At 35.5% G+C, this 64,535-nt stretch overlaps 2 protein-coding genes across 2 annotated transcripts; one reads left to right on the top strand and one right to left on the bottom strand.

Annotated features, from left to right (window-relative positions):
* Positions 1-3,246: 3,246 nt before the first annotated feature.
* Positions 3,247-5,531, bottom strand: LOC126751614 (uncharacterized). Its single transcript, XM_050462019.1, has one exon. The coding sequence runs from the start codon at positions 4,294-4,296 to the stop codon at positions 4,036-4,038; it is 261 nt and encodes an 86-aa protein (XP_050317976.1). The 5' UTR covers positions 4,297-5,531; the 3' UTR covers positions 3,247-4,035.
* A 25,645-nt stretch (positions 5,532-31,176) lies between these two features.
* LOC126751609 (allatostatin-A) lies at positions 31,177-63,781 on the top strand. Its single transcript, XM_050462013.1, has 3 exons — positions 31,177-31,359; positions 62,046-62,565; positions 62,649-63,781. Exons 2-3 carry the CDS (start codon positions 62,136-62,138, stop codon positions 62,744-62,746), a joined length of 528 nt encoding a protein of 175 aa, XP_050317970.1. The 5' UTR covers positions 31,177-31,359; positions 62,046-62,135; the 3' UTR covers positions 62,747-63,781.
* Positions 63,782-64,535: the final 754 nt, after the last annotated feature.

Genomic DNA, 64,535 nt, shown 5'->3' with positions numbered 1-64,535 from the left:
AATTCAAATAATTTCCAAATTTGAGCTATGGACGAAACTTGAAACACGTTTTTCTCGAAACTACTTTTTTTGATGTGGTCGCCATAATATGCCATCGCATTCTAATCAGCCGATTTACTTGAAATATGGCATGAATATGCTTCAAATATCTCTCTACCACATAAAGCAACAAAAAATGAAAAAAAAATTTTAATATTTTTGGCAAAAATCATATACATATTTTTTAATGACCGCCATTTTATGAATTTTCTTTTAGTTTTCAAATGACCACAAGGATAAAAATCATGGCGACGAGACCACGGCCTTTTATTCTACCTCTACTTCAAGGAAAATTGTTTTCTGACATTAATTTTTTGTACTCTTCAAATCTTTGTAAACAAAAGATGCATAGATCGTAAAAATATTAAATACTTTTTTATCAGTTTCCAAATAACTTCCGACTAAAACATCTCTTGACAAGAATACGGCTTTAAATCGTATAATTTTATTATTTTCTAAATCTCTAAAAATTACTCACTTTTATAGATATATTGTTGCTTTTGATCTCAAATATTTTAGTAAAATAACACTTGCATTAACCAAACATAAATAAATATTGTTACCAACTTTATAGCCAAGGTCTTATCAAACCGCAAACTCGTTAAAAGATAACCAACGCGAAAGATAAGAAATTAAAGTAAAAGGAAAAGAATAAACAATAACAAGTATAACATGAATGATTGAAGATAAAGCTCCCTTCTAAATAATGATACTACCAGGAGCAAAAGACTTGTTCGTAGTCTTAAAATTCTTAATGTATTCTTCAAAATATATAGTATGTCGTCACCTCTTTGGCCCCAATACACTTGTGCCAACGTTTTTTTCAATCCTCGAAACAGTTGTTAAAGTTAATTTCCAGAATAGCCTTCAATGCGCGTAGCCACTCACGTTTGATGTCTTCAATTGACTCAAATCGGTTCCCCGAAACGGTCGTTTGAGTTTGCTGAATAGCCAAAAGGAGCTAAATCAGGCGAATACGGTGGTTGTGGCACGATATTTGTTGAAAATTTGGTGAAAAACTCACAAAGAATCAGAGAAGTATGCGTCGATGCAAAAACCAAATTCCAGCCTTTTTTTAACTTTGATCGGAGTGCACCAAAATTGTCAACAAAACCTTATTTTTAAATTTTGACTTTTTTTTCGGCTTCGGCTCAACTTTTCCACGATTTTCGATTGATCGTCTCGTAAGCATAGATCCAAGACGTGGTGACATCCTGGTAGACCATTGTTTCACAGAGGTTAACGCGACGCTGTTTTTCGAAAAAAATTTGTGATTTTGAAACCAATCGTGCTTTCACATTCCTTAGGCCCTAATGATCTTTCAAAATGGTTTTGATCTTTCCAATACCAATGATGCCAGTAAGAAACTGTTAATTGCTCGCGCAAACAATTCTCCTTAAAATTATTTGTACCATTTCACGCAAACATTCTGCCTTTACCAACGAACGTTTGGGCGCCAAAAATTTGATTCCGCGCACAAAATTTAATGGAGCATCTTTGTTGAATAATTTCACTCATCGCAAGAATCGCCGAATGCACTTAATGTATTTCAGAGAGTAAAGCGTATACTAAACACTAATGATTATTTTGCTGTGAAATTTGACACAGATGTCACTGACAGTCATACCAACCTAGGAAAAAAAACATTTTGACAGATGGGTTTTCGCGCGAAATTTAAAATTAAAAGTCTTACTATCTTTTGCCCGCAGTAGTACTAGAATGCGTATTTTTATATACTCAAAAATACATTTATTTTATATGATATACTTGCTTTATAAAAATATATTTTTATGCAATGTTTATTGATAAAATTTTTTTTTAATATATTTTTTCGAAATTCTCATGTAATATTTATTATTCAAAATGTGTTATTATGATTTAAATTTTTTTCTATATGTTTGTTTTTGTTTTTGGAAATTCTTCAAACTCTCATTTTTATAATTTTGAATTCGTAGTTAGCTGTTAGCGTAAGAAGAGAGTTCATGGTGGATCTTCCATCTTCTTCTTATTTTAAGTTTCTATACAATAAAGATCTTAAACACAATACTCTGGTCTGTTAAAAACAACATTTTGCTCTAAAATTCTAGGTTCAATATACGAACCATCTACACTTTCGCTCTAATAACTCAAGATAGACATAAGTTATTGACTGAAAATTATAAAAATATTTATAACGTATATTACGTATCGTCAACTAAAATACAAAATAACGTAACATCACTTTTCATAAGTTTACAAGCGAAGGAAAAACGATATAATAGAAACCACTCAAATTTGAATAAAATTTTAATTTGGTTATAAAATGATTATATATTGGTTATCAGACACTAATGTTGAAACAAAATTATATGTATGTAAATATGTATAGGTTATATCTGATGGCGGAAGCTAAAAATTTTATGCTAAAATATATTTAACATGATGTAGTGAATCGTAAGTAATAAAAAAACAGAATTTCAATTTTTTTATTATACTTTTTTTTGCATTCTAGGTGACGATATGTACATATATGTATGTGTATATATATTTGTAGTAAAAACATATGTTTTTTCTATTTATCATAGAGCACATAAAATAATGAAAAAGAAAACAAATTTATGATTGTATAAGGATAAAGCAACATTTTTATTGTTTTCTATATATAAACAAAAATAAATAGTTATTAAATAAAAAATATAGTAAATAGCACATGAAATAGGTACCTTTTGAATTAAAATTCAACATGTTTAAAGGAAAGTAATAGAAAATTAATTTAAATATATTGAAATACCAAGACTCAAGCGCAAAATCAGAGAACATTTTCACTTTTACTTTCAAAGTAAAATATATAAAAAAATTAATAAAACAAAAATAAATAAAAAAAAATTAAAAAAATTACGTTCAAAGTAAAAAATATAAAAAAATCATAAAATAAATATTTAAAAAAAAAATTAATAAATTTAATTAATAAGAAAGCACTAAAAATTCAAAAATTATATAAAACACTTTTTTAACTGTTATAAAAATTTAAATAAAACTAAAAAAAGAACTGAAATTGAAAAAATTAATTTAAATAATTTTATTTTTATAAAAAAAAATTAACTAAAAATTGTTTTCAATAATTTTGTTTTTATAAAAAAAAAAAATTAAATAAAAAATAAATATTTTTTATTAAATAAAAAATTTTAATTTAATATAATTAAAAATAAACAAATATTAGATGCGCAACTTAGTACTCGCTATACATAATTTATATATAAATAAAAATTTGGATTGAAAGGCAGTTACTTTCACTAATAATTCAAATGTAAAAAGATTGCTTTTTGAAAGTTTAAAATTATAGCTTAAAAATTAAATTAGATTAACGCATAATATACAATATTTTGGTGTAAATATTTAAGTTTTATCTGTAGCAGATATACATATGTATACATATATATGTAGTAAATTGTTGCACAACAAAAACTAATGTTCTAAAAATTTTCACAGGGTGCACTTAGTATAAATAAATTGTTACTATGAAATTAAATTGTTAAGCAAATATGTACATTTATTCCTAGTGTGGCATGAGCAAAGTCCTCCAAGGCGCTAACACACTTAAACTACCCACTTACATGCAAATAAATAGTTTACTAGTATTTGTTTTGAAAAGTTATAGCGACGTAATATTTGCAGCTAGGACTTTCCAGAAGCTTCGCGCCGTCGCTGCTGCAGACCACGTAATGCCTGACGATACACACATATGCGCAAATACCTGCTGACTACGCACAACCGCTTTACATTACAACAGCCGGAAAGCCCTGCACGCCCCACCAATGTTTTTTAACACTGTATGTAGTACACAACGCCTCGCTGCTGTCGCCTGCCACTGTATTTTAAGTCTACATCGTCTATCTGCAACGAACCCGCCGCCATAACTACTTAAAACACTGTACTGCCATTAGCCACGTTTCGTATCCTTGCGCATGCTCACCCAATACCCAGCCAACAACCCCTTCAGTCTCTGCGCGCTAACGCTCAATTGCGCCGATCGCTGGCGCGCGTTGTCGCATGGCGTGACTTCTCCTTCTCGCGCAGATCCTTGATGGCGCCCACTGTGCCGAACATCACTTTCGCTGTTAGTTGTGTGGTCTTGCCCGACATGGCTGACTTGCTGCCGCCACCCGAGAGGCTGCTGCTCGTCTCGCGATCCAAACTGGAGCTGCCGTTGGCGTAGGCGCTTGTGTAGGACACGTAGTTGTTGTTGAGATCGCGTCCGCAACTGCATTGATGTGACATGTTGACGATTTTTTTTCTGACAAATATATATTTGTTGTTTAGAAGTTGTGTGTGGCGTTGAGCGCACTCCTGGACGTATACGCAACGGAAAATTGATGCGAATGTGAACGACAATTGGCAGGATCAGCAGAGCGCTCGGTAATTCCTGGCGCGTTCGATCGTGTGATATTCTTCGTATGTGTTCTTCTGCGTCCTTACACACTGTTTTAGTACGCACTCACTGCTATACTTTTCTTTAGCACATTTCACAAAACAAATAAACACTGATATATCTTGCGCTCGCCCCTTACTCACTGCAATGTCGTGAATATTTTAAAAAGTTATTTATAAATATGCTTTTTTGTTTTCGTATTTTATCTACTACAGCATATGTGTACTGTTTTCAACAAGTTGTTTCTTTCCTCTAATCGTCGCTCATATCAGTCATCATCCGTTGCCGTTGGCGGAGCAAACCGTTGCAGTGAAATTTTTACGCGTTACTGAACTGCACCAGCGTGTTGCGTTTATTTAGAGAAATTCTCTGATCGCGCGCGGTTGCCGCGCCGCTAACTTCGTGCGATCAGTTGCGCTGCGTTCAAAATCGCGTTGCGTCGCGTCGCATCAAGTCGCACCGACTCGGCGAAACGTCGAAAAAAGTGTAGGGAAAAAAGCGAAAAGGTGCTCAACGCAATGCGCGAAAAACAAACAACAAACGGTAAAGAGCGATACGCGCACAACAAATGGTGAAGCGAAAAATCGAAACGACAGCGTTAGCGCGCCGCCAAGCAATGCTTCTCGTCTGTATGCTCGATGCCGCCCAAAACAGCGAAGAAAATGAAAAACTTTCGTTTCTTTACGCGTTCACTACGGCTGGCTGCCTTAACGCTTCGTCACCAAACGTACGAAGAGGTGCTTTTACATGTATTAATACCAATATGTTCGTATGTGTGTGTGTGTGTGTATGGTGCGCCTAGGCGGAGAGCGCTCCTAAAGTACACACATATAAATGTTAGTAGTTTGTGTGCGCGGTGGGCGGCTGTCGAACGCTCGCACGTTTGTTTTTGTACTGCTCACTGCTCAGACGATCGTCGCGCCACTCGTTTGTTCAAGCAGTCGCAGCGCGTGTTTGACGTCACTTCTTAATGATTTGTTTGTGGTACGAAATGCGCCGTTACGCTAACACTTTCACAGGCGCACTGGATAGAACTAATTTCCGAACAAGATCTTTAATTTCATGCAAATGCTCTGTCAGATTCGGCTAACATATGACTGGCTGAGCGTTTGAGTGGCGCACTTTTTACTACTTGTTGGATGCGCTGCCGCAGCACTCTCCGCGCTAGTGGGCTCTCGCGAGCAATGAGTAAGTACTCACTCAGCCACATAGTGTCAGCCGAATATATGACTGTTTGCATACCGAAACTCACAGTGTTTGAAAATACTATTCGTACTCGGTTGGATAGTCAGATGAAAGTTAAGAGAAAAATTAAAATTTTAGTACAAGAGTTGATTTATTTGTCAACATAATGTCCTCTTGACTCAGTGAGGTAGTAGAAATATATGTCGGCGAAGACCCTCTCATTCGAGGAGAGTGAGACTCTTGCATGTTAGAAAACCAAAAGAATTATGTGTATAGAGCATCAGCTCTTATATCTTTGCTTCGTATAATTGGCAGTTTTTTCTTAAATCAACCCAATAAATCGACAAAAGAGAATCCAGTTACCGTTTTACCTTAGCAACCACAGAAAATGGAGGGCTCTACCTTACCAACGATAGGACAATTTCCGCTTTCTTCGGGCAGGTGCGCCATTCTACTGTTTCTACTTTCTAGATCTAATCTAAACGTACTTTTTAATACCTTTTTTGTTCTGTATTGTTTGGCATTTCGTCATGTAGAGACTTACATCTGAACAAGATTTATAAATCTTTCAACCTTATTATGAAAATTCACGTTCACATAATCGGTCTACGATGGTACTTTGGCCCAACTTTCATCAAAAATTATACCGGTGAGAACGTAACCGTCAATGGCGACCGTTATCGCGCCATGATAACCGACTATTTAATGACTGAAATTGAAGCTCGTGATCTCGGCGACATTTTATTTCAACAAGACGGTACTTCCCACACATCGCATCAATTAAAGGATTTATTGTGAGAACTCTTTCGTGAGTAGATTATTCCACGTTTTGGGCCGGTAGATTGGTCACCAAGATCGTGTGTTATCACACCTTTAGACTTTTGTCTGTGAGGATATGTAAAATTTAAAGTCTATGCGAACAGTTTCGCTTCGATTCGGATCTCGGAGTAAAATATCACGCATGTCATTCGCCAGTTACCAGTCGAATTGCTCGGACGAGTCAACGAAAATTGGACTCAGCGGATGAAACATCTGAGACGTAGCCGTAGCCAACATTTGAAAGGAATAATCTTCAAAAAATAAATGCCAAAGAATGTTCTTTCTGATAATAATAAACATTCTCCATTAAAATTAAAGTTTCTGCGTCTTTTATTTAAAAAAGTAGGGAACCTCGAAATGGATCATCCTTTACTAATGAATCTTTATGTCGCCGTCAGCTACGAAATGATGTCTGCTGCACTCCTCGGTATCAAAAAACGTCAAAACTGTGAAGTGGTCTAATGGTTGCACATGTTGGACGAAGTGAGGAAACGAGGCATTCAACGTGCCGATTGCTTTTCTTACCTCAATATGTTATGGATATGAATCGCGCGTCTTTCAGATTATAGACCTATTGTCTCAGTTATATTGCGCATCGTCAATCGTCGGTCTGCCAATACGAGATCGTGCAGTTTTCCATGTTATCCACTTTACAACTAGTTAAAACAAATTTCGTCGGTTTCCATCGAAGGAGCCAACGTATACAGCATCCAAAAGCGCTTTAGAGCTATTGCTTTTGAATTTGTGTATACTCAGAAGACATGCTTGACTCTTCTACTTCTTCTTTTTGACGTAGACACCACTTACGCGGTTATAGCCGAGCTTCTCTCATCCGAGGCTGTTTTCTTATTTTCATTGGGGTAGTTTTTTACTTGGCGGGTCTCAAACTCAACGCAGAACTCTGGGGAGGGATGTTACGTCTTCTTACTTTAGCTCGCTTTCAAATGGATGTTTTTTAGCTACCCAGAGGATACTTTATCTAAGACCGGAAGTCGTGAGTTGCTTGAGCCATATATAAAAGAATCGTCTCTGTGCACGCCCAAGCGAATGGCGCTCAAAGAACTTTCCTCACTTGCGTGGACTTCTAAACATGGATTCATTCTCCCATGCTCTGCAGGTGGTTAAATCGATCACTTTGATTCTGTGATTCTACTGAAACTTTTACAAACGTAAGGCGCTCTTTTGAAACCGCCTCGTCCCCATACGAAAATGATGTAAAAAGAGATTATTGCTGCCTTATATTTGACAGCAAAAATATGAATTAGAGGAATAAAAATTTACCGTAGTACTATGTTTATGGTATTCGCATACTTTTCGACCTCTCTGTGCAGCATTACTAGCGCACATAAAGCATTGCTCGCCAGCGCACGTCGAAAGCTCACTCAGTCACAAGCTTACAAATGAAAGAGCGCACGCGACTGCCGCAGGTTGACCCAGAGTTGATCGTGCTTTTCTGACGAGAGTTAGAAAAATAAATTTTCCATTGCACCTTCACTTTTCTCGGACATAACAAACGGGCGCAAACAGATGAGAACAACACACACATATGCGCGTGTGCGAGCGAGAACACGCTCACACACAGCTTTTGCCGCTCTGCAAAAGCAAATACAAAACATAAAAAATGCACGTTTAATTTCATGCTGCCGACGCAGAAATATGCATTCGCTTGCATTATGAAACTCTCACTACAGTGAGCAAATAATAATTGTACAAATGCACTGGTGTGAGTGATCAATAAAAATATATTGCCGCTATATGTATATATTTAAATATTTGTATACAATGTAATATGCATATACATATACATGTAAATATATATGGATCACTGCGCCGATATGCAGATAACAATGACACATTGTCAGCCAGCGGCTTAATTATTAAGACAATCTTCTCGACGCCCGTTCAAGCAAACAGGTTGCTCGCTCCACAAGCAATGCTAATACCGTAAGGCTGCATGTAAAATAGGAAAATATGCAAAAATTGTTTTGTCGTAATTAAATTGTGTAATCGCCAGACGAAATTACGGCTTTCTTATAAAACAAAAAATCAATTAAAGACAGTGGCTTTTAGTTCCTAGACTAATATTAAAGTGCTGGCATGCCACCAAATAGCTGGTATGTGTGTATTGTATAGTATATAAGTATGTATATAAACAAGTATGAGAAGCATCGAGGGTTTCGTTATGCATTAATTGTCCAAGCTTTGCTACTTAGCTTCATACATATGCATTTGACCACACATGCATTTAAATGAAAATTATATATAAAAAGTTAGATAGCGATTATTATCAAGCGCACATACAAATATACAAACATGTATACATATATACACATATATACATATATTTATATTCATATATGGAATGTGCACAGTTGTGCCGCATCGCGCCGGCGTAACTGCCTCCGTCGACACCTTAAACAGGTGTAGCGGCTGGCCAAGTCGTTGGCATTCAACAAGTTTCATTCACCTTTGCTAATCGATATATTGGTAATATACTATACATATATGAAATTCAAATGGAAATATGCAAAATTAATTAAACAAAATAAAAAAGTGGAAAATATCAAATACTCGCACGTTAAAAGCACTATAAATATGTATGTATGTAGACAAAAGCGCTGCAACGCAGGTTATGGATAACTTATGCTAGCTTATAGCTGTAATTATATGCAAACATATTTACTTTCATTTACCTACTTAAATGCAGGTCTATCTCTAAGCGCGTGAGGAGTTTGACAATTTACATATTTGTATGCATATTTTTAATTCCAGAAAAGCTTTTTAAGCTGCATGAAAGCTTTTTAAGCTCAATGAAAGCTTTTTAAGCTCCGTGAAAGCTCCTTTCGCAGTTGCTGGAGAGTGAAAAGTTAAAGTAAGAAACATTTTGTCTTTACCCAAAAAAATGCGAGGATGCATGATAGCGCACGAAGAGTTTTAAAAAAGTGCCGCTACATTTATTATACACTAAAATGTTTGTAAGCACCAAGTAATCTTTAAAAAGTATTCAAAAGGCCACCCATAAACTTATAGAGCAGTTACAATGAATATTTGGTGTTTGACATTTCTAAAGTTTCATATGCACTCTGAAGATCGAAATAGAAAGCTGTATCCTGAAAGCTATGCGCCTAAAAATTGTGGTTTCACACAGTATCAAACTTTTAAGCACCGAAAAAGCTCAAAGGATCAACATTGATCAAGAATCAAGAATCAGAACAAAAAAATTATCTCTATAAATGTGATATCACAATTCGCATGATCAAGCATGTCCAAAGAGACCTCTAAAAATAACTGTTTTCAGCTTTAACGGGACGAGTAGAGTCGATGTTGAACTCTCTTGCCATCTCTCTAACACTTGTCTGAAGATTTTCAAGCACCATATCTTTCACATTTTTAATATTTTGATCAGTTGAAAATGTCGAAGGTCCTCCAGAATAAGGCATGTCTTCAACTATCTCTTGATTGTCTTTGAAGGCTTTGTACTACACGTAGGCTTCTGTTTTTGATAAAACTGATTCACGAAAAGCCTTTTCCAACATTTAATTACAATTTCCGGGAGCTTTTTGTAACAATATATAAAACAAATGCAAAGCACAGAAATAATTCCTCACTATTAAGAGATCCCAAACGTTTCTTGAGACTACACTTTTCTTATCCACAATGAAATAATAATCGCACAATTAATGCGATTATAAATAAGAATGCCTACTAGTTTAGATACCATAGAGCAAGTTTATGTGCGAGTTGTCATACCTTACATAAAAATATATTTTTTGAATAAAGTGCACGATAATTGTCTTCTGTTTTTTATCTATTGCTGCTTTAGAACCATATAACGATTTTCGTGCATAGTTCGACCCTAGTTGTCTTGGAAATAACCTCACATAATCTTATGGAGCCGATTTAAAGGCTTTGGATCGAACTTTTATAACATTTTGTTGGGTACAAATAATGGAAATTCAGGTCTTATATTTACCTCGTGGTTATATTTATATTTTCAACAAGACAACCGAACTCTTAATTCGGATCTGTCTGTCAAAAATTTGGCCATCTAAGAGAAGCATTTGTCCGGAACTGGCTAGTTTTGGCCAACAGTAAAGAAATCGTATTCCAGAAAAACAACGTCAGGCCACACTCAGTCAACAGACTTTTTTCCAAGGAGTTTGATGAAATCGACACAGACGATCTATAGTTCCAAGAAGACGGTATGTCAAGTGGACCTCTATATTATTTTCTCTGGGGATATGTTAAATAAAGATTTAAGTCAATCACGCAGCAGCGGTCGAGGAGTTCGAGACAACATTTAGCGCAATGTCAGTTTGAGTTGCCAAAAACGGCTATTGGAAAAATTATCTCTACTTAAATCACCCGTTACCATATATACTATATGAACATCGCTGCTTCAACAATCCAACCAGGAAATTGGGCATGGATTATTGACCTACAATATCTCAATAAATTGTTCATATTGGACCACTATAGCAAGATACGGATCTTTTTATACAATTTTATACTAAAAGAAATGCCCCTGTGATGAATATTATAGTCTCGCTGTTGACGAAGTTAACGTTTCTTGTTTTCCCCATGATGTTCAAATCTTTTGTGCGCAATATTTTACAAAAACAATTTCATTTTATTAAAAAAATTTAAAAATATTAAAAACTGAACAATTTTATGCACGATCATATACTTTGCAGCATGCTTTCTGATAACTAGGAATTCTACACTAACACATTCAAATATGCTTACGTACACACATACATACATATATACATAAACACACTCACTTATAAATTCAGCAGTTTATAGCTGCAATTAAGATAAGAAAAACTACGAAATGCGTTAAAAGGGAAAAGAAAATACAACAAAAACAAATACATACTTATTAAAAATAGAAATATCAGCATAGTGCTTATTAAAAAATATCTGGAGCAAAATTAAAATTACAAAAATATTTATAACTTCACATATGCACATACACACACTAGCGATTATAATGCGGCTAAGCCAAATTCTACTTTCTTTTTTACAATCTTTTTTTACGCTTTTTAACTTTTACTATGCTCTTTGGGTGCTAATTCTGGTTCTAATTTATTCACACGCCCAAATTTTCTGAGGGTCTCAAATAGGTGCACACACGCACACAAATACATATGTACATACACAGTTAGGCATGCATGAACACAAAAAACAAGCGAGAACTTTGAGTTAATAAATTCAAGCATAGAAACTGTGTCAGTGGTTTTTATTTCGTTTTTTTTATTGTTCCACAAGTAGTATATTCTTGTTGCTGCGTCGATCTTCCCTTTCAACGAATGCGAAGGGAAAGCAAAAGCACAATCGTAATGCACATATGATAAAGAATATCTGTATGTATGTATGTATACAAGCACGTGAATGTGCTATACGCCGTAGTGCAGAGAAAGGTATTGAAGAGCTTCAGAGAAAGAGGCTGAAGGGAGGAGCGGTGAAATTTATGGTCAAATTCTCTGCTGCCGTCAATGGCAAGCCATAAAATAAAACGCTGCTTGCAAATGTGTTTTTGTTATACATGTAAGTATGTATATTTTTATATGCACCACAAATAGAAGAACCCTGTTGGGAATTTTTATGCAACTAAACTTGAACGACTAGATGGCGTTGTGAAACAATTACTTCTTCAATTGAAATACTCGCCTCTCGATTTATCATATTTTAAGGGGTAACATGCGATTACGGGTTTCAAAAAATCGATTTTTTTTATTATCTTATTAAATTCTAAAACACCTCTAGAATATTGTCCTAAATTTTCAAGTTGATCCGAGTAATAGTTTCGGAGATACAGCCTTGAGAGCTTGGTCGCTCGAGAGCGCCGTTTTTAAACGCGTTTTTCTCGAAACTGTGTTTTTGAAGTCGGTTGGCAAGATTTCTCGAGAACTACTCAACCGATCTTCACGAAATTTTACACAGGTCTTTGATATACAATTCTTAAAGATTTGGAGGAAAGACTTTTTTCTATTACAGCTATTTGAAAAAAAATGTCGCGAAATTTTCACTAAAAATTTATTTTTTTTTTGTAAAAATGTCTGCCGAAAAACCACTTTTAAGTTTTATTCCCCTCCTCCAAGTTCTAAGTTAAGGTTTTTACTAAAACACGTATTTTTGTCACTTTAGCTGATCCTGTTAGCTTGCCAACGCGGGCGCGTCTTTTTTCCGAGGGGTCTGGAAATGGCATCACAATAGCCGAGTTCAAAATATTTTTTTCCAAAAATTTCAGTTTACCTTTGTTAGTAGTGTTTGTAACAATAAAAAATTCGAATAAAATACTTCAGTTTTTATATGCTAAATAAGAAATTGTTGAAAAAATCTGCTTTTTACCCGAGGAAACCCATGTAACCTCTTAGAAGCGGTACGAGTAGAACCTGGAAAAAATGGTTTCAAGAAAAATTTGTTAAGGCTATCTGCTTAGGCTGGACTAGTTTTAATACCAGTTTAGCAAAATACCCATATCTGCAAAAATAATTTCAATTTTGAAGACTCCTCTTGTAGACCTGCTATTCTTGAGAAATTAAACTTTGAAAATATTAAAAACTATTTTTTTTTTTTTTTTTTCTTTCTAGACTAGAATATCCCCTTAAATTGAAACTCAAAATTCAAAAGTCTTCCCCTCACAAAAATATATTTGATGTCCTGCACAACTTTCTTAAAATAAAGGGACGCAAATTTTGTCGAGAAGTCCTTTGTGGTGCTCTAAGTATTTACAGCGCCGATGAACAAACAAAGCTGGTGATCGCCTTTGTGTTCGTAGTAATGGAAGTAATCTTTTATGTCTCCACCAAGAGAGTTGACGAAAAAGCCACGATATGCTAACGATCTAGTGGAAAGTATATGTTGGCTAAGGTAGTATGTACTTTAAGTCCAGGAAAAATCAAACGCTCTCACTTTCGACTAGAACCTCAACTAATTAACGACCTGAAATAAAGCATTATAACAGAAATCGCTGAAAATATGTTCAAAAACCTCTCTTTCGTTCCTTTCCTCTCATTCATTTCATATCCTAATAGCCTTGACAGACGGCAGCGTTAATCCGGATTAACTGCGCCTTAATCAGATCCAAATTTGTAGGTGACAGACGGCAGCTATGCGAGTTTGAAACTCTCATAAACAGCTCATTGTCCTTTTTATAATATTTTCAATGAAAATTGATAGAAGATAAACATTACGGTTGTTAGCCGACCAATTTTTACCAAACCAATTTTTATTACAAAAGCATATCAACACATTATTTTTAAAACTGCATCATAACATAAAAGTTTTATTGATATTATATTGAGAATTTGATAAACAGCTGTCAGGGTTGCTTGTATTTCATTCACAATAGATGAAAATTGGCCATTTTTAACAATGTTGCCAACGAAAATCACACAAACTCCCTAAAATTTTGAGAGTTATTTTTGGATTCAGCAACGGAGTTAGCTGTGGTAACTCCTGAATTAATCCCGAAAAATGCAATTAATCTGGTTTAACGCTGCCGTCTGTCAATGCTATAACCGACATAAAAATATTGAATCAAAAGTCGTTCCCACTCAATTATAACCATCTTTTAATAATTACATTCTCTCCTTCAAAACACTTTCAGAATTTCTCTGCAGGGTCATGTTAACATACAATGATCAACTGGTAGCGAAGAACCATGTTCACAAATACACACACACACACACATGCATTTTTAAATGTTTAAAGAACTACTGTGTTCCCCGTCACAAAGCATATCACCGCAGCTTAACCGCAAAGCCAGGTCGCTATGCAATTAGCATAACGGTATGTTATATGAGAATGGTCTCGCTTTCAATCAAGTGGCAGTAAGATCACTTTCATTCACCACATTCACCTAATCGTCCAGCATAAACATTTTCGTTGAACTTCAAGTTTTCTCTTTTCTTCTTGCAGACGAGTGAGTATTTATAATACCAAATAAAAAAGAACAATTACATACATATATATATTATATTACAGTAAATGTCAATATTTTTACACACACATCTAAATACGTGCCCACATTTGCTATAACCATAGCATAAAGTGTAGTGGCTCAGCTCTACTGTGAAACTAGTTTATTTTGGGTTAGTAGTAGGCCAGTCTCATATGTACTTAAGTCATTTTCTTTTTGTAGCTAAAGTATTGAGCTCTCCCCTGTGAAAATAAATTAAATTATGGATAGAAAAATAATTTAAGTTATGTAGTTATTTTAAAACCAAAACTTATTAAATGCCAAGTTGTTTAGCGAAAAATAAAATATTTTTTTAGGAGTGCCTAGGATCCAATGAACTCATATAGCAACTTTCACTTCATAATATTTTTTAACATATACATATGTATATACCTAACTTAAATTGCTACATTTGTAGTAACCATTTTTCAAAAAACCACTCTCTCACTAGTTCAAAAGTAGTCTCAATTGTCATTCAAAAGGAACTAGTCTTGATTTGTACTGACACAATGTTTCTTATTGCATTATTTTCACACATACACACACAAAAACACTTGCAACGTTTGTGTAATGCAACCTGATTGTGTTGACCCATATTTACTGTCGCCCATTTACGAGTTAACAACGACCGCAGCACTACCACATACCCATATTAACCATATATGGATGGAAGCGCAGTGGGCGAAGCGTTTGGCCGACCATAAATTTGTTGATCTTGTTCAAGAACAACTTCTGAAAGACACATGCTCTCTCTATCTCTCTCCTCATCACTCTCTTTCACTTTAGCGCTCTCTCGCGTTATTATATACCGCTGTTTGATTTTTTAATTTATTCTTTTTCTTTTACATTGTATGCGAGTGCCACATGCATACTTGTGTGTGTGTCCAAAGCGTTCTGTAACTCTCAAATATTTTTGATAAAGGTACGTAAGCTTGCAAATGTAGTATACATATACACACACAATTGCATTGGTTGGATTTGTGAGTGGGCAGTGAAAATTAGTGTTATTCTCACACATTGACAATCTGTTGTCACTCAATTTTCCAACATGACTTTTGAGTGGAAAATAAAGCTGAAGCTTTTGAGTATAAGCTCACAAATGAAGAAAGTGAAGATGCAACGGAGAGTGCGGGGAGCAGATTGAGATGAAAAAAATAAATAAATTTTTATTAAAGTTATTTATATTAGACTCGCAAATATTGAGGTTAGATTTTTTTTGAAAACTGCTAAGAAACAGTTTAAATGTCAGGTTCAATATAGTATGTACTATATATCTCAGGTCTAAGAAAATAAAATTCATTATATTTCCCATAAATGGCTTTGGCGATCTCGCGTTGTAGAGGTGCTAATGTAGGGTTTCGTACTAAAAAAATCTTCGGACAGTTTTGTGATTACTTGACTCAGTATTGTTTGAGCACATGTCAATGATAAGCACCAGCAAAGAATAATGCGCCATACTATATTTTATAATTTTTCCCCGTCAACTGAAAACGGTCGTTGTCGGCCAATGATTACTACCTGTTCCTGCCTATGGCGAATAAATTTGGTGAAAAATTCGTCTCCAAAAAATCTTATGAAAATAAAATGGTGTGGTTTGACAGGTGCTTCTTAGGGAGAGGAATTATGACATTTTTTTAAATGGCAATAAGTTTTTGAATAAAATGGTATATAATTGACCTAAATCAAGTCATATAACTATACTAAATAAAACCTTAAAATGAATGCCAAAATAATAGATTTATTTTTACTAGACCGGTTATTTCACGGTAATCTAAGCATTGAGGCCAGTTCTTGAGCGTCAATTTTGGAGAAGCTTTTTCATGACTGAAGTAATTTCGGATGTTTTCCATTACCTAACCAGCTTTAGTGAGTTTTTAATGTCAGTCGAAAGGTAGGATAGGAGGTAAGTCCTGCTTAACAAGAGTTAAAAGACATAGTTCTTATAATATTATCTTATCAAAATATCCTAAACAAGCAAACATCAAAACAACCTTATCTTAGAACAAAGGAAATGTATCGAACAGTATATTACAAGTATATCTAAACAAACATAAAGAAACCATATATTATATGTAAACAAACTATCAATTAGCAATAAGTTATACACTAGTTACTATAAATAGCAGTAAGATCCATGTACGTTTTAGAGTTTTAGTGTTAGCCTTAAGAGTTTTAATAAAGTGGGAACATCTCGGCGCAGCTCAAAAAATATATCTTTTGACTCATTTTTAATTTTTACAAAAAATTAACTCGCTCGATAACCACTACAACACAACTTTTTTTATTAATTACAGGAGTTGGTATCAAAATTGTACATCGGAGGGAGCATTGCTCACTTTTAGTTGAAATCCCATATTCCATCAACTACTTGACCACTTTCAAGAATAAAAATCAAAAACCAATGAACTTTAGGTTAATCTGGTAGGCCAATGAACCACGCATAGACCAGTTTTGCTGCTTTGCGGTTACCACATGGAGTTCAGTTACTAGGTTCATGAGAAGTAGTCATCCTTTAGGATGCCTGCGCTTGTCGTGAATTTTAACAGACTCTGTGGCCTCACTATCGATTTCTCCTCCAGTGTATCATACTGTGGGCACCCAAAAAAGACACCAATGAAAATTTGGGAAAAGAATTTTCCACAAATAACTCCATCAAAGTGTAGCACCTGCTAATTAAAAATGGTCAAAATAAAGTACTGAACATGACGACCACATAGTTCTTACTTTTCATCTAATAGATTTAAGACACATATGTATGTTTTTTCCCAAATTACTAAAGCCAAATAAACAAACTTTTCTGAGAGCAAATTTTTTATTAGCCTATCCTATAGTTTTGTTAAAAACTACTAAGTAAAAGTGTGATAAATCAACTAATAACAGTTTGTTATGCCAATCAAATCGGATGAATACTTCCCCCAGTCCCCATAAATGTACCTAATACAAAGGTTCTCAAACTTCCAGTTTACCATAGACCGCATATATCGAGCAATATGGGAGTTATCTTAATAAAATTAAATTTAATTAAATCTAAAAATGTTTAATAAAATTTAATTAATTTAAAGAGAACTTGTTTTTCTAATAGCGGTGCATCTTTGTACCTAAATCAGTTGCAAACTTGTCCTAGCCTTCATATAACTACTATGAGGATTATCAAACAACGGGTTGACTTTACTCCTTGTATATTGGGAATGGTATGAGAAGTACCTTAATGAAATTCAGAGAACATCTTTTTCTGTTAATAATATGTATTAGCACCAAAAATAGATAAAATCAGGTCAAGCCTATCCTTATGACACATACATATATCTAATATAATTGGTACTATAGTTTAGTGCTGAAAATTTATGAACTTTTTTAACATATATTGTACATTTACATAAATTGCTGTACATTATTCTACGATACCTCCAGCCGAATATGCCGGTCATTATATGAGTTACGTATTTATAAAATTGCTTGAAAATATAATATGTTCTCGAGTATACCTGAGCAATGTCAAAAGTTAGTCCAACTTGCCGTCAGCTTTTTCTGCCACCGATGAACCCTATATATGACCTGGTCTAGGAAAAGGGGTTTAGGTGTCAAAAAAAAGGAGCACAATTAATGAGATAACGAGAAACTGACGATTATTTTTAACAGCTTTTCCCAGAAAACTAGTTTTCGCACGTTAGCCCCCTTTTCGTAGAACAGGTCACATATAGTGATTATTTGCTTGGGCAGATTGTGTAATATTATATTTTAATGAAATTAAAAGCTTTGCAACCACCTGAAGGTATTTCCTCGAATTTGATCCTTGCAATTTGTAAGAGTAGGAAATGTTCGGTTACACCCGAACTTAGCTATTTTTTACTTGTTAATGCTGAAGGTGGTACCACAATACTGTTGCTGTAAGAAAACCATTCGTGACTTTTTCTTTCCCCTTACCAATACGAGTATTAGTCTTATAAACGCTAATTGGTTTTAATTGGATTGTGCAACGATCATTCGGCCAGTTAAAGAACTTTTTGTGATCGAATCATATCAAGAAAGAGTACCTGTCAAGGCGCCATCTTTGCCATGTCCTTAGACGCACTGAGGCAACTTAAATGAGGCAATGCAATAAGGTATGATGATAAGCCAGTTATAACTGTTCTTTTGGTTATGGGTTAGGTCAGACCATCTACGCTGTAAGACGGTGCAAATTGACCCTTTGCCTTCATGAAAATCAGTTGCAATGGTCATACATATGTCCAAAATTCTATGCCACTGTACAGCATAAATTGCTATTAGAGTCAAAATATTAGCCATATTATTCTTAGTCAGTACTTTATTTAAAATACAAATTTTATTTGCAGTTCTTCACATCAACACTTTTTTTTTTGGAAAATTTAACCGAAAACCTTTAAAATATTATTTCTATTATTTTATATCAGATATAAGTATATATGCGTCTCGGCATTAAAAATACAAACGGGTAAATATGTAGCTGCATACATACATATGTCAAATATTGTAATTATTTTTCAGTATATAGTCATTTGTACTCAGCAATAAATAATTTTTTATTTTTGCACTAACGCTGATAAAGCGCCAGCGCCGCGTGTGGGCGTCGATACTTATGAGACTCGTGTAATTATTGCCGACTAAGCGCAGTTATAAAACATCAACGATGACTAAGTCATTATGGACCATTTGAATATTTCCCTATTATTATGCACACACCACAAACATAATGTGTAAAGTTGGAAGCAAAAAATGTTCAGTGAATAATTCTTAAACGCCATTAAAGTCGCAACTAAATCTCCGTTGGCGGTCCAAAGTGGGAAGCAAATTTATGCTGATTTCTTGTCGCAATAAAACTAATTGATTTCGCGCGCTTGATGCAATGAAGGAAATGTCATTAAATTATGCTTCCATAAACTTTTTGAGTAGATGGTGAATAAGCCTCTACTTGTTATAAATGAATTAGTGGCTCTTGCAATTAAATTGCTGGTGAAACGCATAGATTAGTTTGAGGTTAGGAGAATGACATGCGTACATATATATTAGACATGGTATACATATATACATAAGTTCATATTTTTATCTTCGCGTATCAGGCCTTAAAAATAATATCTCGAAACCGGTCTTAGTCTCCTAGGCAAAGTTGTTCAGAATAATTCTCGCATATGCAATTTTTATACCCTGAACAGGGTATATTAAGTTTGTCACGAAGTTTGTAACACCCAGAAGGAATCGTCGGGGACCCTATAAAGTATATATATAAATGATCAGTATGTCGAGCTGAGTCGATTTAGCCATGTCCGTCTGTCCGTCTGTCTGTCTGTATATATACGAACTAGTCCCTCAGTTTTTAAGATATCCTTTTGAAATTTTGCAAACGTCATTTTCTCTGCAAGAAGCTGCTCATTTGTCGGAACGGCCGATATCGGACCACTATAGCATATCGCTGCCATACAAACTGAACGATCGGAATCAAGTTCTTGTATGGACAACTTTCACATTTGACAAGATATATTAACGAAATATGGTATATGTTATTTTCTAAAGCAACAATGTAATCTCCGAAGAAATTGTTTAGATCGGTTAACTATAGCATATAGCTTCCATACAAACTGAACACATAGTTACTAACAGAAATGCACCTGTGAAGGGTATTTAGCTTCGGTGCAACCGAAGTTAACGTTTTTTCTTGTTCTTTTTTTTTGACTGCCTGTAAATCAACACCCTTTGTGTTCAGTGATCTCTTTCCCTATGTATCCGTAGAAAATTTTATCTATATATTTCATCTTCCTTAGGGCTATGGATAGAGCGACAAGCGTTGTACTAGAGACATTTTCGCTTTGTGACACAATTGTAAAGCTTACAGAGCTTTCTTAACGCTAAATGTATTTTCAAATTTATACGTCAATTTTTTCATAAAGATGGAACCTTGGCAAAGTCAAAATTTCGGAGCTAAACTATTTAAGTCATATTCTAATAAAAGATTCCTTATCTGGCTATTTCTTTATTTTGAGATAGTGAATCAAAACCGTCATTTGTAGAGTAAATTAAACTAGTATTTCGAGGTAAGGTTAGGTTAAGTTAGGTTAAATGGCTGATCAAAGATCGCACGTGGACTACTATATGTAGTCCTTTGTGAGGCCAAAGAAAAGAAGAACTCCTGTGTTTGAACTTATAAATCAGCAAACGCTTAGTAGCTATTACAAATTTACACAGGCTTTCAATTTTCATACCCGCCAGCTCGATGGCATGTCAGAAGGTATCCACGCTTCAAAACTAGAGAAATGTTAGCCTTGCGGAAGACAATGAGATCCCTAGATCTCTTGCCATAGAGGCAAAGCGCTAACCAAGCTTCTGCGAAGCACAGCTATCTTGCTAGCTCATCAGGTTTACAGTTTCCTGCGATTCCGCTATGGCCTGGCAGCCATACCAGGCTTATCACAAAGACTCTCGATGCTATTGATAGCGAGGTTAGGCATCTTTAATCAGCCCTGAACCCACAGTTAATGGGTTCAAAACTTGTATCGCCGCTCTGCTATCTGAGTGGTTGGTCACTTCTCTGAAGGGGAAGCAATAAATCTACTGCTACGTTAATGGCTGCAACCTCGGCCGGGACGACATGACAATAGTAAGGAAACTGGAATTATGCAGAGAGTTTATAGATAGCTCCTGACAGGAAAACCTCCCCTCAAGCTCTGACCCATTCGTTAAGAAACTCACTGCCCTTCTGGTCCAACAGCTTCTTATCACCCACATCCATGATCTAAGTGATCCGGTATGAAGTCAAAGTGAGTGAGGATTTCCGAGTGTTCAGACATGTGTTATTTTAGGAAGCCTGACTCTCTGAGTCTGATAGCACCTTCCGGTGATGTCCACGGGTTTCAAGGTTAAATTACATGTGTTATTTTAGGAAGCCTGACTCTCTGAGTCTGATAGCACCTTCCGGTGATGTCCACGGGTTTCAAGGTTAAATTATTATTATCATAATTTTCCGGTAATGTGCATTAACATTTTGATAAGCTTACTTGTTTTCCTATCCATGTTTGGCTGTGTCTTTTTCTGTGTTTCTAACCAGAAAGAGACGTCATTGTTATTTTGTAAAAATCAACTATCGATCATAAATCTCATTAGCTTGTATGTAAGTATTAGTGACGTATTCAATTTTGTGACAGCATTGAGGAGAAGAAAAAAAAATCACTAAGTGTGATTATAAAATTTCATAAAACCATAATATTCATTTTTCATAACAGATAATATGAGGCAATTGCTCAGGTGAATCCATTTAAAAATTGAACAGCCACGCTCATTTTCAGGTGAAATCTCAAACCTGAACTGATAATCATAATATTTGTCTTTACAGCACAGCTGAGAATGGAGTCCACTGCACTACGAACATGCCTACTTCAATAACGTACTACATGAAATTCCCCAAATTTGTCACTGTACAATAGAAAAATCTAATAGTACTTATATTATATAGAAGTAGGAAATAGTGCCTCTAACGCTTTTCAAATCTGATCGAAAAATAGGCGACGTCGAATCATAAATTTCGAAACCTTCAGATACCAAATATCATGATATCCAGTCTATGTATGGTTGGTTTTGTACTGAACATCTCCGTCAATTATGTGGTATTTGAATGTAATTGAATAGTCATCTTTTCTTGATAATAATGTGACCTGGTGCTAAACATGGATCAAATTGGTACAGACTTATCTCAAGGCTGGACATACTCAAAATAATTTATTGTAATACATTTACAATTTCAGTCATAAGTGAAGAAAACTTATGAAGCATACATTTCAAACTCTTGTTATTTGGAGTTATGCTATTTTGGCAAGTAGCGCGTATACTCGTATTGGATAAGTATAATATGATGCTCGTGAATGCTTTGCCAGCGCAATTTTTCATCACTGCAGGCGTAATACCTAATACGTCATAGCGATACTCATCAAAAGGCCAACAACAACAAAGTACACTAGTTAATTCTGCTGCAAACTAAATTTATGGTACTTACATACAAACACTATATAAGTATAATATATCTAGATATAGATATGTATATATATAGAATATAGATATCTGCATATGATATAACAGAATATTAGCAAATCGCAATTTGCGACGGTAATTGTTCTATGCAATAAATCTACACCTCCTCATTGCCAATTACAGCAACAACAAACATCCTCATTGATATACATACATATATTGAAGGTTTTTATATTTTGAGCGACTTCATTTTATTTGAACGCTTTCTGCATGCATATTAATATTTTTTTTTTCTTTTTTTTGTTTTTTGTAATATTCGCTTATCCAATAACAAACAAAATACAGCTGGTGTTTGACTCACCGGAACAGGTTCATAAATTTCCCAAGAGCCAAACATGAGCCCAGCCAACGAACCAATCGCAATTACACATTACTATAATCATTATTTATGCATATGTATGTGTGTGATTATTGCACTTGTAGCACACGAATTATGCAAAATTAAGTTTAGTGTGACTTCTGGAGCTGAATATGAAATAGGCGATGTTGAGCTGATCAATCATTTGCTTAAATTTTTGGTTGTCACTGAAGAAGGATAATTTCGAGGGTTCATTCAATTTTGGACTTGAAACTTATGGTCGGAATAAGCGTAATTTTCCGCCTAGCTGCTCTTGGATTTGATACTAGTTTGCAAACAACATCACAGAAGCGTTGTGGACAGGCTATGGTGACCTTTTAAATAGGGGTAGTTAGAATTTTCCAAAAATTAATTTGTTTTTTGCATTTTCGTTAAGTGTAATATCTTAAAAATATTCTCTGAAAATTTCACGTTGATCCGATAATTAGTTTTTGAGTTATTCGACAAATAACAAAGAGAGTTCGGGACTTCAAAGCGTCAACACAAACAACTATAACTTTGGTCGGATTATAATTTTCTTTTGAAATTTTCGTGACTTCAAGTCAACACATTCTATAATAATGCCATAATACTACTATTTTTTAAAATAACACGATTTAATAGCAAAAAAAAATACTGAAAACTCCCATTTTTTCGGGCCTCTGACTACCCTTAACCCCTTAAGTTAAGTTATGTTTCTGCTAAGAAAAAATTGCCCATAAAATACAAGGTGTTTTCCAAAGTAAACAGGACTTAAAAAAAACAGAACAAATGGTTTTTTCAGCAAAATCAATTTATTTTATTCAAAATAGTCTCCTTCTGAAAGTCCAAAAGCATGTCGAACGAGTGTTTTAGCTCGTTGGCCGGTATGCCGGTGTAAGCCTTTTGAATGGCCTCTACGTCTGCATAACGCTTTCTTTCATGGGTAAATGCATTTTTCCGAAAAAGAAGAAGTCGCACGGTGCCATATTAGATGAATACGAGGAGTGTTTAATGGTTAAAATGTGATTTTTGGTCAAATAATCGGTCACAATCTGTCCTTTGAATGTTGGATTCTAAGCAATTTTTGATCGTCAGTCAATTTGTGTGGAACAAACCGTGCATACACCTTTCGTAAGCCCAAATTTTCGATCAAAATGCGATAAATCGATGGAGATTTGGAGATGTTCAATTCCATTTCCATGAATTTCTATGACTTTAAATGATGATTTTTGATGAATTCACGCACAGTTTCGATGGAATTTCCGGTAATCACGGATTTTGATTGGCCCACATGTTGATCGTCATTTAAGTCCTCACGACCATTTTGAAAACGTTGAAACCACTCGTACACTCTGCTACGGGATAGGCAATTATCGCCATAAACTTGTTTCATCAATTGAAACGTTTCGGTAAAGGTTTTACCAATTTTAAAACAAAATTTAATGTTGGCTCTTTGTTCGAAGCTCATTTTCGCACCGATAACACAAACATACTGACACTTAAAACGCAATAACTTCACTTCCAATCGATGAAATGTCATGACATGATTCTCACTGGACAACCAACAAAGATAGCAGGTTCTAACGCACCAGTCGATATATAGATGGCGCTAGTTTCAAAAAGTCCTGTTTACTTTGGAAAGCACCTTGTAAATTTCTGTAAATTTTACATTTTATATATTTATTTGTTAAATAAAATGCCTCATAAAGAATCACAAAAAATCTTTTTTTCTGAGTTGAAAGTGAATAAAATGGGTTAAGGGGGTATTCTAGTCTAGAGGCTCGAATTTCGACCTTTTTTCAATAATTAATAAAAAATGTCATGAAGCAGCAATACTAAAAAAAAAAAATTCATAAAATGGCGGCTACTCAAAAAAAGGTCGATTTTTTCACTAATTTTTCAATTTTGTCGATTTTTTTTAAAATATTAAAAATTTCAAATTTTTATTTTTTGTTGCTCTAGTATTTAAAGAATATTCAAGCCAAATTTCAAATAAATCGACCAATTAGAACTTGAGATATTGTGGCTACCGCATCAAAAAAAGGAGCTTTGAGAAAAACGCGTTTAAAGTTTTACGTCATACGGTATTCGCTTAACTGGTCTAGTTGCCACGTCACTAAACATTGAAAATAATTTGAGTTCTGAAAAATCCTTTTAGGGAGATATTTTTGAATATCAAAACTATCGAATTATGAAAGAAAATTTCGGTTTTTTCAAATTTCTAGACTAGAATACCCCCTTAAGGCCCCTCTCGGTACTCTGAATGTCGAAAAATTATTATGAAGCACCGAAAATGTACTGAGTGATTGAAGGGGAGCTGTTGAGTTCCTTGGAAAATATATCTGTATGTGCTTCACTAAGAAATGCAGTCTCGATTTCACGATGTTTGTGGCAGTTAAAAAACGTCAGAGACCTTATAAAAAATACATATATACTTGTATATAAATGATTAGCGTGACTAGCTGAGTCGATTTAGCCATTTTCGTCTGTCTGTCTGTATATATGAGAACTAGTTCCTCAGTTTTTGAGATATCGATGAAATTTAGCACCGGATCTCTCTGTGATCCAACTTTATAGAGCGCCAAGTATCTTTTTCTTTGGGAATAAATATATTCGAAAAATAAATTTACACAGAGTGACATTGAAGTATCAAAGTGCGCTCTGCCTTCATTCAAGCACTTTAACCCATAAATATTAAAGCACAAGGAGACACCTGACCCAATTATAGTAACATTCTTGTATGCCAACTTAGCAGGCAGTCAGCTACTCGCATGTAAACTCATATTTGTGGCAAAGACGAACCTAATCAATACGTGAAGAATATCGATTCTACTACTTAGACGCATAGCTCTCTAAACAGACAAACACCAATGGAATGTGTTGTTTAAGCTTGTCAAAAAAGGTGTGCCAAAACAAAAACAAATTTTAACAAAAAGTGAAGGAGCTTTGGAAAACACTACGCACACGTAACAAGAGACCTTTCTTAGCTTACTTAGCATTAGCGCAACACGTCACACGTTTGTGACGAAGTTAGCAGGATTATACTGTATAAATATATATTATGTGGACATTTGTGGACATGTATGCTGCATTTGTTTGAATGCCAGCTCGTAAGTATGCCATAGATCAACAATTGCTGAGGCGGTGTCATTAGGCTTGCTAAGTTGACAGCAATCAAGTGTAGAATATGGTAAAGAAAAATGCGCCGAATGAACTTGCCGTTTGTGGTTTGTCATAAGCGCGGCAACAACAATTGTAACAGCAGCAACAACAGTAGCAAACTCGAAGGAAAGCGACTTGTTGCCTTTAGCCAAATTGGTTTCTGCAAGGATGTGTGCGATGCGCATGTGTATGTGTGTATGTATGTATGCATATAAACTGTTACATATTTGAATATTTTATTGATACTTTATGTGTAAGTGTAGAGTGTTTGGGTGTGTGTGTGTGCGCGCATTTCATTTGTCCACATTTGTTATGCAAACGGTTGGAAGCGCATTCTTGTCTCTCTCATTGCCAACATTTGTTATCAGTCGCGTTTGCGTATTTGCCGCCCACTAGGTCCCGTTGCACGTCACATTTACGTATAAAAAATTAGTTTCTTTGTTTTTGCAATATTTTTTTTTTGCTTGCAATTTTTTCATAGAACATTCCGCGACATTTTCACACATGAAAAGGGTAAAACGGTCTTTTTATCAAGCACACTTGCCCTGACCCACAACGCTTTGTTGTTATTACAATGCTGTCGACTAACAGAATTAAGGACACCATTAGATTCAAGAAAAATTGTAGATTTCTGCAGAAATGGTGAGCGCACCAAGCAATAGTCAGCGAGAACCAGCCTTAGCCAACACGCACTTAATGACGAGCATCCTCGATTAAATTTCCATCCTTCCTCCACCATTTTCTGCGCTTGATTTGGTTTTCTTTGTGCGTTTGTCAGTGCTCATACGAGAGTTGGTGTGATAAGGTGAACACAATGAGCATGGCCGCGTGTCTTTTTATTAGTACGTAAGCAAATCACGTTTACAGTGTGAACCAAGAGAATAGAAACACTGACTAATTAAAGGAGAGGAGGTGCGCTCTTTCTATAAGTCGAGAACCCCAACAGTTTGCGATAATTACAGCTTTCCGTAAGGAGTTAGGTCAGTCTAAGATTTGAAAAAACAAAAATAGATCGAAATGAGGTCTTAATAACATTATTAGCCATTGGAGGAGAGGGGCAGGGAGTTTCTTTACGGATGAGTCAAAGCCTGGAGAGGAGGTTGGTGGCGAGGTTTACTAGCAGGAGCTCTCTATCAACTCCAGTTTTAGGCTTCTTGACTATTACAGTGTCTTCCAAGCCGAGATTGCAGCCATTTAGGTAGCAGGAACCTCCTTCAGAGAAACGACCATTCAGTCAGATAACAGAGCGGCGATACTAGCCTTCAACTCATTTATAGTGCATTCAGGGCTGGTCAAAGAGTGCCTTACCTTGCTATTAATAGCATCGAGTGTCTTTGTGATAAGACTGGTATGGGTTCCTGATCATAGAGGAATCGCAGAAAATTTTAAAGCTGGCGAGCTATAAAGGAACAGCATCCTAGAACCGCTATAGGTAAAATGAGAGCGGGTCGGGGTCCCGTATCCTCTTGAGTTCTACTACTAGATAGCTGGACTTAGTGGAAGCTTGGTTAGTGTTGGGCTACCATCGGTATCGCAAAAGCTTTTTGGCCCACGGTCGATCGCAGGAGATTTAGCGATTCAGTCTCAATTAGGCTTGCCTCTCCTAGTTGTGGAGCTTTTAACAGGCCATTGCCCTATTGGCGTATATGCTCTAAGGTTGAAATCTTACCAGATGCCATTTGCAGAAGCTGTATGGGAGGAGATAAGGTGGAAACAACTCAGGAAGTCTTGACAGTCCCGTGATTGGAATGTCCGGACTTACACACTTGGGAATGCATACCTTCAGACATCCCACCGAACCGGGCGGCAGTGGTAATTAAACGTTTGTATTGATGCTAAGTGTTTTGCTAATTTATAAGTTCGAGCGCAGGAGTTCTTCTTTTTCAGTTCACGATCAATCTTAAACCTAACCTTACCTATATATCTAGCACTAATAAATCTTCGATTAGAATGCATTATGGTCTAGTCGGTTGTATATTTTTCAGAAGCATACTGAACAGTTATTTAAAAGTGAGTCAAAAGAGCTTTATAAGCCGCATACTTAGTTTTGAACCAGACAGCCTACTTCTGGCAATGAACCTGCATTAAATGTACCTGAAAGCGGTAAGTCTTGGCTCCTCCTAGTTGCCTGCCAATAACAGTTCTTTAGACTGCTTAGCTTTCTCCAAAACAACAGCAACCAAAGATACTTAAAAGATACTCAAAATTGTACACTGAATTTGTGCTCTTATTTTTCTGCTAATGTACTGTACTTGCACACCCACACAAAAGTGATTAATGACGCAGCAATGAGACACCAACACGCATAATTGCAAAGAATAGAACACTTCGATTCACACAGAGATGAAGGCGGCAACGCTTCGAGCTCTTTCCGTAGCCGCGATTTCAAAACTTTTTGCTTTTGACATTTGCATTTGTAGGGCGCTTTGTGAGAGGACTTTCAAGTTGGACTTGCAGCTCTGTAAATAAACCTATTTCAATTAGAACTACGCATTTTAGTAGCTCATTCACAGCCTTACACTCAATAATGCCATACTTCCTCCGGCATTTATAGACACTTGTGGTGGAACTATAAAGTTTGGAGTTCCATAATTGCAATATGTGGTCATTTGTGAGCCAGTTTACGAGTATAGCATACTGAAACATAAATTACTATTATGCGGTTGATTGCATTTTTTGTTTCCTTGAAATTACAAAAGTAGTTTTTCAAAGTAAAAAACACAAATATACAGTTATTGAACAGTAAAAACTGTTCAACACATATTTTTAATGAACTGTTTGTGAAGATTACTTAATATTTCTACGACTAAAAGTTATTGTTACCTTTTTAGTTCCATTAGACTTCTACTAACTAATTGTTCATTCTTTTTTCGAAATAGATCGCTACAGATTGCCATCAATTATTAAGACTAGCGCAGTTTTGATCACTAAAAATAGAAAAAAATGGAGGTTATTCGCCTTTAGCGTTTAAAAATGCATCAATTCTCTGCAGTTGCTGCTGAAGACCCTTAGTAATGAAATGGCATCTCTAACAAAGGCTTCCTGGTCCCCTAGACTACTACTTCTTCTTCTTTACGGCGTAGACACCGCTTACGCGGTTATAGCCGAGTTAACAACAGCGCGCCGGTCGTTTTTTCTTTTCGCAATGTGGAGCCAATTGGAGATTCCAAGCGAAGTCAGGTCCTTCTCCACCTGGTCTGCTTCTCCCGGCGGGTACTGCGTCGAATACTTTCAGAGCTGGAGCATTTTCGTACATTCGGACGACATGACCTAGCTAACGTAGCCGCTGTCTTTTAATTCGCTAAACTATGTCAGTGCCTTCGTATTTCTCGTACAGCTCATCGGTCCAATGAATGCGATATTCGCCGTGACTAACGCGCAAAGGATCATAAATCGTTCGCACAACCTTTCTCTCGAAAACTCGTAACACCGACTCAACAGATATTGTCATGTTCCATGCCCCTTCACCATATAGCAGGACGGATATGATGACTGACTTGTAGAGTTTGCTCTTTGTTCGTCGAGAGAGGACTTTACTTCTGAATTGCCAACTCAGTTCGAAGTAGCACCTTTTGGCAAGAATTATGCTGCGTTGGAATTCGAGGCTGACATTGTTGTTGCTGTTAAAACTTGTTCCAAGATAGACGAAATTATCTACGACTTCGAAGTTATGACTGTCGACAGTAATGCGGGAGCTCGGTGGCGAGTGCGACGACTGTTTGTTTAATAACTGGAGGTATTTCACCTTTACGTGGCGGATCCCAAACCCGAGCTCGAGTTTTTGCGTCGATATTTGACAATGTACGAAGCATGGTGCCATCCGTTCATTCCAAAGTCCGAACAACGGCCATCCAAGTGGACTGCACACGATGAACCCGCTCCAAGGCCTGGAAAACCACAACAGTTAACAGGCAAGCTTATGACATCTGTATTTTGGGAAACGTATGGAATAATTTATTTTTACTACCTGAAAAAAAAAAGAAGGAAGAAACAGCGACTATTACATAGTGTTATTAGACAGTTTGAAGGACAAAATGGCGGAAAAACGGTCACATTCAAAGAAAATGAAAGTGCAGTTTCACCAAGATAATGCAACGTGTCACAAGTCAGTGAAAACGAGGTCAATAATCGACTATTTGGGCTTCGATTTTCTTCCACATCTGCCATATTCTCCAAATTTAGGACGCCGGGACAATTTCCTGTTCTCAAAATGTATCAAAAAAGTATCGAAAAGATGGAGTATGGCAGCGTATGCTTTAGTGCTTCTAATATCGTCCATTCCAGCAAATAAGTAGACTCTTATATAGAAAAGAACATGTGCAAAATTTCAGATCGATATCTCAGAAACATAGGGACCTATAAGTGTACATACAAACCGACTCACTTATTTATTTCATTTATTTATATACACGATCTTTATAGGGTCACCGGCATTTCCTTCTAGGTGTTACATACTTCGTGGAAAATGGCAAAGTTTGGGCGCAAAAATATATTAGTTATGCAAAAAAGTCAGAATAAAAATATTTCACACAACTGCATATATACAAAACGTTAATTCAAACTTCCGTTAATTCAAACTTGAACCTGAAACATCAAATGACCAAAACCAAAACCTTCTCTTGCCAAATAATAACACACTTACTTATACAACTAAAAGATGCAGTAACCAAATAAGTGCTGTGGTGAAATTTCAAGAAGCCGAACTGCCAGTAAAGTGTAACTACTTGCACAAGAATTTTTAAACATTACACACACACACCATCACATTACATTGAAAAAAATAGTAAAATCATGCAGCGCTCCAAAATTATTGCTTAAAATCCTGTAAAGCAAATTAAATTACTTTCCAGCATTACAAAATTAGAACATATGCGCATTTTTGTTGCAATATGCTGCTACCAACACACGCCAGCGAATTCGCGCGCCAAAGCTGCGAGTGAAATTTCCAACAACTACCAATTGCCGGCCATTTCTGCGCCGAGCAGCGCCTGCGTTGACGCTTGCACATGAACGACTGGCTGTGCCGTTGTGTTGGTGTTGAGTGTGGTGAGTTTGCAGCTAAATAAAATTTCTGTAGTATGTACGCCTGTTTGCATATTTGCATGTATGTGTGTGTGTGTGTGTGTGTGTGTGTGTGTGTGTGTGTAATAACTGCCTTCACACCGTTATTGTCGTTGTTGTCGTTGCTGGCAACGTTATCAACACATTTGGCCGCCGCTGTTGAATATAAGAGGACCTGCTGCATCCGAGAAACCTCAAAAGTTATACGACTCTTGACCTGTGAACAACACAATACAGCCAGGACTGAGGCAAAAGTGGTGTGAACAAAAGAAAACACAGCAGAATATCCTCTAGAGCCGTTCAAGTATTCGGTCTTAATTAATATTCAGCATAAAGAGCAACAGTTTGCTGTTAACGCTTGTGTTGGTGTGTATTAACAGTTAGTTTAAGCATTAGTGAGAAATAAGAGTTAAGGATTAAGTGCGAATAAGCTCTCAAGCATTTCGAGTGCAATGACTGTGAAATGTGCAAAGTTTTGAATAAAGGATTCATATTCAAAGGGTTTTTTTGGTATTAAAAAGTAATGATGCATTACTTTGGTATTGAAAAAAGCTAAAATAGTGGACAATAAATTGAATGAAATCTATGCTATTTGCACTATAAATCAAATCGGCGTATTTGAATATCTGATAAGTACTCGGAAATATTAGTGAAATTGAAAATATTTTTTTTTTTTTTTTAATTTTTGTTAAGCATAATCTCACTAAAGGAAATACTTCTTAAAAAATCTTCTCACATCCATATTCTCACATTTACCAGCGGCTTTTTACTTCTTACCATACATTTGTTATATTTTGAAACGTGTTTGCCTACATTTAGGCGCCGAACGTTAAATATGTTTATATTTGAACAAAGTAAATAGCGTGTGCTTTGTGGAATACTAAGCATTTTTGCATTTAATCCCCAACTTATTTAATCTTTCATATAATTATACTCATTTTTTACGGATGATTGCTTAATAGATAACGTTAGTTTAGAGTCATTTTGTAACTGCAATGTTAGAGGCTGATTATGCTAATTTGGGATGCTAAGTAAGCAATATTATAGTAAAAGTTTTCTAATACGCAGGATTTTTTGTGTCAAACCAACACAATTTACTAAATTTACAAAAACCGCTGTGCATGATGGAAAACTTTTGAACTCAAATTCATAATAAAGACACCGCAAATATCCCACGGATCACAAACTTTTAAACGCCACCATTATTCTAACTGGCGTTACAATACTTCATCTCACATTTTATGCTGATTCATAATGATTTTTCAAATTTCGGTAAAAATTGGACGTGGGCTTGGCACCGCCCACTTTTTTATATGAAAACAAATTCGGTATATGACATTCTACGGATATTCCTTTTATTATCAATATTAATTCATATGTCAAGATAAAACTTTGCACGAAATGGTGCATTTCAGAAGTGCCACTTTATGACTAAAAGTCGCGTAAATCAAACCAAAACTGTTCAAGCTCTTAGTTACTGAATATGTGGACTCCAGAGCCCTGACTTGAGCTGAATTTTTACCGAAAATAACGGTCAATATGTGAGACATACAATTGAAATTTGGGTAGAATACTTCCCTTGGCACCCATATACCTAATATAAAGATTTTTGAGCTTCCAGGTGTCTTTTTACCGCATATATCGATCAATTTGTGAGTTATCTTAATAAAATTGAAAGAGCTTGTTTTTCTTATAACGGTGCACATTTGTGCTTAGAATGAATAAAATCGAGTGAAAACTCGCCTAACTAACAAGCCTTATGTACTTGAAGGTACTTCTCTGGCTTTAATCCTTGCAAGTTGCAAGAGTATGAAATGTTCTGTTATACCCGAACTGAGCTCTTCCTTACTTGTTAAATACTATATTCGTTTAATGAAACTTCAAAACAAATGTGTCACTATTTATTATATAGTTTTAGAATAAATTTTACTCTCACCATTATTAAAAAAAATCATTTTAACTTAAAGTAATTCGACGACTAAGAAGTTAGCTGTCAGCGTTATAAGTTTCTACATTAATTGAGATTTTGTAATTGTAATTCAGCATCTGAAAAAAATCCACATACTTGTATATAATATAGAACTGCAGTCGGCTATAATTTTGTACAAAACTTTTCAAAATCTTTCGAAACACAAGTCTAGCGTACGATAAAAAGTCGATACAAGACATACATATGTACATGAAAATAGGGTTTTTCAAAAAGCAGTGTACCAACTGTAATAGATTTTTGACAATCGAGGTTCTTTTCAAACATTCCAAAGCACATGCGAATTCGTGGATGCCAAAAAATACTCTTTTACAATTATAAAATTCACATAGACGTCGAAATCGCACCTGAATTTCAGTAGCTAAAATTAAGCAGAGATTACTCTAAGACATCTTTCATAAATATCATATTTTAAATTAAGCTGATAAAGGTTTTGGTACTTGGAATCATCTACACACAGTGCTGCCCACTTGTGACATTCACATAGTATTCAACATATTTCACTTTCCGGAATCCTACTGAGGAATTGATAAAACTGATTCCACTTTCAGAAAGTCTTTTGAGCGCATGTCGAAATCAATTTAGATTGTATATAGAAAGTTATTGTTTTTCAATAATCCAAAAGTGAAAACTAACTTTAATTTTTAAAAATAAAGCGTGATCCATTTCGAGGTTTCCTACTTTTTGAAAGAAAAAACCACACAAGCTTCAAATTAAATGGGAATGTTTATTATCACTCGAAAGCAGATTCTTTGGAATTTATTTTTTGAAGATTATCTCTTTCAATTGTTGCCCGGCTACGTCTCAGATGACCCATCCGTTAAGTCCACCATTCGATGACTCATTCGAGCATTAAAATTGGTAACTGGCGAATGACGCACGTGATATTTTGCTCCAAGGCCTGAATCGAGGCGGGATTGTCCGCCGTTTATACTTTACATATCCCCACAGGAAAAAGTCTAATATCACACGATCTTGGTGGCCAATCGATCGGCCCAAAATAGGAAATTGCCTGCTCACCGAAGTGTTCTCTCAATAAATACATTAATTGATGTGATTTGTGGAAAGTGGCGCCGTCTTGTTGAAACAAAATGTCACCGAAATAAAATGCTTCAATTTCAGGCATCAAATAGTCGATTATCATGGTTATCGCTCGATGATCTTACCGGCCCACAAATCCAAACCGTTATTTTTTCTGGATGAAATGGCAGCTCTTGAATAACTTCATGTTGCTTTTCGTCTCAAATGCGGCAATTTTGCTTGTTCAAATATTCATTGAATCAAAAATAGGCCTTATTGTTGAACAAATGAACAAAATTTGGCTTGAAAACGTCTGATCGTCTTGGAATTTTTCAAGAGCACATAGAGCGAAGCAATGTCGCTTGGAAAAGTCGAGCGGCTTCAGTTGTTGCAGTCTCGACAGTTTTTACGGTAACGATGTGAAATTTTTCAGACGTCCTTTTCCGCAAGCAAATTGTTGAGATGAGATCATTATAGCATATAGCTGTATATATCATATATACAGACCGATCCAAATATAGAAATCGAGACTATAAAGAATGCACTTGTGAAGGGCTTCCGTACAGCCGATTTTTTTTTTTTTTGTTTTATCTAAGGATAGCTGAAGAAATGTCAAAATCGAAAATCAGAGACAATTTGTTAATGATCGGAAGTACTATTGGAATTTTGGTACCTATTTTACATAAAAAAATTTGAAATTAGCAGAAAATTAATCAATCGAACCTTTTAACCTGCGGTTGTCTCTAATTTAAAGTGATGCTGAAATTTTAATTAATCATAGTCTCGATTTTTGTTTAATATTCATATAAAGTGGTATTCAACATCCAAAAGTGAATTCAAAATATATTCCGCTAATGTTTGTGAGTTCTTTCCAAAAAAAAATTTATGATAACCTTTAAGCACCAACTAGTTGGAAATTAACGGGAAATCCTTGAAACAGAAAAGGAAATATCTTCGCCTTTCCACCGACAAATTTGAAAGAACACCAAATGATTTGAGATCAAGGAAATGTCTTTGCCGTCAAATGATGCTCTATTTATGTATATACATACATACATAGACACATCCATTTGATGGCCTTTTCGGTTGACCTAATGATTGACATTTGAGAACATTGCCTATACACATACATACATATGTGCATATCTGTGTGTGTGTGAATCTATTTAAGAAATTCACCAACGGCAAAACAACTGCAAGCAATTACACGCAATTTCGCACCCCATCCACCCACACAGACACTCGCACACACGCAGATGCTATTAGAGCAATAATAGTGAAAGCTTTTTGGGATAATACAAAGAATACAAGTACAGTTATTTGTAGCAATTCTGTCATTACTCTATTGAGTAATAAAAACAAAGAGCCGCAGAGGAGGTGAATTGAACGCTGAAATGTCCAAAGCGTAATGAAATTATAACAAATCAATTGAAAAAAAAAAATAATTTTCTCGCATAAAAATTTGTAAGCAATAAATGCAAAGTTATCAAATATTGTATGGTGGCTTAGTGTGCGTTCATACAAGTAGTTGGAAGCGAGATTTGCTATTCTATTTCATAAAAAAATAGATAATAGAAAATGCAAAACTAAGGACAGATCCTTTACAATTGGAGCTCACACTCGGAGAAACTGCAGAAGAAGCATCAAGCGAAAAAAATATTTCACTTTTTTACTTGCCTGATCTACATTACTAATCAAGAGTAGAATTTCGAAGGCTTCATTATAAAAGACAGCAAAAAAAAACAATTACTTTTTATAGCAAAAAAAACTTTTTTCTCAAACTGCTCTTAATTAGTTTTGCTTACAAACCTGTGACACCCTTTTTAACAAAAATTCCGTGTAACCGAGAAATTTCAGCATTTTTTAGCATTATTGCCAGTTTGCTAGCACATGCTCGAAGGATAAAAAAATTAAGTAACCAATTTTTGAAGTGATGCACACACAAATTGGTCAAAGCACTTACAAAAATGAAATAGAAATTTCCTTTGGCTCACAGTGAAACTCACATATGGACACACATGGGTGCACAAGTACCTGGAATTTGCATACATACATACATATAGGTGCATATATGTGCTGAGAAAGAAATTTCTTTACTCATTACCGTCACGCCTCAAGGTTTCGTGAATGTGTGGGAAAAGTAGAAACTTAGCAAATACACATTTGTATATACATATATAACATGTACATATATAATACTGGACGTATGGGGTGTTCGCGGAAAACTCATAGGCATGTACCATATATGTACTTGGATTCTACTTCGAAATTATGCTCTTTGAGCCAAAAGATGTTTTTTTTTTTTTTTTCATTCAAGCAATAGAGTTTTGAGTTCTCAAACGGTTTAAGGAAAAGTGTAGATAAGTTTTAAACATAGTAAGCCACCGGATAATATGAATGTCAACATTAGTGATCAATTTTACATAGTTTCTAGACCCTTGAATTCTCAATTATAGCACTAAGAGCTTACGATTTTATTTAAAACTTGGAAGTTTAAAGGATTACATGGGTTTCCTCCGATAAAAAAAACAGCGTTTTTTCAATATACATATTTAATATATAATATTTTTTCTCATATAAAAATTAAATATTTTATTAGAATTTTTTTTTTTGCTCCAAGCATTCACATTTAATAAAAAAATTCAGAATTTTTTGCCAAAAAGTAGTTTAAATTCGACCATTGCGATGCCATTTCCGGTGACCCCTTGGAAAAAGACGCGCCCGCGTTGGCAGGATAACTTCTTACAATATCATCTAAAGTGAAAAAATACGTGTTTTAGTCAAAAGCTTAACTTAGAACTTGGGCGAAGGAAATAAAAACAGAAATTGGATTTTGGCAGACATTTTTCCAAAAAAATTAAAATTTCGCGAGATTTTTTATTAATAACTGTAATCGAAAAAAATCTTTCGTCCAGTAATTCTCGAGAAATCTCTCCAACCGACTTCAAAACACACAGTTTCGAGAAAAAACGCGCTTAAAAACAGCACACTTAGCCCAGCTATCCTCGAGCGCTCTAGTTCTTAAAGCTGTATCTCCGAAACTATTACTCGATTCAAATTGAAAATTTAGAACAATATTCTAGAGGTGTTATAAAATTTAATAAGACCATAAAAAAATTAGATTATTTGAAACCCGTATACATATGTAACCCCTTAAGAATTGTAATTCTTTAATATACTTGTAAGAGCTGCTTCAGATTTATCATTCTCATATAAGCCTAACAATTATTACTGTGAAAAAACCAAAAAAAATATTTTTAAACAGATATTTAAATTTAAGAATCTCTTTAATCGCAAATCTTAAGCTTCACTGAGTAATCAAGCAATCGGCAAGTTTGTGGAGCTTTTACAAAACTAAAAAGCTAGCAACAATATACTGAAGTATGAATAATTTTATTGAAAAATCGGACACCCGTTCCACTAGTCTTTCCTTACATCAACACTTTCTTTTCTTCGCCATTTGGCTCTCTTTTCAAAAATCGTGCATACGAAACAACAATAAGTTACAAGAGAGCTCTATCATACATCTCAATAAATACATAAAATTGCATACTCTCCTTCGATTTGAGAATGTCATTATATTTAATATACACGAGTTGCTTGTTCGATTCGTCACTTGTGCATTACATGTTAGAGATTTACAGAAAAATGCGAAATATTGTGTTGTCGAAAAAGTTTTTTCGTATTTTGTCAATAGATCTGGTTGCAGTCGTATATCTCCAGTGCTACCAATCACATTATGTCATACCACAATTCGGGGAAGTTGAAAAAATGAAGAAATTATTTTGAAATTATTTTGTAAGAGAATTATATTTTTTTTTGTTATAATTCTTAAAAGCCAATTTATTTCAAAGAACTTTCATTCGTCAGCTCAAATTCTGTAAAAAATTCGGTCTTTTCACCGAAGCAGAAAACTTCATTGTCGATACATTTCGATTCCAGCGAGTATTTTTTTGGACTTACAGACAAACAACTATTTATTCAAACGGGCAAATAATTAGGAAGCAATACTTGCTGCAACAACAAATGCGTAAGTGCCATTCACGTCACATTTTACGTGCTTTCTAGTTATCTTAGCTGCAAGTTGTCGCTTTTTTTCCACAACACCTTTCGTTCGCTCTTCGTATTTCACTTTGCTAGGGCTGCTTTATGGCAGCAGAGAACGAAATGCCACGGTTGCTGTAGCAATTCTGTAATTTGCGCCAAAGTCGTTCATTAACCGGATGCCGACAGACGAACGGACGGACGGACAGATAGACGGAGAGCAGCAATATTGTAATGGTGCACCAACGCACCGCGCGCAGCCATGTCTCAACCCTCCGCATCCGCCGTGCAAACGTCATCATCAGCAGCTCGAATGGCGCTTTGTTGTGGAAGCGCAAAAAAGACTGTCTTTGCTGCTACTAAACTTCCGTAAAAGACGATTTCACTTTACGGCGCACATCAGCACCTGCCGCAGAACCATGCAACACGATCACACACACACATACATATATGTATTGGAGGCACACAATCGTATTGGCATTGTTGTCAACAAAAACTCATTGCCACGGCGGATATGAGAAAGATCAACCGAGAATTATTAGCCAGTCAGCAGGCCAGTTCCAAGTCAACAGTTGGGTTACTTACGCGCTTACGAGCATTTACAGTTGCTGACGTATTGCCACATTTCTTTTCCCATAGCTGCACACCACTTGTTGCATGCCACACTTCTTTGTGGTATTTTTTCCCTATTTGCTCCGTTGCTCGCTTGTAAAATAATGAATAGATAATGTCCTTGTTAAAGTCTCATTTATGGCTTTCCGGCCAATGTCACAATTACTTTTTCAAGTTTTTTTCTGCTTCAATTATTCTTTCGCGCTTTCCACAGCACCTACGCATTTGCTAAATCCGTTAAATAAACTGTTATAAAGTAGTTGAGGAATTCTTTCAACTTTCAACTGTTGTTTCTCAAGCACGTACAAATAGACGAGTACGAGGGTAGTGAGATAATGAAGTGGTGATTTGGAACGAAAATTTAACAAAGTCGTGTGTGATTTCGGCACATTTCGTACTCCACGAACTGGAACGTCGTAAAACTGCATTGAAGTTAGAAATTAATATAAAGAAAGTCTTTTCAGTATTAGTCAAAAGAGTCAACTTTTTATCGAGTTCCCTCGAATGCTTAAATGATGCGAAATCCATAAAAAAATTGTTGGATTGGTTTCATCGGTTAAACCATGAGAAGAAAAAAACAGAACATTGGGGAAAAGGCTCGGCGATGTGTCTTTCGTCAGCGGAAGCGCCAAAAAACCCATGATATGAAGGTAGAAGTTCAGGGAGAATTCTAATTTCTGGCTCCGTCTACTGCTTTATTTCTTGGTAAGACTGATTGCCTGTTGACAGTCACAACTTCGAAGTCGGAGGTAATTTCGTCTATCTTGGAACCAGTATTAACAGCAACAATAATGGCATCCATCGCAGTATAACTATTGCCAACAGATGCTGCTTCGCTCTGAGTAGGCAATTGAGAAATAAAGTCCTCTCTCGACGAACAAAAATAAAATTCTATAAGTCACTCATCATCCCCGTCCTGCTATGTGGTGCAGAGGCTTGGACGATGGCAACATCTGATGAGTCGACGTTACGAGTCTTCGAGAGAAGGGTGCTGCGAAAGATTATGGTCCCTTGCGCGTTGGCAACGCCGAGTATCGCATTCGATGGAATAATGAGCTGTATAAGATATACGACGACATTCACATAGTTCAGCGAATTAAGAGACAGGGGCTGCACTGACTGGGTCATATTGTGCGGATGGAAGAGAACACTAGTACCCGTCGGTAGAAACAGAGGAAGAGGAAGACCTCCACTCCGTAAAGTACGAAAAGAAGAAACGACTGGAGCGCTGTTGTTAACTCGACTATAATCGTATAAGCGGTGTCTACGTCAGTAAAGAAGAAGAAGAAAACATTTAGAGTTGTATAGTTTTGATTATGGAAACTTAAACGCTCGTTGCATAAACCCACCTGAACAAGGCAGAACTAAACATTACAACAGTAAGTCTTCCAGTTTTGAGAATAATTTGCTCTCAAACAAATAGAAAGACTGGATCAGAAAAGGTTCCACTTCCCTCTCATCTTTCGACACCCTCTTTTAGTCTTAGAATTTACTAAAAAGGTATGCTTACAAAATCCACTGTGTTATCATACTGCCCTCGTTATTAAAATGGCAAAACTTCTTTGTATGGGAGTTACTCCCTCCCCTTATTGTTGTTGCCTTCTTCGCTTATTTGCGTGTTAGCCTTAAGCTGCTTTCTTTTGGTCGCCACACTTTTGCTTGGAGACGTCCGCTGCCGAACACGCTGCTGGCTCGAAATTGGATTAAACTTTATTGTCGTCCATATTGTTTTAGTGTTTATATTAGCGTTGTTGTTGGCTTGACTTACGCATTCTGCGGCGCTGTTTTCGGTTAAGCGAAACAAAGTCTGCGTTTGAACTTCGATGACGGTGTAAAAGTGTTAATTAATTATTTTGGTTAATTATGTCACGGCTAATTGGCTGGAAATATTTGCTCCAGGGTTGGATAAGTAGTGCTAGAAGGTACTTTGTACATAAATGGGGTGTAAAACGTATATGCAATAAAGTGTCACCACCCGATAAAAACTCGGAAATTGAGTTTTGGAATTTCTATTTTTTCTTTGTTTTGCTGCAAATTTTTATAGATCGTTAAGTATCAGTTAATGGCGATGGACAACTTCTAATTTGAATGTTGCTTAGCAAAGATTTAGTTACGTAGTTAGTAACGTGAAAAGCTCCGTAAAAGGAAATTCAAAATATATTGGCAATGCGACGAAATTTGTAACGTCCAGAAGGCAACGTCGCATAATATATATGTAAGTATACATATATACATCGTGACAAAAAGTAATTGTAAATAAAACGCAAAATATTTAATTATTGATCAATATTTACTTTGTCGCCTTCAAAGATTTTTCCAGTCCTCGAAACACTTTTCATAAGCCTTTTTGGGATAATCTTCAGCTCCTTCTTCGAATTTTGTTTCTTCGATCGACTGAAAACGGGAAAAAAGAACAAGAAAAAATTTTGGTGAATAAAGTGGTTGATCGATGGTATTCACAGCGTTTTTGGCTTTAATTTCGGTTACAATCGTGGCTCGTTGCGACGGTGCATAATCAACGCGTAAAATCCATGAAATGTTTTTCTACAATTCCGTGTTCTGTTTTCGACGGATGTTCTCACGCAAATGCCTTAATACGACCAAATAGAACTCCTTATTGACCGTCTGTCTCTCCGGAACAAATTCATGATACATCAAACGGCTCGTTTTTTCCCTACATTCCCATGATTGTTGACTTGTTTGATATGTAAAACTCCAAAGGACGAGTCAGGCAATAACGCGTTTCATACCCATAAATATCCACCAAAATCATTCGAATGGATTCGCGAGAGATATCGAGCTCCCTTGCCATCTCCCCAACACTTTCCTGACGATTTTCAAGCACCATATCATCCATTTTTTAATATTTTCCTCAGTTGAAGAGGTTGAAGGTCGTTCAGAACGAGGCAAGTCTTCAACGATCTATCGTCCGTCTTTGAAGTCTTTGTACTACTCGTAGTCTTGTGTTTTTCAACCTTTTCAAACATTCGCAACAATTCCAGATTTTTGGACCACTATAGCATATACAAAGTGATCGATCAGTCCTTCTATGGAATCTTTTGCTTTTGATAAAAATATAATAGTAATTTCGGTGCAACAAACTTTAAATACTAGATACGACTTTTCCATAAATTGCTTGAATTACAACTGTCTTTTAACTAAATTTTATGGCGTTCTTCTGAACATGTAGTACGTCTTTAAGAATCCTCTCAAGCGATAGCCTCCACTCCCTCTAATTTGATAAGTGCATGCTGTATACTACCAAGAGAAAAAATAGTAAGATTTTGTTCATAATTTTGAAATTCTTAATTTATTCTGCATAATCTATGTGGTCTCGCTCAGAGAAGTCAATCTTGGCCCCAATACACTTATGCCAACGTTTTTTCCAATCCTCGAAACAGTTGTTAAAGTCAATTTCTGGAAAAGCCTTCGATGCGCGAAGCGAATAACGTTAAATATCTTCAATTGGCTCAGAACGGTTTTCCCGGAGCGGTCATTTGAGTTTGATGAATAGCAAGAAGTCACACAGAGCTAAATCCGGTGAACATGGTGGTTGCGGTGCAACATTGGTTGAAAATTTTGCGTAAAACTTACGAAGTATTAGTGCAGTTTGTGACGGTGCACTATCATGGTGCAAATGGCAAAAGTTGTCGGCCCTTAATTCCGGTCTCTTTTTACGTATATCTTCGCTTAACGACGTATAACACTTAAATACTATTCCTTGTTGACAGTTTGCCCAGTCGGAAAGAATTCGGAATGCACCACACCTCGATAATCGAAGAAAACTGTCAACTTGATTTTTAATCTGCTTTGACGTGGTTTTTTCGGCTTCGGCTCACCTTTGCCACGATTTTCGGTCGATTGATCGTCTGTTTCCGAGTCGAAAGCATGGATTATGGCTCCTGGTAGTTGGAAAGCATTACTTCACAGACGTTACCGCGACGTTGTTTTTCGAAAAAAATTAACGATTTTGGAACCAACGTGCTTTCACTTTTCTTAGGCCCAAATCATATTTCAAAATGGTGTTCACAGGTTTTTGCGATATTTCAACAATGCCAGTAACATCTCTGTCTATTAATCGTCGAATCTCAAACACCAGTCGCTTTCTTTTGTTAACGTGTTGATCATCAGTTGATGTTGATGGCCGTTCGGAACTTGATTCATCATCAACGTGTTCTCGACCTTCTTTGAATTATTTTACGCCAATCAAAAACATTTGCTCGCGAACAACAATTATCGCTGAAGACCTTTTCCAACATTTTGAATGTTTCGGCACCAGAATTTTTATTCCGCACACAAAATTTAATGGAACATCTTTGTTTAATAATTTCACTCATCGCAAAAATCGCCAAATGCATTTTGTGTACTTCTTGGAGATTCCAAGTGTAGCCAGGTCCTTCTCCACCTGGTGTCGAATCGTTACATCCGTGAACATATCACTCGTCACGTAAAAGCCTGTATTTCGTATTATGACATACGTGATCGTAACGCTTCTATCGTAATCTGGCATGATGACATGCAGTTTAAAAACTATTGCGAATTCAAAATACATTACGATCCGTTAGCTATAGTATGTCGTAATGGCAATCACCGCATACGATTGACGTATCACGTAATTTTCTTTCGTATGTTTGCCGATCCGTGCGCGGGTGTAACGATTCGACCCCTGTTCTTTCCAACGGAGTGGAGGTCGTCCTCTTCTTCAGCTTCTCCCATCGAATACTGTCAGAGCAGGACGACATCCAATCGGACGACATATCAAGCGTTGCCGCTGTCTCTTAATGTCTGTCTGTCAATGTCTTCGTATATCTCGTACAGCTCATCGTTCCATCGACTATGGTATTCATCGTTGCCAATGCGCAAAGGACCATAAATTTTCCACAGAACCTTTCTCTTGAAAACTCCTAACGCCGACTCATCAGATGCTGTTATTGTCCCTACGTCTGCAACATATAGCAGTGAGGAAAGTTCTCTGAGCCTCATTCAGTTGGGAATGACCAGAAATGATTCATTTCCCTATGGTTCAAACAGCTCACGACTTCCGGTCTTAGACCAAGTATCCTCTGGGTAGCTAAAAAACATCCGTTTAAAGCCGAGCTAAAGTGGGAAGGTGAAACATCCCTCCCCTGGGTAGTGCGCTGGGTTTGAGACCCGCCACGTAAAAAATATCTCCCAGAATGACTTATATTATAATCTACTCTCTCCACAAATCAAGATCTAATATACCTTGCCAGGTATTCAATGCTTAAAATTTTTCTTCCTGCGATTCCGCATTGTTCTTAATGCGTCTATCTTTATTACTTCTAGAATTTGTCTCCGAATGATTATGGCATTATTTTTCCTACTAAAATAGGCGAAAAGATTTGATATTTTTACCCAAAGGCAAATATCAAATCCAACATTTCAACACTCTTGAAAGAACCACTGCTTACACCAGTCTGTTGACCATCGTTAACATTTTCTTCTCAGCAATCTTTCTTGAAATTGTTGTTACTACTTTTTTTTTGTTATTTTTCCGCACTTCATCAGCATATCCATTATTGTTTACATTAATTAATATTAAACCTTCACCAATAACTGGGCGAGTCATCATCTTCACCAATCGTAAATCTCCCAGCTACGGTGAGAAAAGCGCCAGCTGCCCCACAAAGCATTGCAGAAATACAACAAAATTATTGTTTATATGACAGGCGTGATAGTAAATATCACCAACCAGTTGTACTGACAAGTTTATGATAGCTGGCCAGTGCTAACACACATACAAATACGCGAGTAACTGTTTAATATAGCGCGCGGCAATGGATAATAAAATGATTGTGGAAACATCAAATGCCGCTGGAGAATCAACAGATTATCACGTGTCTATTACGCGTACATTTGCCTACAACTATGTATGTGTGTTTGCATGTATGTATGTATATATTTATATATGTATATATATGTATGTGTGCCCATGAGTATTATCTATTGACTTTAACGCCTCGCTTGTTTGCCATTTCACGCTTGCCAGCGATGGCGGCAGCAAATCACTGATAGCCATGCCGACGCCAGCAAAATATGGCATAAAGAGACGCCGCACACACGGAAAGGGTTATAAACCCTACATACCCACGCTCTTTTATGTTTGCATGTCCATAAACACAGCTGGTGGCTTGTGAGGTTGGCGTTGTTGTTGTGTTTATATTACCGAGCACTTTGTTGTTGGCGCTGCAGCTGTCATGCACATGATTTGTGAGCAATTGCAGATGTGTATGTGTTGGTGAGACCACCACACCTGTTGCGTGCGCACATAATTCACCACAGTTAAAACTTATTTGCTTAATTGGAAAATATTTTAAAGATACTATTTTCAAAATTTTTTAAAATATTCGATTTTTGAATACCAAAGAAAGCAGCGCAGCAAAAGTTACCGTTATTTCTTGCTTTTATAAAAAAAAAAATATTATCTATTTTTTGAATTCACCGCTTACTTTAGCTAAACTTTTCACCTTCCTAAACTTAACGGTTGGTTTTAGTTAACATTAACTTCTTTTGTATATTTGCTTGAATATGCAAATAATCCTTCGTATATGTGTATGTGTAAGTGTTATTTGTGCGTAGCACACTTGACACCGCCGCATATAAATTATCACACTCGCCTATAATAAATACACAAAGTGACAGAGTCGCTGACTTATGACTGCACGTTGTATGGCAGAATGCAGTGGCGAAGGATATTCGCATATTTGCGCCTAGAAATATGCAAAACGCAGTCTTTAAGCGCATCTCTTAGTGTATGAGTGCGTGTGTTCTTTGTTACACCCAGCGTACACAGCTTTAAGTCTCTTAGTAATATAGGGATGGTTCAGCGACTTTCAAGCATACATACATACTTTTAAGGCAACAAAAAAGCGTAAACTATTTAAAGGATCACAATAAGCTTTAACTTACATTGGTATAATTCCATAAATTTTAACCACTTTGCTTCCTTTAAAGAAATAATAAATTCTAATATGTATATTAAAGCCAAGGAGAGGATTTCGCTATAAGATCAATAATTTTATAAAGATACTGGTATACAATTAATAATATTTGAGCATATTTGAGCCAATTTTCCCGTCGGAAGGAGCTTTACTACAAGGGTTGCTATATTAATATATCGAAATCAAAGATACTCCAAAAATGTATGGTGTGACATAATGCTTAAAATAAATCTAAAAACACAAATTTCTCTGTCAAATTGAAAAGATTGTTTTCGCTTGAACCTTTCACTCGACTTAAGACATAGAAAATGATTTGATCGTCGAATTACATCATCCATCTGGAATTTTTTTTTTTAATTCTGATAGTTATAGAGCAATTTAAAAATGTAGTTTTGATATCTGATTTGGAACATTCATACATATATATATATATATATGTATGTATATTGAGGTATAGGAGACTATGTATATTTTTACCAAAAATTAATTAATGTTCATTTCATGCTTCAAAGTCTAACACAAACACCGAACCTCAGAACCAGTACTTTCTATCGCATTCTGGAACTATAAAGTACGAATATTTATAATATATTCAATAAATATTTCAATGAAGTCCAAATTTTTAAAAACCTATAATATTATTGGTAGTCGAAAATGTCTTTTCGTATTTTATCAATAGATGTCGTAGCATTGGTATATCTCCAGTGCTACAAATCACATTGTGTCATACTATATTGTGTTGGAAAGGTGAGATTTTAAGCTTCATTTAACCAAAAAAAATTAAGGGAAGTTGAAAAAAAGTAACAGCTCTTCAAAAATTAGTGGAAATAATGAAGAAATTCACTATATTTTGAAGTTTTTGTATAAAAAAGGGAAGAATGCTACGCAGTTTGTGAAGTTTACGGAGACGATGCTGAATCAGTTCGTGTAGCACAACAATGGTCCGCTCGTTTCCGTTCTGGAAATTTCGAAATTTTGATTTACACTGATTGAATAATGTCTCTAGCAGAAAAATAGCAAAAAGTGGTCGACCAGAATGGTACATATTTGTTTATTTATTTATTAGTATAAATATAAAAAAAGATAAGTTGAAGTTTGATTAGAAGTACGAAAAGACTTTTTCGACTACTCAATATTTGAACCGAAACTGAATTTGGAAAAGTGTGACTTTTGAGAGCAAGCATCATCAGCGACCTTACCTCAGAAAAAGTAATCTACCTTGGCTAGAACAATTAATATAAATCATACTTGTGTATACAGACATAAAATGCGTATAATGTCCGGACCTACCCTTAAACTTAAGTAAATGATAAATATGAATACTTTGGAGAAGAAGTTGGAATACACTTTGGTACTCTTTTGTTCCCATCCACCTTATCACCAGAGGAACTTCCGAAAGAACATAAATTTGTAATAAGAACCATTCAACAAATATATGAAATACTCAACAATGACTCCACATACATATATTTTCTAAACAAATGGAGCTCAAAAACCAAAAAAAAATAAATTTTTACTTGCCACCTCATCCTAATGTATGAGCACTTGTATAAAAACGGAAGCGCGTTCTTTACCGTTTTGAACGATTTTTGTGGTAAAAATGCCGGCATGACACAATGTCGACGGCAATTTGTGAGCGCCGCTGACATTTATTGAGAATTATGACACGGTTATGCGGTTGATGGGACTTAAAGCGATAAATTGAGGTAGGCCGAGAGCATAGAAAGTTTAAACCGGAGACTAACACGTGTTAATGCAAAATACTAGCATTTATTATATTTAAATTGTGTGGAGAGAGTAGGAAGGATGTATGGAGGAAGTAATAGACGCATTCGATTCGCCACTTCTTTACACGCAAAATTTGAACGAGGCTCTTATAATAAAAAATGTACACAAGAAAGCAAGAATAAGGCAAAATGGAGTATAACATCTTTCATTTTTAATTATATTTGATTATGTCATTTTACTTTGTTTATAACACCCGCCTGTTCGTTTCGCCACTTTCAGAGGTTAGTAACGACACTAGCTGGCGCTAGGGAGAAAAATCCAAATTATCTGGAAATCGCACTGATTATTTGTCTAATCACTGAGTTTGAATTTGAGCCGGATACAAACCGAACAGCTCAGTAACCCTCCTAACGATACCCACCACTTAACACCCATGACAGAATTGGTATGAGCTGATGAGCTAGTTACTCGCGTCTAACAAATTGTGAAATTTATATAAGTTTATGATAAGATCATGAATTCATCAGCTAGATTACATTACATTATCTTCTCTAACCAGTCACCTCTAGTGCGTTATAGGTTAGAGGTCGATCCTAACAGGGATCTCACTTGGACCGTTTAGAACGCATTAAAACTCCTATATAATTGATCATAACACCTTCATAATTCGACTAATCGCTTTGAGCTTATCAAAATTTTGTTAGAACAGCCAATATTAGTTTCCTCTTGAAACGAAGAAAGCAAAACTACCGAAATGTTTCAACCTCACTCTGGCAAAGGCTGGCAAATTAAAGAGAAATTTTGTTTTTGTCTCACCTTCTTTTATACAACATGCGTCCGATAAAATTTTTAACCTTACCGCATGAAAACATATGGACAATGTCGTCTAAAAACTGTTACGATTGCGGCAAGATGCACTTTTCTAATAGCAAGTAGACCAGTAGATCTCCTGTGTTCCTCTGTAGAACCACGTCGACGCTCAGAAGCTGGTTGTTGCCCAACGCCGGGTAAGTGCATGCGAGATCCAAAGTTCCCACCCAATCCACTATGACCAGCCACCCAAAGGAATCTGAATATGAAGTAACTTGATGCTATTGCGAAAGCAGACATTCCTTGACTACCTTTGAGACACAGTTTACGAGTTCAGCGCTGGTATTATCCCGCTGCGGTCGGATCACCTCTCTGAAAGAGGCTGCACACCGGAGCAGTATATCAACTGATACCTTAATAGCAGCTCCTTCTTTCTAAAAAAACACTACATTAGTCTGGTTCCCTGTTGTAAACAAGGCTATTACCGACAAAAAAGAATAAGAAGTCTGGTAGCTAAAAAAAAAGTTAGAGGGAGAGCTTCTTGCAGAAAACTCCTCCTTCAACTTTCTTTTCTCGATTCGACTAGTCGTGAAAAAGCTCACTATATAATTACTCGTATATAAAAACTAATATGCCTTGGAATCCGAGCAGCTGATTTAGTTCACAATATGGTCGGTAATTAACAGAGGAAAATAGAGCACAAACATATATCCTGAAAATCAAGTTCAACTAAATCTCATGACCACGTTCACGCATTTCCAGCCAACACCAGAACGACCCCATTTTCTAAGCACCGAATTGTATGATTTTCCACCAACCATTGGTTCAACTCGGAACTCCTTCGCAAATGTAAATAAATAACGTCGACAAATGCACAGCACGCTCGCCAATTTCGTTAAGACTATAAGCGTCTCAAAAGCAGCAAATCTGTCTCTCAACTAACTGCCTCTATTTGACCAGCCGCCAGCGCACTTTAAACACACACCAAAGCTTTTAGCCGTAATGCCGGCAGTTGTGATTCGCGTGTCCTCATTTGCTGAGAAATCCTTGCTGACTCAGCACTTTTCAAATACTCACTGCTGAAGAAGGCCAGTCGCAGTCTTTGCGCAGTCACTTTGTTTTGTTATCATTTGAAATTTACACTTTCATAGTTTGCCGTTGGAATAATCATAATAGCAGAAGTGCGGCGCTACTAAGGATAAGAGCGTTGTGGCTCTGACCGTGCATTTTGTGTTGCAGATAATAGGGAAACTTTTCATTAAAATCAATTAAAAGATAAAAAGCGGTTGAAGTTTAAATTATTTCAATATCTTTGGCGAAAATGTGAACCAAAGGTTGATGTTCAGCTATATTCGCGGAGTTCAATATGGGAAAGGAGACCATTTTCAGTGATTAAATTAGCGCTATTTTTTGGTAACCGAGCGGCAAAAGAACACTCGCTAAAATAATTCGACTTTTTTTTGAAAACTATTGGAAATTACTCAAAGCACCAGCTGCCTGCTAAGAAAACGAAGCCTATGTTGAACTACGGGAATTATGTATACCACTAATATTAAAGGGGGTGTTCGATTCGTAACTCTTTCCTCACTACACTTCAGCTCAGCTTTGTGGTCGTATAATTGTTAAATGAAAGCAAAAACAATCAAAAATTGGGTAGTCGAAAAAGCCTTTTCGTATTTTTAATCAAACTTCAACTTATTTTTTTAATATTTCTAATGAACTTTAATGAACCAAATATGTACCATCTTGGTCGACCACTTTTTGCCATTTTTCCGCTAGAGACATTATTCCATCAGTGTAAAACTTTTCTGGTTTCACGGCGAAAAACTGCGACAAGTAATTTTCACAGGCTTCTCTTGAAGCCAACTTTTCTCCATTAAGGGAGTTCTGCATTGAGCGAAACAAATGGTAGTCCGATGATGCAAGGTCAGGGTTATATAGTGGATGCATTAAAACTTTCCAGCCAAGCTCTTCCAGTTTTTGCCGAGTCATCAAAGATGTGTGTGGTCTAGCGTTGTCCTGATGTAAGACGAAGCCATTTCTGTTGATCATTTCTGGCTGTGTTTTTCAATTGCTTGCTTCAATTTCATCAATTGTTGACAGTAAAATGTAGAATCAATCGGCTTACCAAGCTAAAGCAGTTCGCCTTTCCAATCCCACCAAACACTCAGCATAACCTTTTGAAGCGTCAATCCTGGCTTTGCGACCACTTGTTGAGCTTTACGACGCTTGGACCACGATCTTTTTCACACATTATTTTATCCACTTTTCGTCGATTTCGTTTCAGCAAAAATCGAGCTTCTTTTTGTAGCCAGCCTTTTTTAAATGGTTCCAAACCGTTTGATGATGAATGATCCTTAGCGATATCATAGCTGCTTATGTGATGGTCCTGGTCAATATTTTCCATAATTTTATCGACTTTTTCAACGATAAGTCGACCAGGGCGAGTTGCATCTTTCACATCGCAATTTCCAGAACGAAAGCGAGCGAACCATTGTTGCTACATGAACTGGTACAGAATCCTCTCCGTAAACTTCACAAATTTCATTGGTGGCTTGCGTGGCGTTCTTCCCTTTTTCTATACAAAAATTTCAAAATATTTTCACTCATATTTGAACAGCTGTAACTTTTTTTCAACCTACCCGAATTATTTTTTTTTTTGGTTAAATGAAGCTTAAAATCTCACCTTTCCAACACTATATGATGTGACACAATGTGATTGGTAGCAGTGGAGTTATTCGACTGCAACGACATCTATTAACAAAATTTATATTTATTATTTATATTTCTATTTATATCTTAATTAATTTATATCTTCTTACTAAAAATAAAACACCGAAAAACATTGCACCACTGTTTTTGTTGAAACCTACGTTGTGCATCAATCATGGTACTGAGCAGAGCTCAAAACATTAAGACTTCAGCAAACAGCAAAGAGCAAAGAGCAGCGTGTTCATGGCTTTTATCAGACAAGTCAATCAATTATTTTTGGCTACATAATCCTTTGTTGACACAAAAATGTCCAACAACAGAGATACAACCGAAAATGTCGCGTGGCAAAGTGCGCATAAATAAGAAAAATTATGCAAGAGCAAGACTACAGATGTCAATGCATATTCCTTGTTGCTATTAAAGCGAATTTCAATCATAATTTGTGTCATAGGCAACTTGCTTGCTTTCATAAATAAACACGTTCTGCTGTCTGCCAATAATTCTGGTATTTTCGATTCTTTACAACTGAAATAGAATGAATATAATATACACAACAGTGTGAATAATGGAACATACTGCAGGCCAACACATTTTAAAGGATGTATTTTGCATACAAATCATCATTAGTTTTCGAAAAAGCGGTTAATAAAACTGCCCCGATACCAAAAACCGCCAATATTTATTTGGCTGCTGAGTATTCTGAATTGTTGCTGGCATTAATTAATTCGGATAAAATTCGAACTTCTAAACTAGTTCCAAAGGAATGTTAAGACCCAAGTAACCACTATAAAATACAAGTACACTGTGCTCATTGGATTCATTTTCTTCCGATATATTTTATCATGTAAAATCATAGTAAAAAAAATAACTGCAGTCGACTTAAGAGACACACCTAGTGTGAAATTTTTAAAAATCGATTTTGTGCATATTTCAATGGTCGATAACTTTAAAAATAACCCACTAAAATTTTAAATCGATATCTCAAACAGTTTTGAGTTACAGCCTTCTAAAATGTAGCCGCCAAGTTCGATCAGCTCCATAAGTATTATATCCTCAAACGCGTATTTTTACAGCATTTTTCGATTTTTTTTTTGTATTTGCATTCACATTTTTTCGTATTTTCTTGCATGAACTCGGAGACCGATCGCTATCAATTTTTTTCTGCATGTTCTGATCAAAAATCGAATTTGGTAGACCACAAACTACCTAAATTGTGGGTAAAACTGTACTTTTTTTTTAAAACGCCTTCGTTTAATCGTTGTTTTTTATTTTTTCGACCGTAGGTCATCGTGCGAACAATATCTTCTACTGAGATTTTTTAGGTTTTATTCATGGAGAAGGCCAGAATCGCTACAACAGTAGAGAGCCTTTTTTAGCGCCGTTGAGCATAGCGTGTAACTAGAAAAATATTTAATTTTTTTCTTAAAAAATGTAATGTGTATTCTGAAAATATGTATAAATATGTATATATACCCTTAAAACTTATATACAATTGACAGCACAATTTTATTACATTAATTAAAATCGCCTCTTTTAGGCTGCCATGTGATTATATAGTTTTCTTCGAGCAAGAAACTGCCTCATTTTAATAATAAAATAATAAAAGAATTTAGTATTTGCTCAATCTTTTTATTATTCCCAACATACTTGTAGATATTGTGCAAAGATGTGAAATTTTCCAAGGAAAAAATTTAGTAGTAGTAGTATAGTATATTGAAATTTCGAGCAGCCCCTCGTGAAAAAGATGCCTCCGCGTGTACAACAGATTTCCTTACTGCCTCATAAAAAGTAAATATATGTTTTAATTAAGATCATAAACTCAGTATTCGACAAATAAAAAACAAAATAAGTAAATATAGTACTTTTGTCAGACGTTTTCCAAAAAAAAAATGAAAATTTTGGTAAAAATTTCTCGACTTTTATTTTTATTTATACGTATTGTTGTAAGTAATTAAAAATTTAAATTATATTTCATTAAGATAGGTTGAATAGTTTGTTAGAAATCTTGACAACCGACTTTGAAAACACAGTTTCACGCAACTATCTTCAAAACTTATACTCGGATAGACTTGAGAATTTAGAACAATATTCTAGAGATGTTATCAAGATACCAAATTATGGACTGACAGCTCTTGGTTTTTACAAATTTTCAATCAAAATCGCGCCGCAACCACCGTATTTACCTTTTTCAATATGGCCAATTTTGAGTCGATTGAAGACAATAAACATGAATCGCAGTATAGAAAATTATTAGTGGTTGTTTAATTAATACAAATAGCTTCTTTATTTTGTTTTTGAAGTCGTGAAACCCTTGTAACCGCTTAAAAATTTTGCCATTTTTTCTGCGACTTCGACCGCAAGTTCTCCTTTTTCGCATATTGGATTACTTGCGGCCTTAAATCCAGTCAAGAAAGTTTGAAAAAAAAACCAGTCAACATTTTAATCTGTTTATTCATACATAAGTATATTGTCTGGCGTATTAATCTTTATAATGTATATAAATCTTTACTATATATATAAAAAGTACGTGTCACGTTGTTTGTCCGCGATGGACTCCCAAACTACTGAACCGATTTTAGTAAAATTTAGCACACTGTGTTCAGTTCAAACCAACTTAGAAGATAGGATAGTAAAAAATTCATATATAAAGAATATAGTGAAAGCTCTATTAAATGGACGTCCTATTAAGCGGACATCTATATTAACCATACACATTGTTGATGTTTATTCAGTACAATCTATTAAGCGGACAACTCTATTAACTGGACAGAAACGTTGGTAACCAGACATTGAGAAAACAGCCTTAAATTCGTTATTTTTTCCAATGAAATTTATTTGAATTCAACCTCAGGTACAATCCCTTGGATTCTTATACCGACAAAAACGTTTTCGCCTTTATTCGCAAAAAAAATTTTCACTGTTTTGAATAGTTTATTATTTGAATGATAGCATAAAATGTATGCCACAGCAAAGGGTGGCCGGATCCCTTAATATTTTACTATATTCGTGTTTGAAGTTGTTACAGAGCTAAACTCTTTATGTAGGAAGTTATGTACACTTTCAGTCGAAAGCCATAGAATTCAGAACAAGTAAAATTACAATTTTTTTTCATATTTTTTGATTATTTCTCTTATACTCTTTAATCTATAACGCCAAAATAACGCTTAAAAATAACATTTTCTTAATTTTGTGAAAATTTACAAGAAATTTTTGTGGTCATCTAACGTTATGAATAGCATTTTGGCGCTCGTTTTGTACATAAATATTATTGCCAGTTAAAATCTGCTGCTCATAATGCTTCGCACTCACTTAAAAAACACATAAAAATAAACTTTACACAGCAGATTTGAGTGGAGTGTGCTTATATAGTCGAAATAGTCGAAGGACACGCGCAATGTAAATTTGGCGCACAACAAATTTATTTGGCAGCATGCAAAGGATTATGGGTCAAGAAATTAATAAAGTGGCGCGCTGTGATTCACACTAAACCGCCACCAGAAATGAAAACGTGAAGGCTGTAAACTGAACTTGTAAAATTTCAATACGCAAACAAATTTCAAGGCAACTGGATTAAAGAAGATAACTGTAGTCACTTCTAAGTATGAAACATTGAAGGAGGAGGCAAAACAAACATAAAAAACATTTTTAGCTGTTTTTATCTATTTTTCAGACACCTTTGTAAGTGTCGCACTATCAAACCTGCCAATTGACCTTTAATGACTTTGAGACACGACTTTTCACCCCACGCAACTGCCGCCGTTGCACCTTTCGCATTCACTCATGTGGCAAATTAATTTGTTTTTCGCATCTTATGTCAACTAATAGTGTTTTCATTTTTACCCTTACTGACTTTGTAGTTTCTTATGCTCAGCTGCCAATGCCAGTCGCCTCGGTCCACCCTTGCATCATTATTTGCCCATAAAACACGGCGCTCATTGCGTCATGCAGACGCATACACCTAAGAAAATTTGCATTCACATTTTCGTTTATGCCAAAGCGAATAATAACTTCCGCTCTCCTTGAAGATATTTCGTCGTGTCTGGCAGTCGCTTTCATTATTTATTTATTTTTCGTTTTTTTTTTTGTTATTTTCTCTTGCGCTTTGTTGCAATTTTTCTTGTCTTTACACCTTTCAACATTTTTTTACGTATCAGCCAAAACAACACAAACAACAACTGCATGGACACATAAAAAGCGCGCAAAGTATGCAGCGAACGCCTAGAGGTATGCAACATATTTTGCGTGAAAGTCACAAGTATAAACATTCGGAGAGTTAAATGCGCGCTTGTGTGTAGTTGTGTATATGTAGTTGGCCAGGTGTGATGAGTGCTGTTGTTGGCGACGTGTCAACGTTGTTCAAGTGGCGCAATATTGTTTTATGCATTCTTTAGGAAATGAAAATCAAATCTGAGATATGCAATATTTATATAAGCACAAACTTCTTTTAGTTTATTCTTCTTTTATATATGCACCATATACATAAATATGTAAATAAATGTAAATCTGTGCTGTCGTCCGATCATCCCTCTTAAACTGCTTAACGAAAAGTTTTGAAATTTTGTATACTCATTCTACACGCTCATAAGCGGGTCATAGGCAGGTTTTTGTAATGAAACTAGAAGATTTAAATTTTCATCTCCATAGACCAGAAAATGTCAAAAAAAAATTATTTTTAAAAATAAAGTTCAAAATTAAAAAAAGATGTGAAATGGACAATGAATAATTTTTCCAATTGAAAAATATTTGTGTGAATCATTTTAACCTTAATTGCAATACCTTAGACTCTTGTCAGAGTTTAATCGGTGACGAGATCGCAGAAACTACCTAATTTGGCAACTTAGCCTGGGAGAGAGGAAAAGTTGTTGGTGTTAATAAATCAAGAAGCAATTAATGTAACGAAATAGAACTTCCCACAAACGGTGCCTTTGAAGTATGTTATCTTACGACTAAAATTTGTTCAAATCGAACCAAAACTGTTCAAGCCTCCATGTATCGAATATATGGACCCCAGTACCAATATTTGACTCTGGACCAAAAATGTCGGTCAATTTGTTAGATATACATATAATTGAAATTCAGACAGAAAGCTTTCCTGATAATAGTATTTCTCAGTATCAAAAATGGTTTGAATCGTTTAACAATACTTCCCTTAGCCCCCATATACCTAATATAAAGATTTTCGAACTTCTGGATAACCCTATGACGCATATATCGGCCAATGTGTGAATCGGCCATAATACCAAAAAACCTTATGTACCTTAAGGTATTTCCACGGCTTTGATTATTGCAAGTTGCAAGAGTATGAAATATTCGGTTAAACCCGCACTTAACGCTCATTCCTTGTTAATAACATGACTTTCAAAAAAAGCCGACTTTCGAACAAAATTTGGGACTCACATCTTTTAAGTTGGCCTTTACGGGCGACAATCACGCTAGGAACTTATGCTATCTGAAACAAAATTTAAACCGGAAACGTTCGGAAGCCTCCTAGTACCATCATCTTCACTGAAGTTGACTGCTTCGAACGACACTACAAGGGGTTAGAAAAGGGAATTTGTTATTTTAGCACTGCACTTTAGGCCAAAATAGTTGATTTTTCGAAAACTGTAGACTGACTTAAGCTCTTTAAAAATATTTATAAGGATCCTTTCCATGTAATTTTTGTGTCATAAGTTAGACCGCCGTTATATTTGTCCAGAATAGCTTCCAGCCGTTGAAAGTGTTTGTTATTTAAAAGTCTGGAAGCCAAAGATTAATTTTTTAGTCTTATCCAAATAATTATATGCAAAGCTAAAATGGGGTAGAAAACAGAATGCAAGGTATACTATATATACTATTTCAGTAAACTCTATCGATCTTATTAGGGGGCACATTTAGTGCGATTTTTGGAATTATAAGCAAAACTAGTTTTTAATTGATTTAAAATTATAATATACAAGTATAATAAATTTTTCAATACAGTGGAAAATTTATTTACGAATTAAGGCGAAAACGTTTGTCGGTATAAGAATCCAAGGGATTGTACCTGAGGTTTAATTCAAATAAATTTCATTGGAAAAAATAACGAATTTAAGGCTGTTTTCTCAATGTCAGGTTGCCAACGTTTCTGTCCAGTTAATAGAGTTGTCCGCTGAATAGATTGTACTGAATAAACATCAACAATGTGTATGGTTAATTTAGATGTCCGCTTAATAGGACGTCCATTTAATAGAGCTTTCACTATATTCTTTATATATGAATTTTTTACTATCCTATCTTCTAAGTTGGTTTGAACTGAACACAGTGTGCTAAGTTTTACTAAAATCGGTTCGGTGGTTTGGGAGTCCATCGTGGACAAACAACGTGACACGTACTTTTTATACATTATACGTGTATAAAGATATAGATAAAGTTATTCATATTTATTTAAAAAATACACAGTATTTTTTTTCAAGCAAAAAATTAAATATTTTTCGAGTTAAACGCAATCTTCAATGGCACTAAAAATGTTCCTCTACTGTTGCAGCGAGCGGCCTGCTCCGTTGATGAAACCTAAAAAAAACTTCTATGTAGAAAAAATGGTACCTGCGGTAGGCTACGGTTGAAAAAATCGTAAATTAACATTCGCGTAGTTTTAAAAAACAATTTTGATAAGAATTTAAAATTGTATTATATTCATTGGGGCAAAAATAGTAAGAATTTTTAATTTAAATTTCGTCGAAAATCCATTTGTCGCGTAATTTTTTTTTAAGTTTATATGTATGTTATATATATACTAATATATAATATGTTAAATATACGCTAGTCTTTATGACTTTAATATACGCTAGTCTTTATGAAGTACATAAAATATTTTTACGATGAATGAAATTATTCAACAAAGAAGTTCCATTAAATTTTTTGTGCGGAATCAAATTTCTGGTACCGAAACGAAGCGAATGTTGGAAAAGGCCTTCGGTGTCGCGAACAAGAGTTTTTGATTGGTATAAAATATTCAAAGAGCGTCGAGAACGCGTTGAGCATAACCAAGATCGGAATGGATATCAACATCAACTGACGATCAAAACGTCAATTATGTACGGAAATGGGTGCTTCGATCATTTATATATATACTTTATAATGTCTCCGACGATTCCTTCTGGGTGTCCTGATCGACAATAAACAATCAGAATATTCGCGCCGTTAAAACCACAAAGATATTTACCTTTTTCGGTATGGCCAATTTTGAGTCGATTGAAGACAATAAACATGAATCGCAGTATAGAAAATTATTAGTGGTTGTTATACTTGAAATGATTGATACCATCGCTAACTTCGGAAACAACGGTTATGCTACTGAAACCGAACTTAACCTAGAAATTCTTATTGAAAAGTTAAAAAATGAATAACTGAATTTAAATTTTACACCATTCTCACTATTAGCAGCTTTGAAAACCTGAAATTAATTCAAGCATCCACTTATATGCCAATTTATAAGTATAAATATATCAGAAAGTGTGTAAGCTTATTAACCACTTAACAAAATCCAATATCCTTAGCACAGGATAGTTTATGCGCTTACTACATTCAGATATTATCTACTTAACATGAGCGCGCTGTGACCGTGATAGCCATTTAGCGTATTCGCCTTGACTTCAACTCACAACCGCAAACAAAAGCAGATGTCTTTCGCCTTACTACTCAAAAGTCACCGCCAACGCTGTGATGTAATACTTATGTAGCCTTTATCACGACAATATTTCGCCATTTTAAAGCACTGTCATCCATACCACGTGTGCGAATGGCAAAAGCGTTAATTCTTTGAAAATATTTACCCACTTTGAGTAGCGAGTTAACTCGACTAAATGTTGCAGGCATTAACATGCATACTAAGCACACTGCGTGGCGCATTACTAGCGTTTCGCAGCGTTTGCAGCGCTCGTTTCGCCGTTGACGCGCTGACAATCAACGTTGGCAGCAATGTGCACGCAAATGGTGACAATGAAGTGAACTGCCAGTTAGTGCCAGTTAATAAGACAGTAGTCAATCAGCAGTCAGCACTCAGTACTCAGCACTGAAGAGTCGTCTAGAGCAAGAACACAAATTGAATTTGCTCTTAGTCATGTGAGTTTAAGTAAAAATTCCATTTTGATTGATTTCTGCTGCAACATCACCACATTTGTTTAGTACATAGATGATATGTGTGTGCGTACGGCTTGCTCCCCCACACATAGTGAGCCAATCAGAAGCGGGAGCACTGAGGAATGTTTATCTTATAATTCTTTGAAAATTTATTTAACTTACATTTGACAATTCGATTTTGCATTTTATGCGGAGGGGTGAAAGTTGAAGCCACTAAAAAACTGAAGTACTTTGAAAAATTATTTGAATTATTCAGAGATATTGATAGCAAAAATTAAAGGTTTAAGCAATTTGTAGAAATTTGCAATGCCATTCTAAGAAAGTGCCAAACAGCTTGAAAAGTTTATACCATTTCGAAATAAAACACATATTTTTTAGGCAAAAGTTATTCAGCGCAGTTTCCAACGAGGACCGACGCATATTATTCCTATCTTTTGGCTAGGTATTTTGTTTAATTTTTAGTTAATTCTACTTCTTTACTGGCGTAGAAACCACCACCGTTGATTACTTTTGTCTTATTAAACTTAAATTTACGATCATCCAAAATATTGGTTTCATAACTTTATGGTTTGTCCAGAGACAGCGTAATTTGATTATTATTCCATTGTTCCAATATTCCAAAGATGCGTTGGAAAGCTATTGTCCTTGGGCGTCTTTTGTAGCATATATTAGTGAAGCATAAACAGCTATAATTTTTTCACTCAAATATGTTGAGCATTATGCCTGAAAAAGATTTTTTTCAGTAAAGTTCTTCTTCATTACATTAATATGATTATTGAATATGATATTGAAAAAGAGAAACGAAGAACGTCCTGAGCGATCAAAAATATTTGAAAATGAGGAACTAGAAGCATTACTCGCTGAAAATTGCTGCCAAACATAAGCAGAGCTCGCAGAATTTTTTAGAGCTCATTTCGAAATGTTTATAAGCAGCCGGATATATAACACAGTACAACAGCTAATCTGGGGGGTTTAACATAAAAAAAAACTACGTTTTTGTCAAAATGTTACAACTAAGCGAAAAAACATCAAGATAAGGAAAAAATTTAAAAGGTCATAAAAAAAACGGACACATACGAACGCCAAACCCTTTGAGGGTTTTACTATACTGACCTAGTACCATCACCCTGACTTGGAATTTCTCACCCCCCAGACAATAATCTCAAAAATGTTCCACAGTGTAATATAAAAAAAGAAAAGGATACCATATGAGGTGAGACCAAGAAACGTTGAAAGACAATTTCACAAATTAACAACCGGAATTTAAAAAAATTTGTATTAAAATTAAAATTTCAATTTTTTTATTCCGAAGTTGGTATAAGAAATAAGAAAAATAAAAAGTAAATAAAAATTAAAAATAAAATATATTCCCGATTTTTGGATTAAAAACAGAATTTTGGGAATACAAATTGAAAACTGAAACTTTATTATACCCCGAACAGTAGGGCGGGTCGATTCAAAAATTGCCCATTGCTCTATGAAAATCATATTCTAGGGATCAAAATAAGAAACTTTGCCGAAGGAACCATACCTCTAAAACGAATTTTGATGTCCCCCAATTTGGGTCGAACCTTTGGGTAGGGGCAAATTTTGAAAAATCCCACTTTGACTCCAATCGAGTCCAAATGTATGACCGACCCCCACTAACTTTGGACGACCGATCCACCCATGCCAGTGGCACACCCCCTGGAACTCCCCTGGGGGGTTCCCCATACAATCATTTAAAAAAATCACCATTTTTGGTGATTTACATGAAAAAATCAGCTAAATTGCTATGTTTTTTCTTTATTTTTATTTATTTATTTATAATAATATCTATTTTTTCTCTTAAGAAATTTATTTAGTCAGAACATATGTAAATGAAAGAAATTAATTTAAGTGAGTAATAGAAAAGAAATTAAAAAAAAAATTTTTGTTTGAAGTCTTTTTTACTTTCAAGTCTGGGCAATTTCGCACGGCCCGTTTGGAAACGCTAGCTACTAGCAATTAAACATGTCGTTCCGTTCCTTGTATGTGTGATGGAATTTTTGGATCATTAAACGGTGGATCATCTTGATTTAAATATTCTTTCAATGTATCGTACGGAATGCTTCGCGTGAATGGTGGTTCAAATACGATATTTATATATTATCCGAAAAAATTGTTCAGATCGGATTACTATAGCATATAGCTTCCATATAAACTGAACACATAGTTACTAAAAGAAATGCACCTGTGAAGGGTATATTAGCTTCGGTGTAGCCGAAGTTAACGTATTTTCTTGTTTTTTGAATTATTTTTTTTTTTGGCGTTGCAACTATAAAAGTATCTTTTGGGCGTCTAGAGGGTACATCAACTCATTGCCATGTACCGAATTTAGTAAAGCACTTACAAATGGTTACTTCGGCTGCGCAGAGCCGGAATAATCGACAATTTTTAACCAAAAGTATTTCATAGATATTATTATTGACCAATTTCCCTCAGCCGCGTCTATATTCTTATACTATATCCTTTTAAACATCTCACGGTACAAAAACTTAGTATTACTGTTTTCGTTGGTGTTAATCTGCGAGATTGGTTATAAGAAATTGTATTAAATCTTGTGAGATGTCACAGTTTTGGTTTTGTGTGCAGTTCCTGTCGAAATGAAAATATCGCAGCCTATACATACACATATAGTTTTACACGCCATTCTAATTAAATCATAATTTATTTTTGCAAACGTCATACATTTTTTTAACATAATTATATTTTTTAAGCTTAACTCCAAATACATAAGCTGAAAATTTGGAAATGTTCGTTTCCAATTAAAAGGTTAGAAGCCAATACATGGCGCTGTTAAGTGAATTTGAAGAATTTTTATTGACTCGGAAACAAAAAAATATCTGCTAAATTTGCAAAAGTGTTAAAGGAAAATCGAGGACTTCGAACGTACAAATAAAATATAAATTTGATTGCAAATTCAAATGAGCAATATTACTCATACGACATGTCATACGCGGTTTGGCTCAAATGAGTAATGTTACTCATACGACATGTCGTACGCGATTTGACTGATTTTTATTTTAATCCTCTCTCTATCTCCCTCCATATTTCAGCTTAAATAGCCACCACAAACAACGGTCACCTACCTACGCAAGCACACACACAAACACACTCACATAGCCATTCATATCAGTGCTTGCAAGATGTCCACCCACCAGCACACCATCCAACGCACTCTGTATGCGCCGACATTATTGCTCGCCACCTCAGCCGCTTTTTTAGCGCTCATCGCCTACGCTGACGCAAAATCGACGGGCATAGTTTTGGCACAACAACAACAGCAACCAAATACACTACTCACCGACATTGACAATGACGATATGCGAGACAATGATTTGGGCGATGCCGCGAACTATGACAAACGCATGGAACGTTACGCATTCGGCTTGGGACGTCGCGCCTACACATACACCAATGGCGGAAACGGGATGAAACGCCTGCCGGTCTACAATTTCGGACTGGGCAAACGCGCCAGGCCCTACTCATTTGGCTTGGGCAAGCGTGGTGAATATGATGAAGATCAGTACATCGATGACTTGTTGAATGGCAACGCTAACGAAATGGCATTTTTTGGTGAGTGTGCAGAGACAAAGAGATTTTATAGCGATACTATGAAAATATCATAAAATATTCATTGCTTTAATTTCGCATTGCAGACGAGAAACGCAACCGACCCTACAGCTTTGGTTTGGGCAAACGCTCCCTGCAAGAGCCACCACCACACCGATACGGTTTCGGACTGGGACGGCGTTAAATGCCGTACGCACAAGCAGACACCTCCGAAACAAAAACAACAGCAATCATGAAAAACACTAACGCAAACATACATCAGAACTGTTCGTCTTTGGTCGACGAGTGAAAGCGTACGAACTGAGAGTTGAATTAAAATGCGGGCATCATTTGACTTTTGGTGGCGACCCACGAAAAAAAAATTGCGAAAAGTCAACTGAAAACAAAATATACACATACATATATATATTTATATATTACTATTAGCATTTACTACTAGTCAGCAATGAACGATTGGCTGATTTGGAAGCCAGATTGGTTGGGTGCAGGGCAGAGTTTCCACGCCGTTTGGCTTTCAAATGTGCCGTTTTGTTGCAAATGATCAAACTGTTTTCATTTGTATTATTACTAAATGTTAGCAAAACACTAAGCTGAATCTTAAGTTGGGGAGCATACACACATACACACACACACATACAAACTGAAATGTCAAATAATCAAAATCTATTGCCAATTACATTCAATTACGTGTGAATATATATAATTTTAGAAGCATTTTCCCTTGTATGTGTACTGAAATCATATTTTACAACAACATACAAACATATACTAATACTTATATACTACCATACCTGTATGTATGTAATATTTATCAATAATATAGTAATGTGTGTACAGTAATGGATATGTAGTATATAATGCATGTAATAGTGGACACTGAATTGTTGTTGCTGCAGATATATGAACATAATGTTAGCTTATACTTATGTATGTATTTAACAGTTATATATATATAAATATAACACAACGGAGTCAAAGCAAGGCAATTGAAAACTTAATGAAAGCAAAACTTAATAATAATAAAATTAAAATAAAAATAAAAAGCAAGCATTAAAGCAAAGTAAGCAAATATTTTAAAAATATGATATCTGTATAAAAATCTGTATGTATGTATATGTAGAGAGAGGTAACCTGATCTGTAGAAATGAGTAACAAAAATACAAAAGTGCTAATCAGAGTTAAAAATATTAAACAAATATAATTATATTATATAAACGAATGCATCGATTTTTTTAATGAGCTTGATTAGACGCCAAAACGTGTGCTATAAAAGGCTGAGAAGGGAGTTAAATGATGACGCGCTTATAAGTATGCTATAAAAGGCTGAGAAGGGAGTTAGATGATGACGCGCTTAAAAGTATATTATAAAAGAATAAAAAGGGAGTTAAATAATGACGCTAAAAAGTATGCTATAAAAAGTAAGAAGGAAGAAGAAGTAAGAATTAGATGGTGGCGCTAAAAAGTTTAGGTGATTGTATTGTTTAAGGTGGTTTCGAGTCCAAAAATTAAAAATATATGTGCAAAAATATACGATTTTCAAGTTCAGAAACTAAAAAAAATAAAAAGAATAATTTTTTTTTCGCGTTTCAACCATTTAATATTTACGAGTATCTCCTGAGAAGAATATTTAGAAACATAAATACAGAAATATAATGCGTAACAACCGTTTTAATCTACCGATTTACTTAAAAATTGACAAGAATTTTCTATGCTTTTCTAGCGAAAAGCGAAAAACAAAAGCTGAAATCTACTGCTGGTATGCAACTAGGAACTCCATATACGAAAGCTGCTCGGTGCAACCCAAATTCAGTTGGCTCTAATGCTCGAGTCAAACCCTTGAAAGAAAGGCGCAACTAAGTAGATATTGGAAGAAATATTCAAAGCATCATATTATATAACGGGGTTTTTCAATAAGAGCGCTACAAAAGTTTTTTTTTTTAATAAAACAAAAACGGTTTGGAGTATCATGCAAA

The sequence above is a fragment of the Bactrocera neohumeralis genome, chromosome 2, assembly GCF_024586455.1.
Source record: "Bactrocera neohumeralis isolate Rockhampton chromosome 2, APGP_CSIRO_Bneo_wtdbg2-racon-allhic-juicebox.fasta_v2, whole genome shotgun sequence".
Taxonomy (NCBI): domain Eukaryota; kingdom Metazoa; phylum Arthropoda; class Insecta; order Diptera; family Tephritidae; genus Bactrocera; species Bactrocera neohumeralis.
Note: the sequence above shows the minus strand (reverse complement) of the source record. Positions and strands in the feature narration are given on the sequence as shown.

Bases quoted from the DNA above. Each gene is read 5' to 3' on its own strand.
- LOC126751614 (XM_050462019.1), bottom strand. From the start codon at position 4,296: ATGTCACATCAATGCAGTTGCGGACGCGATCTCAACAACAACTACGTG.
- LOC126751609 (XM_050462013.1), top strand. From the start codon at position 62,136: ATGTCCACCCACCAGCACACCATCCAACGCACTCTGTATGCGCCGACA. The intron at 62,566-62,648 runs GTGAGTGTGCAG...TTCGCATTGCAG, and splicing joins TAACGAAATGGCATTTTTTG to ACGAGAAACGCAACCGACCC.